At 33.8% G+C, this 70,001-nt stretch overlaps 9 protein-coding genes, 1 non-coding gene and 1 pseudogene across 15 annotated transcripts in view; 8 read left to right on the forward strand and 3 right to left on the reverse strand.

Annotated features, from left to right (window-relative positions):
- The first annotated feature begins 616 nt into the window (after positions 1-616).
- Positions 617-9,564, forward strand: LOC18046231 (disease resistance protein At4g27190). 3 transcript variants are annotated; one of them, XR_002906665.1, is made up of 5 exons: positions 617-3,990; positions 4,073-4,570; positions 4,714-5,535; positions 7,681-7,806; positions 8,914-8,942. XR_002906665.1 is itself a non-coding variant. In XM_024189461.1 (4 exons), the coding sequence occupies exons 1-4, from the start codon at positions 1,198-1,200 to the stop codon at positions 8,968-8,970; spliced, it is 4,170 nt and encodes a 1,389-aa protein (XP_024045229.1). In that variant the 5' UTR covers positions 617-1,197; the 3' UTR covers positions 8,971-9,564. The 3 variants fall into 3 exon arrangements, 2 of the variants coding, with proteins under 2 accessions (XP_024045229.1, XP_024045228.1); XM_024189461.1 differs by lacking the exon at positions 7,681-7,806 and having other exon boundaries at positions 8,914-9,564; XM_024189460.1 differs by lacking the exon at positions 8,914-8,942 and having other exon boundaries at positions 7,681-8,514.
- Positions 9,565-9,991: 427 nt separating this feature from the next.
- Positions 9,992-12,634, forward strand: LOC18046232 (pentatricopeptide repeat-containing protein At1g09220, mitochondrial). Of its 2 annotated transcripts, none has more exons than XM_024187229.1 (3): positions 9,992-11,600; positions 11,692-11,782; positions 12,555-12,634. In XM_024187229.1, exon 1 carries the CDS (start codon positions 10,052-10,054, stop codon positions 11,579-11,581), a length of 1,530 nt encoding a protein of 509 aa, XP_024042997.1. In that variant the 5' UTR covers positions 9,992-10,051; the 3' UTR covers positions 11,582-11,600; positions 11,692-11,782; positions 12,555-12,634. The 2 variants fall into 2 exon arrangements, with proteins under 2 accessions (XP_024042997.1, XP_006443359.1); XM_006443296.2 differs by having other exon boundaries at positions 12,549-12,622.
- LOC112099756 lies at positions 12,438-13,239 on the forward strand (annotated as a pseudogene).
- A 521-nt stretch (positions 13,240-13,760) lies between these two features.
- LOC18046233 (tyrosine-specific transport protein) lies at positions 13,761-15,876 on the reverse strand. The gene is made up of 2 exons (XM_006443297.2): positions 14,243-15,876; positions 13,761-14,015 (listed from the first exon to the last, which is right to left on the reverse strand). Exons 1-2 carry the CDS (start codon positions 15,760-15,762, stop codon positions 13,937-13,939), a joined length of 1,599 nt encoding a protein of 532 aa, XP_006443360.2. The 5' UTR covers positions 15,763-15,876; the 3' UTR covers positions 13,761-13,936.
- A 2,231-nt stretch (positions 15,877-18,107) lies between these two features.
- On the forward strand, positions 18,108-20,811 carry LOC18046234 (thioredoxin-like 1-1, chloroplastic). Its single transcript, XM_006443298.2, has 4 exons — positions 18,108-18,838; positions 19,369-19,545; positions 19,696-19,860; positions 20,163-20,811. Exons 1-4 carry the CDS (start codon positions 18,596-18,598, stop codon positions 20,448-20,450), a joined length of 873 nt encoding a protein of 290 aa, XP_006443361.1. The 5' UTR covers positions 18,108-18,595; the 3' UTR covers positions 20,451-20,811.
- A 2,088-nt stretch (positions 20,812-22,899) lies between these two features.
- LOC112100267 (transcription factor Pur-alpha 1-like) lies at positions 22,900-26,110 on the reverse strand. Its single transcript, XM_024189212.1, has 5 exons — positions 25,803-26,110; positions 25,648-25,695; positions 23,681-23,824; positions 23,390-23,590; positions 22,900-23,308 (listed from the first exon to the last, which is right to left on the reverse strand). Exons 1-5 carry the CDS (start codon positions 26,094-26,096, stop codon positions 23,111-23,113), a joined length of 885 nt encoding a protein of 294 aa, XP_024044980.1. The 5' UTR covers positions 26,097-26,110; the 3' UTR covers positions 22,900-23,110.
- A 3,245-nt stretch (positions 26,111-29,355) lies between these two features.
- LOC112100565 lies at positions 29,356-29,462 on the reverse strand. Its single transcript, XR_002906933.1, has one exon. It is a non-coding gene; the product is annotated as a small nucleolar RNA R71 (small nucleolar RNA).
- A 7,405-nt stretch (positions 29,463-36,867) lies between these two features.
- Positions 36,868-37,494, forward strand: LOC112099984. The gene has a single exon (XM_024187535.1). It carries the CDS (start codon positions 36,868-36,870, stop codon positions 37,492-37,494), a length of 627 nt encoding a protein of 208 aa, XP_024043303.1.
- Positions 37,495-44,158: 6,664 nt separating this feature from the next.
- On the forward strand, positions 44,159-44,785 carry LOC112099985. The gene has a single exon (XM_024187536.1). It carries the CDS (start codon positions 44,159-44,161, stop codon positions 44,783-44,785), a length of 627 nt encoding a protein of 208 aa, XP_024043304.1.
- A 4,869-nt stretch (positions 44,786-49,654) lies between these two features.
- LOC18046236 lies at positions 49,655-66,907 on the forward strand. The gene is made up of 6 exons (XM_024187537.1): positions 49,655-49,819; positions 50,397-50,749; positions 54,143-54,209; positions 63,129-63,531; positions 65,488-65,528; positions 65,620-66,907. Exons 1-6 carry the CDS (start codon positions 49,655-49,657, stop codon positions 66,613-66,615), a joined length of 2,025 nt encoding a protein of 674 aa, XP_024043305.1. The 3' UTR covers positions 66,616-66,907.
- A 578-nt stretch (positions 66,908-67,485) lies between these two features.
- The window catches only part of LOC18046237 (expansin-A15), a 3,947-nt gene continuing 1,431 nt past the window's right edge, over positions 67,486-70,001 (forward strand). The window contains exons 1-2 of one of the 3 annotated variants that reach the window (XM_024189597.1): positions 67,486-67,600; positions 69,878-70,001. The exon at positions 69,878-70,001 is cut by the window's right edge and continues 6 nt beyond it. In XM_024189597.1, the coding sequence (XP_024045365.1) occupies positions 69,881-70,001 (121 nt within the window). In that variant the 5' untranslated portion in view covers positions 67,486-67,600; positions 69,878-69,880. Of the gene's footprint in view, positions 67,601-67,846; positions 67,863-69,442; positions 69,769-69,877 lie in introns of those variants that run through there. The other 2 variants (XM_024189596.1, XM_006443302.2) reach the window with 2 other exon arrangements.

Consider the following 70,001-nt stretch of genomic DNA (forward strand, 5'->3'; position numbering starts at 1 on the left):
TTAACAACAGTAAAATAAAATATTATTAATAATTTTATATTTTAGAGTGTTTAAAGAATTAATTTTTAATAAATAATAAATAACATATAACTTTTATATATATATATATATATATTATTAAATTTTAAAAAGAACTAATTAAAATTATTTGCATAATACTTCAAATATGACTGAACCGCCCTACATGCAGGAATGTTCGTGCTCGGCAAATGCGAGAGGTGCGGCTACCTATCAAATATTTGAAATTTGATGATTTAAGGTCCCACAACAATGTCGGTGCCCCGACGGGATTTAACAGCGTTGGTGCTATCTTTCATTTTCAATTTTTTTTTTCTTTTAAAGGAAAAGGATTGGGTTTTTGTTAAAAAAATAATTATTATTATGATAAGAGAGTAATTAATTAAAAAATTTGATGATATTTATTTTATGTATAAATAATATAATATATAATAATTATTACTGGGATTATATTTTTTTTATTAAAGAATAAATAATTAAAATTATTCTAAAAATAAAACAATTAAACATATTTCTAAGTTTACCAAAAATTAATTATTTCTTTACTATAAAACAAACACGAAAACACCATTTTAAAAAACAACAGAAAAAAGGCATCCGAAATTTGTGAGGGAATCTTGACGTTGACCTCAGTCGTCTCTTAGACTTTTGGATGAAACATGATGTATGATTGAATGATCTCAGTCTTCATCATCTCAAGTTCTCTGAAGCCACCATCTCAGGTTACCCTTGTCTTGTTTTCGGCTTTTTGATCTCAAGGGCACCTTAATAGTCCATCCCGTGAGTCGCAACTGTTGTTTGAAATTTGCGTTTCTGTCCATCCTTAATTTCTTCCTCCCAGATCACATCTTATTTTGCCATCTGATTCTATCCACCCTTTTCATTGTTGTCGTTGGTGTTTTGTATTTCATCTTCATGTCCCTTTCCCTCTCTCATTTCTCTGTACCGTATCCACTTATCATTGTAGTTTCCCGCTGATTTTCTCCACTCTCTTTGTTCATATTGGATAAAATACCTCCACTTATATTCAACTTTTGATCTCACAACCACTTTGCTTTTGTTGCTGTTAGCTGTTTTGACCTGGTGTTCTGTTCTGTACATTTGCTACTCTGTTTTATTTCCCTTTGGTTTCCTTTGCATCCGTTTCTCAAAACTTTAAAAGGAAAAAAAAAGTTGAAAATGGTTGATGCTGTTGTTACCGTTGCTTTGGAAGTTGCCAAGTGCTTGTTCCCTCCGATCGGGCGCCAGTTAAGTTATGTGCGTAAGTACAAAGCCAACCTTGAGAATCTCAACAAAGAAACTGAGAAGTTGACCGATGCAAGAGATAGTATCCAGAAAAAGGTTGATGATGCGAGAAGGAACGGGGATTTGATTGACAAAAGAGTTGAGAGTTGGCTGATTGGTGTCGACAAGATCATTGCTGAGGCGGACACGTTAACTGGAGAAGAAGAAAATGCATATAAGAGATGTTTCAAGGGGCTCTGTCCTAATCTTAAGAAACGCTATCAACTTAGCCAGAAAGCGGCCACAAAGGAGAAGAGCATCGCGGAGCTCAGGGAAGAAGCTGAGAAATTTGCTCAAATTTCCTGCCCTACTGTTCCAGAAGAGCCTTGGCTGAGGTCTGGCAAAGGTTATGAGGCCTTTGAATCAAGAATATCGACTTTACAGAATGTGCAAAAAGCATTACTTGATCCTGATATCAGCATCATTGGGGTGTATGGGATGGGGGGCGTTGGGAAGACGACCCTCGTGAAGGAAGCGGCTAGGCGAGCCAAAAAAGACAAGCTATTTGACAAGGTAGTTTTTGCAGAAGTATCTGAGACTCCAGATATCAGAAAGGTTCAAGAGGAACTTGCGGATCAGCTAGGTATGAAATTTGATGAGGAGAGTGATGTACCCGGAAGAGCTAGGAGGCTATATGCAAGGTTGCAGAACGAGAACAAGATCCTCGCAATTTTAGACAACATTTGGGAAGAACTTGATCTGGAAAAAGTAGGAGTTCCTTCTGGAAATGATTGTAGGGGGTGTAAAGTCTTGCTGACAGCAAGAGATCGTCATGTGTTGGAGAGTATTGGGTCCAAGACTTTAGGGATTGATGTTTTGAGTGACGAAGAAGCGTGGACTCTATTCAAGAAGATGGTGGGAGACTGTGCTGAAAATGGCGAATTAAAATCTATAGCAACTGATGTGGCTAAAGAATGTGGAGGTTTGCCCATTGCCATCGTTACACTGGCAAAATCATTAAGAAACAAGAGTAGTGTCTCTACATGGAAAGATGCCTTAAGGCAATTGAGAAGTCCTTCCCCTTGGAACTTTAAAGGAGTGCTAGCGAAGCCATATTCAGCTATAGAATTGAGTTACAACTATTTAAGAGAGGAGGAGCTCCAGCAACTATTTTTGCAGTGTAGTCTGATGGGATCCCCACAGGCTTCCATGCAAGACTTGTTGAAATATGCAATAGGTTTGGGTATATTGAAAGGCGTCAGTACAGTGGAAGAAGCACGAGATAAAGTAAATACGTTGGTCGATCAACTCAAAGATGCTAGTTTGTTGCTTGACGGCACTAACAGCTATTGGTTTTCCATGCATGACGTTGTTCGTGATGTTGCCATATCAATTGCATCTAGAGACTATCATGTATTTACAATGAGAAACGAAGGTGATCCGAGGCAGTGGCCAGATAAGAAGTGCTCAAGAATATCATTATATGACAATACTATTAGTGAAATTCCTCAAGGGTGGGAATGCCCTCAGCTTGAGTTTTTCTACATTTTTGCCCCCAATAATTCTCCTCTCAAAATCCCCGACAACATTTTCATCGGGATGCCGAAGCTCAAAGTTTTAGATTTTACTAGAATGAGGTTACTGTCACTACCGTCGTCGATTCATCTCCTAACAGACCTTCGAACATTGTGTCTGGATGGTTGCCAATTGGAAGACATTAGAGTTATTGGAGAGCTGAGAAAGCTAGAAATTCTTAGCTTGCAGGCTTCTGTAATTGAGCAATTGCCTATGGAGATAGGCCAATTGACTCAGCTAAAGTTGTTAGATTTGAGCTATTGTTCCAAATTAAAAGTGATTGCACCAAATGTTCTATCAAACTTATCTCAACTGGAAGAATTGTATATGGCTCGTTGCTATATCAAATGGGAGCATCTAGGACTCAGCATTGAGAGAAGTAATGCCAGCCTCGTTGAATTGAAGAATTTATCTCGTTTGACTACTTTAGAGATAAATATTCTTGATGCAGGGATTCTACCGAGTGGCTTCTTCTCAAGAAAGCTGGAGAGGTATAGAATTGTCGTGGGGAGTGAGTGGGACCGGTTTGATAAATATAAGACTCGGAGAACTTTGAAACTCAAGCTCAACTCTCGCACTTGCTTGGAGGAGTGGCGGGGCATGAAGAACGTGGAATACTTATGTTTAGAGGAATTGCCGGGTTTGACGAATGTTCTTCATGATTTGGATGGGGAGGGTTTTGCAGAGCTGAAACATCTCAATATCCGAAATAATCCCAATTTTTTACGTATAGTTGATCCGCTACAGGTACGTTGCGGTGCCTTCCGAATGTTAGAGTCTCTGGTTCTTAAGAATTTGATTAATTTGGAGACAATATGTCATGGTCACCTCCAAGCAGAATCTTTCTGCAATTTGAAAACCATAAAAGTGGAAAGTTGTCATAAATTGAAAAATTTGTTCTCATTCTCCACTGCCAAATTCCTTCCCCAACTTGGAACAATTGAAGTGACTGGGTGCAATAATGTAGAAGAGATTTTTGTTTCTAGCAATGAAGAGGCAATCGGTGAGATTGCATTGGAGCAAGTACGGTTCTTGATTCTTAGAACTCTTCCATTGTTCACAAGCTTCTCCGCCTTTGTCAAGACAACTTCTACTGTGGAAGCAAAGCACAATGAAATCATTTTGGAGAACGAGAACCATATTTACACTCATCCGTCACTTTTCAATGAAAAGGTAAGTGAACAAACCTTATTATCTTATTTTATTAGTACTACTGCTATCACAAGAACTCATATTGAAACAACTGTGTGTGCAGCTTGTGCTTCCTAACTTGGAGGTCTTGGAAGTCCGGGATATTAATGTTGCAAAGATATGGCACAACCAAATTTCAGCAGTGATGTCTTGTAACGTTCAAAATTTAACAAGCTTGGTCGTGGAGGACTGCTGCAAATTAAGATACGTGTTTTCATATTCTACAGCTAAAAGACTTGGGCAGCTTCAACACCTAGTGATATCCAGGTGCCCACTTCTGGAGGAAATTGTTGGCAAGGAAGGTGGAGTGGAAGCGAATCCTTCTTTTGTCTTTCCACGGTTAACAATCCTGAAACTCAGCTCACTACCAGAGTTTAGAGCTTTCTATCCTGGAATACACACTTTGGAATGTCCCATTTTAACTAGGTTGGAAGTGTCTCTTTGTGACAAACTAGAAAGTTTCTCTTCAGAATCGTATAGCCTCCACGAAAATAATGAGGGCCAACTTATTGAAGTGCCAGTGCCAGCGCCAGCGCAACAGCCCCTGTTCTTGGTTGAAAAGGTACGAGTCTTTTTTCTATAATATATGCTTTGTTTATTTCAACATTTATTTTATTTTAGTGATAATAATCATAATTATATTCTTCTTTGGAATTTTTTGAATGAACATCAACTCCAACTTGTTTATGTTTGATTGGTCATCAGGTCTTACCCAATTTGGAGGAATTGAGATTAAGCAAGAACAAGGATATCGCAAAGATATGGCAGGGTCCGTTTCCAGACCATCTTTTAAACAAACTCGAAGTTCTGGCGATTGAGAATGATGAATCGGAAGTTTTATCACCTGACTTACTCGAGAGATTTCACAATCTGGTCAGTCTCCAACTAGAACGTAGTTCTTACAAAGAGTTATTCTCAAATGAAGGGCAGGTTGAGAAACATGTCGGAAAGCTCGCTCAGATAAAACATTTAAAGCTGAGGCGACTAAATGATCTAAAGCACCTGTGGCTGTGGGAACAAAACTCCAAATTGAACACGGTTTTTCAAAATCTTGAAACTCTATCTGTACACTTTTGTCTTAATCTGACAAATCTAATGCCTTCCTCTGCCTCTTTTCGGTGTCTGAGAGAACTGAGGGTATGCGCTTGCGAGCATCTGATAAACTTGGTAGCATCATCGGCAGCAAAAAATCTAGTGCAACTCGTACATGTGTCGGTAAGTGAATGCAGTAAAATTACCGAGTTGGTGGTAGCAAGTGAGGGAGATGCAGCAAAAGACGAGATTATCTTCCCCAAACTGGAGTACTTGAATCTTCATCGTCTACAAAGTCTCACAACCTTCTGCTCTGCAAACTACACTTTTAAATTCCTGTCTTTATGGCGGTTATCAGTGTCTGCTTGCCCCAAGATGAAGATTTTCTGCGGAGGAGTCTTTAGCGCACCAAGATTAAAAGAAGTGTGGCTAAATGGTCAAAATTGTTGGGACCGTGACCTCAATACAACCATACAACTGTCGTATTACAAAACGGTGCGTATTCATCAACCAAACCATTTTTTTGTTTTTTTCACTGGAGGATTGTTTGTTTTGACACCATTTTTTTGTTTTTTTCACTTGATTTAAATTTTATAATTCAATTTAAATCTTTTTTTATCAAAATTGAAATTACATATATAATTGCATATTGTTATAATTAGATAATATAATAACAAATAGTACAAAAAAATTTTATATATCGTAAAAAAAATTTCAAAAAAAGTAACATTGTGCAATTAAATAGTTAAAAGACACTACTAATTTTAATTAATTATTAATCCGATTTTCTTGTTTTAACAGTATAAATATTATATTTCATTTGTTTGCACGTTAAATTACAATACAATTTTGAATTTACCAATACAATTTTTTTATTATTGCAATAAAGATAAAATAGTTTGAATTAATATCTAAACATTTAGTACAATCCTATATAATATTATAATGTGAGTAGGCTTCTCAAATCTTACCTAGCAAACTAGAAAGCCACTGCTATAGAACCTCTAAAAATGTAGATGCATATGATGAATGAGTTCATAAGATTTTTTAAACTAGTACCTCTATACACTTCGGCTATGTTTGACAGGCAAGATTACATTGGACTAAGTATTAGGATTAGACTAAATTAAATTGAATTATATCTAACTTATGTATAGTACACTATCGAATTTGATTATATTAGATTAAATTTAAATGGTATTTAAGTTAATATTTGAATTTAAATATCAACTTTATATAGATATTTAATAAGAAATATTATAATTAATAAAAAAATAATATTATATTTATATATATTATTCAATTAGTTATGTGATAGTCACAATTAGAATGAAGAAATATAAATTATTTAAATTATAGGTTGTTTCATATGAGATATATCATTTCATTAAATAAAATTATTCAAATAATAAATTAATTAATAGTTTTTAAGTAAATCATGAATAACGAAAAATAAATTACTTAATTAATAACAATAAATAAATAAATAAATTTTAAGTTATAAATAAAAATAATGTAATGAATTATAGAAGATATCATAAATATAATTTTTTTTTTCTCATTGCCTAATCCTATTTAAACCCACATGAAAATTGAGATTACTAATCCCATGAATTTAGGATAAAAATTTGAATTTAATCCATTAGTCCAATGCAAGTGAGCATGACAAACATAGGATTAATAGTTTATCCCAAAAATTAATCCAATCCTATACTTAGGTGGCGTTTGTTTTTTGGTCTGAAATATGAATAGAGTTGAATATCTGAATCTGAATCATACATTTGTTTTTCTATCTGAATAGCTAAAAATAAATATTAAGTTCTTTTTTCTAACTTAAAAAAATCTGAAAACTATTGTTTTTACATTTATGTCCTTACAAATTATAAATGTTAAACAAATAATAAACATCTCAAGAAATATAAATAAGATAATAAATTATTATAACATAAATCATATTTAATTTGATACAACTCTTTAATATTCTATATTATTTATGTTAATCAATTTTATTATAGTTTATGATGTTTTTAATGAAAAATATTCATAAAAATTTATGAAGATAAATAATGCTAATTTTTTAAGAAAATAAATAGATAACAATAATAATAGTCTACAACTATTATTATCACAAGTTATATAGAGAGGGTAATAATGCTAATTATTAAATTTTATTTAAGTAAGGATAAAAATTAATTAATTAAATAAGGATATTTTGGAGAATATCTTTAAATGATATCATTCAGACTTTTTAAATTAAGTAAAAAGCTAAAAAAATTAGCTTAATGATTTAATGGCTGAAATTTTTTATTAAGTTGAAAAACAACAAACTTGACAACTTAACTGATTAAAATTAAGTCAATTAAGTCATTAAGTAAAAAAAAAAACAACCTCTTAATCCCAACTCCCAAACATAACCTTCAGGAGTAACTAGGATAATCAAATTGGCTGCCCTAAGACCCTCATTTGGATTCAACTGACTACAAAGATTCAACATAATTTGGCAAATAAAATAATCAACTCACTTGTCGCAGAAGCTAGTTTAAGCAATTTATATCAGAAGTGAACTAATTGACATGTCTTTAGGGAACATCCTTTCACCTTAAATTAAAAATGTTGCTTTTTTTTTTTTTTAAATTTCAGAATGCTCAGAGTTCCACAGATGATTCAGGTCAATCTTCAATGTACCATCAGGAATAATACCTTTTCTCTGATGTTTATTAGTCACGAGTTTTTTCATTGATGATCATTTCCTTGTATTGGAATCAGGTGCAAACAAGCCCTTCTGTTTCTATCTTCACTGTTCTGCTTTGGCTCTCTTCAACTTTTGTGTTGCTCTTTTGAAAGTGCTATTATAAAACTTACATTCCATGTAATCGATTGAGATTCAATGGTTGAATGGTCCTCAATAGTTTCCTGGTTGCTGTATTCTGTGAGATTCTCAGGCACCCAAAAGACAAATTAAGTACCAAAATTAAGGATATATAGTTGAACTTTGCCTTTGCGTGCAACTTGAATATATTGTGTTCTATGAGTAGGAACCCACGTAAATGGTTCCTCGTTAACATGGATTGCCGTTGCTTGTGGTTCAAGCAACCTTGTTTACTAGTTGATTCCTTGTCTTCTTAATCAGAAATCATGGGATACACTGGTTGTAATTCTAGTCATGCAGTAAAATATAAGTATTGGCAAATCGCATTGAGCAGGAGATTCAGAGCCATAAAGCTTTGGATTGTTATTCGCAGATATGGCTTGGCTAACCTTATGGATCACATTTGTAGCAAGTGTCAAAGAGTTCATGTATAGTGTCAAAGACTTCTTACCATGACGAAGGCCGTTATGTTTTCCCTTGTCAACCATATTTTTTCTGAGCGTTCATCTTCTGAAACTGTTAGTAGAATGTCAAGTAAATCATTTGGTGCATCAAACCTTAACACCGTTAAAAATTTGTTGAAGTCTCAAGAGTATTTGAGCAATTCCAAGCTAAAGTTATTTTCTTGATTCTTTTACACATTTTTATCTTTTTCTCTGAACATCTGATTTACAAGCTTTTTTTTTTTCCTTTATTTCAGTTATTATATTAAATTGGTAACAGTTGAAATAGTAGCTGGAAAAATATGGTTGTCAAAAAACTTTGGTGATCTAACATTTAGTCCATTTACTTATTTGGTTTTAATTTATTTAATGTTAAAATTACATACATACAATGCACAAGACATTAGTAGGAATCCGGTCCAATCTTAGTACCACAACAGAACGTGTCCTTAAGTCTCATTAGAAAAGTTAGTCTGAGAAATTTAGAGCAGAAATGAACTAAGTAACACATCTTTAGAGTTTGTACATTCACCATTAATATGATGCTCTTCATGATTACAGAATGTTCAAACTTTCGAAGAAGATTCAGGTCAACCTTCAATTCAGAATCCGGAATAAGGTCATTTCTCTATGACAGTTTATGAGTTTATCATTGAAGAATCTTCACTTTCTGTGTTGCTCTTTTGGAAGTGTCATTACATTTCCTTCATGTAATAGTTTGAGATTCAATGGTCGAAAGACCATTAATTAGCATTAATAATTTTCTGGTTGCAGCAATACGCTGTATCCTGTGGCAATCAGCATGTGTGTGCAATTTGTATTTTCTTGTGATTGAATTTCTGGAGTTCTATTCTTTTAGAATTGATAAATTCAAAGGGTATGTTGGTCTAGTGGTCTTGATGCTGTTGTTAGATATACCAGTGGGGACATTATGCTTGCAGCAGTAAAGACCTATAAATTTTTGGGATAACGAATTCTCAGAGGCAGAGGCTCTTAGTTTTGGATTTTGGAATTTAAGTAAGCTCGAATCTGATGCTAAAACTTTTGTGAACGGAAATGATCCTAAGTCAGAAGGAAAATCTTCAGAAGGAATTGTTAGGAGTAATCATTATCTTGCTTTCAAATTTATCTCGAGGAGCTATAATGAAACAACTCATAGGCATGAACTTTACAATGAACATTGTAAAGCATCCTCCATATATGGAAATGGAAAGGAACCCATCTTTATATATATGTGTCATACTTCTACGTATCATAGATTTTTATCTTAATTCAAATCTGAATTTTGTCAAATTCAGACGTATGGACGTATATATATTCAAAGTAACCCATCTGTATTTTTCTATGTGTATTCAAAGTCGTTTGCGTATATATAATTCGAGAGTAGAATTGAAGATTTATATTAAAACGCATAGATACATTTTAACTAACAGTTACATAGATATACATTTTAATTAACACTTTAATGGATCAAGGCATGACCACCTTCTGAAAAGTGAATGAGTTAATTTCTACGCAAATTTTACCTCTAAGCCATTTGTGAACCATTATGTTTTCCACTGAGTTATCAAAAAATCATCGTTTTGCTAATCAAATGTTTTCTCTTATCCTTCAAAAACAAAAAAAACAAAAAGAAACACAAAACTAAAAGCAGCAGCCTGATTTGGCTCTTTCACTAAAATGTTGAATTCCCAAGACAATGTTGAAGTTAACAGCACCTGCCAGACTCTACTTAACAAACACAAAAGCAACAAAACTAAAACCAGAACATTTTTCTTTTGTTTCCCCACAAACTCGTCCTCAATTCACAACACAACAACAACACAATCAGCAACACTTGCAACAACAAAAACAAAAACACTTGATGCATATCCTACAAAACAGCCAAACACCAAACAACATTACCACTCAAATCCACTCTCACTTACTCACCACTAACTCACTGCTACACCACTCACAACTCTTCAACACTCTTCTTCACTTCTACTCGCTCGCTGAGTCACCTCAAAAAGCTTTCTTGCTCTACAAACAACTTCAACAAATTTACACACACTCTCACTCTCCATTGCCGCCTCTCTTTGACAGCTTCACTTACTCTTTCCTTATAAGAACCTGCGCTACTTTAAGCCATCCTAACTTGGGTACCCAGCTTCATGCTGTTATTTCCAAAGTGGGTTTTCAATCTCATGTTTATGTGAACACTGCTTTGGTTAATATGTATGTTTCGTTAGGGTTTTTGAAGGACAGTTCTAAACTGTTCGATGAAATGCCGGAGAGAAATTTGGTTTCGTGGAATGTTATGATCACTGGTTTAGTGAAATGGGGTGAGCTAGAATTTGCGCGTTCTCTCTTTGAAGAGATGCCTTGCAGGAATGTTGTGTCGTGGACAGGGATTATCGATGGTTACACCAGGATGAATCGGTCTAATGAGGCGTTAGCTTTATTTCGAAAAATGGTTGCGTGCGAATATACAGAACCCAGTGAGATAACTATTTTGGCTGTTTTACCAGCTATTTGGCAAAATGGGGATGTTAAGAGTTGTCAATTGATTCATGGGTATGGTGAGAAAAGAGGGTTTAACGCGTTTGATATACGTGTCTTAAATTGTTTGATTGATACTTATGCAAAATGTGGCTGCATATTTAGTGCCTCAAAACTCTTTGAGGATATATCGGTTGAGAGGAAAAATTTGGTGTCTTGGACATCAATAATATCTGCCTTTGCAATGCACGGAATGGGGAAAGAAGCAGTACAGAATTTTGAGAGGATGCAGAAAGTTGGTTTGAAACCGAATAGAGTAACATTCTTGAGTGTTTTGAATGCTTGTAGTCATGGAGGATTGGTCGAGGAGGGGCTCAATTTTTTTGATAAGATGGTTGAGGAGTGTGAAGTTTTGCCAGATATAAAGCATTATGGTTGTTTAATAGACATGCTGGGAAGGGCTGGGAGGTTAGAGCAAGCAGAGAAGACTGCTTTGGGGATACCGAGTGAGATTACTGACGTTGTTGTTTGGAGGACCCTTTTGGGTGCTTGTAGCTTTCACGGTAATGTGGAGATGGGTGAGAGGGTGACAAGGAAGATACTGGAGATGGAGAGAGGATATGGAGGGGACTATGTGCTTATGTATAACATCCTTGCTGGGGTTGGGAGGTTTGGGGATGCTGAGAGGTTGAGGAGAGTGATGGACGAGAGGAATGCCTTCAAAGTTCCTGGCTGTAGTTTGGTCTAGTTAATGGTGAAGATGAATGGTAACGATCTGGATAGATGAAGTATTCCTTTACTTGTATAAAATTTGTAAAAACAATATATCACTGAGCTGAGATTGCTTTCCTTTTCTAGGCCCACACGAGCAAGGCACCTGAGATGTTGCCATTGCCAAAGTTCTTTCAGCTTGTGAAAAGCAGCCTCTTTTTTAACTTCATTGAAGAACGTAAGCAATTCCCGTTTTGTACATTTAGTTTTTATTTCCTATTTAACATTCGGAAGATTGATTTTGTTGGATTTATTAGTATTCACATTCAAACAGCAAAAGAGAGTTGATCCTTTTGGTTTTTTTATTCAATTTTATGATTCTGATAGAGTTACAAAGTTTTCCGAGTTGTATCCATTTCATCATTTTGGTTTTTTGTTCTCTTTATTGTTCAGATGGATCGATTTTCTGTAAAATTAATTAACTGTTTTTATTTTTTCTTTGGCTTTTGCTCTTTTAGCTTTGTTGAAACAGCAAACAGAAATGATTCATGGGGTAGTTCTTCAGTTTGTCTCTGAGCTAGGGTTTCAGAATTCGAAAGCCAATACATATTTATTTGCTTTTTATTATTGTCCATCTTATTTTATTTTAGTGTTTTGGTATGTTTGATTTTCTATGTGAAAGTCGATAGCTTACTAGTTACTACCAAGAAGTTAGGTCCCTTTAGTGGAGGCGTTTCAAGTTTCAAAGTTCAAAGCATTTTACCTATTTCAATTCTGTTCCTTTTTCATACCTTATCATTCAACTAGATAAATGTACAGATAGAAGTTTCAAACTGTGAAGAAGAGCTAATTCATTCCTTTTTGGTTCATTTCTGGCGGGTAAAGGAATTTTCTAAGTTTCAAAGATGAGTAATGAAAAAAAATCTTTTACCAGCTATGTCGACCTTAAAATATAGGCCATGAAAGATCTCAAAGCTGTACTAACACTTATTTCGAAATGACAGGCTCAGAAAACACCATGGACCAAAACCTCAACCTATTCCTAGAAGCTGAGAATGTGAAGAAATGGAGAAATCTGCGAGAGCTTAGGCAGCTTCCGAGAAGCCAATGACTGAAAATTATTTCACAGCACTCAACAGGGCCAGGACTATTAGGTCTCAGCTGAAGAAATGGACCATGGCAGTGCAGCAAATAAGCACCTCACTTTCTCAGGCTGCAAAGAGGGAACCCCAATTTACAGGACTTCCTTTTTTGTTACTAATGGCTTGGGGAAAAATAAAATAAAATTAAAGAAGCTTAAGTTTCAAGGACCGAGGCAGAAAATGATGACCAAGTATATCTGTTGAGAAAAGGTAATTTAATGTGACTGGAGAGTTCTCGAATGAGGATATAATTGAGAAAACCATGTGTTATGGTAGAGATTCCGGATAGGCATGACACGGACATAGAGACTAAGAAAAGCTTGTTGGAGCTGTATCAAATTTTCTTGGACATGACTGTAATGGTGGAGGTCAAGACTTTGAAGCACAATCAGAGAAGCAGCAGGAAGTAGAGTGCTTGGGGACCATACTTCTGGTGTTGATCATTCTTTTGGTTGTTATCAGTTTTGTCAGTTTTGTATCCGAAATGATGCCTATGCCCAATCATCCTTGTTTTCTCCGCTTCGAAAGTCCTTGTATTAGGACTGGCTTGTGACTATTCTTTGTTCTTTTATGCTTTTCTCCAATGCATTTGGAATTCATTGTCTTGACTAAATAGGGTCAAGGATGAAAATCTTCTGGGAACCATATTGAATGAATAATAAATTTATTATTCAAGTGATAATGAATGAAAGAAACGTGATTGTAAATGCAGAAAAATAACAGATCTGCCATTGAACGAACATGATTTGTCATCCTCTTACCTTTATCATTTCATCACAACTTAATAATCCCACTCAGCTCAGAGGTCTTTACACTAATTTTCCTCCTAAGTCTTAAAAATTAGATAGAAATACCAATAAATTCACCCTATGAGAATTCATAATTATGATATTATATGCAGTCGCCGGTCACCGTTGTAGTTAAACAATTCAGATATGGCATTTTGACAGATATCCTGAAGAAAAATTAAAAAGCAATTCTGAAGAAAATGCTAAATTTAAGAACACATTTACCAAGTAAAATATATAGTGACTCGTATCAAACAAACATTAGCAAACAAGTTGTAGATGAAAAAAGAAAATGATATCACATGGGGTTACTCCTTGGAACTTTGAATAGTGACGAGGAGAGAGAGCTCTGAAGAAAGATCGATAAAGTTAGCTCTATTGGACAGATTGTTATTTTTTTTCTATGCATGAAAATTGTCAACATTAATAGCTTTAGGCTTTGCAGAGAACACCATCTAGCATCTAATGCCAAATCCCCAAAATTATGGCAATGCCAAAGAGAAGCAAAAGTGCACCATTTCCTCCAGGCAGGATGGATGACCTACAGAATCCAAACATGCATTTAATTGCAATCAGTTATTATCAAGAAAAGATAAACTTGGAGAAACCATGACCATTCAATTAAGTTTGCATACTATAAAACTTTGCCAGGAGTAGTCTAGTTAACATCATAGTTAACCACTCTGTTCTTTATACCCTCGAATTTGTCTTAGCAGACCAAACAACCATTTGTTAGTAACAAGTGTTGTCAAACACAATTAGCAATACCTGAGCTTCTTCCTGGATTGTTGTATGTAGGCCATTGCTGGAGGAAGGATGCCAAACAGGAAGCAATTTGCATATACCCCTGCGAAATCTAGAGCTCTTGAAAAAGTTGATGGAAAGAAGGATGCTATAAGAACTGGAAGACTAAGAACTAGTGGCATTACAAATATCTTCAATACATTAAAGCCATCCAAGATTGAGATAGGTTTAACTTCTGAGACACCAATACTGCTTGAGCTATTAAATGAAATCTTCCCTATATTTCCAAGATCAATCTTATCAGAATAAGTTACAAACCCAACTCTTCCAGTCCCATTCCCATTAGAAACTATTCGAGACTTGGAGCGTTTACTCTCTTCTGAATTCTCTTTACCAAGAATCAACTCCAAGGTATCAACAAGCTGCTTTGGCAAGCTAACAATGTAGCCTATAAAGCTAGTAGCCAAGGCAGAGAAAGCAAAGCCTTGAACTGCAGTCAAAGCAGAAGGATTAACAGAAAGCAAGAGGGATATGGGATCTCTGGAGGAGACAGTTGTGTTAGTCCCAGCAAGCCCCAAAACAATCAAATTCCAAGATAGAACCATAACCAATGGAACAGTCCCTCCAATCAAAACTGCTTTTCGAGCCTCGGATACATTGTTCCCAGCAATTTTACAAATAAAAGGGGTGATAACATGGAATCCCAATGTGAGCACAGTTACCGGTATAGCAGGCAAAATCGATGAAAGATTCCATGAGGCAAAAGCAAAAGAGTCTAATACATTTCTTCTTGCCACTGATAAACCAATTGCCACATGTGAAGTAATTGAGAAAAACATAATGAAGCACAACAACCGATTCGCAACATCAATGGCCTTAAAAGGAAACAAACCAATTACAATCCCAACAGCGAGAGGAAACAAAGCATGAGCCAATACATGATTCATCCAAGGAAACAACTGAGACACAATTGAACCAATGCCTGAAACACAAGCCACTAACAAAGAAAAACTCAAGCTAGCATAAACTAGAGCAACAAAAGCACCAAAATGGCCTCCCAATGCCTTAGTAGCAAGGCCAGTGAAACTCACCTCTTCAACCCCATCTTCTTCCATAGCTGCAAAAGTAAGCTCAGCCACAAGAATAATTGATGAGATAACATAAACCCAGGAAAGCAGAATAGCTATAGTTGATGGAAGTGAGCCCGACCTTATAGTTGCAGCAGGCAAACCCAACATACCAGGCCCTACAGCTGTACCAATGATCAAACTGACTGCACCCCAGAAGCTCTTTTCCCCTGATGCTTCTCGGGTATCTTGAGGTTTCTGATATATGACAGTTTCATTAGAGACGATGGGAAGTGGAACGCCACTGTTATAAGTAGCAGTGCATTTTGTAATGCAAATGAAAGAACGATGATTCGTGGAGATTCTGGTGAATAATGGCGGTCTTGAGTAAGAAATGGCATGTCTGTGAGAGTGAAGATGAGTATTGAAGTGAAGAGAGTTGCTGAATCTTGAATGTGAAACTGTAGAGTTGAGCATGCTGGAGATTAAAAGATTTCAGACTTGTATGTAATGTGTCGCGATGATTTTGATGAGTGGGATCCTTGCACTGAGATTCTGCTGAGAGTCTTAAAAGATTCTGGTTTGACAAGTCTTTTGCCTTTTTGGCCATTATGCAATATCTTGGATGGATGGGCTTATAATAGAGAAATCATAAAACAAAATGGATTAGAGTGGAGGTATTGGCATCCCTACATTATTCTTACAAAATCCACTTTAAATAAAATTATAATTAAGAATAATTAAAAATTAAACACATATAGATTTTTTTTCAGCAAATTACTTAATTCATAATAATTATTTTTAAAAAAAAATCTATATGTTACTTCTTATTTAACTAAATAAATTGTACAAATTTAGAATAATTTATTATTCTCTTTTGATTTCTTATTGATTAAATATTTTTATACTTAAAATTACTTTGAAATTATAATTTAAAATTTGTGTTATTTCAGCCAATGATTAACATTAAAAAACTTATCACCCATATAACTTTTTAATTTGTGTGTAGATTAATAATAAAATTGAAAATAATTAAAAAATAGCACAATAATACTTTGAGTTTTAAAACAAATCAAATGAAAATTGAGAACTTAGAAAAGTGTATCTAAAAAAAGGGGTATTTTCGGAAATAAAATAAATATAACTAGAAAGGGGGTTTTATGAGGAGATGAGAGGGGTGCCAATAGTCTAACTCAATGAATTATAATGTAATATCTGTAACATTGAGGGGTGCGAATAGTGGAGGCCATAACAAGAAATTTTTTTTTTTTTTTTTTTTTTGGTTATAAGCATCACAAGAGACTGTAGATGGCATCGGTTAAATTAAGTCATCTGTACTGGCTGCAAATTTGGCCAATTGACCTACAATCATGCCAATTATTTTTCTCTTTTGTTTATTTAACTTTCTTCAAAAGTAAGATTTGAATTTTAATTAATAAAATCAACCAAAAAAAAAAAATTCAATCTAAAGAGACCATTCAAGAAAGACAACTCCTAAATCATAGCTTAATGAAATTCTTTTAAACAATTGAGATTAAAAAAATCAAATCAGCCGGATTTATTGACTACACAACTTTTATGTGAGGTAACGTGAAAATTACACTCGTAATTTTTCGTTTAAAGGTAGGGCAAAATGGTCCTTAAACAGTTCTCGAGTTTCATTTTCTTTTGCATGAAGGAAAGGATATGGGAAAGATTCTCCAAAATCGGATCCTAACCCACCATTGATTTGCATTTAAAAGACGTCTCTTGTTTAGAACAAGCCACCTGTTGCCGATGAATAATGGAAATTAGGGTACAATTTGATTGGTGACTTCAAAGTCCAAATTAATCAATTTAAAATTCAAAATACAGTAAAATTAGAACGTTTATATTTAAACATAATTCATATAGTAATTAACCTTATTTTTCGCACGGTTCAATGAAATTTGAACTCCATATCTTTTATTTCAAAGTCTTTTAGTGACTAATTAGTTTAATTCTTAAAATTTTTAAGAATGGTATAGATATGAGGAAAAAATTTGAATTGTCATTTGACAATAATTACAAAAAATTTATGCGTCAAATGATGCATCAGATTATATGAAAATTATTTATTAAGTTTTATTATTTCTCATCAAATTTATAAATCCATATTAGTATTCCATCACTAGGATATTTCAATTTTTATAAATGTACCAACCACCCTAAAAATATATAGTAATACCATATTTAAGGAAATTTGTTTCCAAAAATTATTTTAGTGTCCATAGGTCATTCCTTGATTGGGTCGTGCAAAGCTAACAACGCATCGAGAGCGACTAATTATATAATCAATTAATATTTTACACTGATAATTAGTGATAGGTGAATACTAAGTTCACAAACTATGTATATATAAAATAATAATAAAAAAACAATTTGGACTTGAAAATAGTTGAATAACATAAAGTTTTTTAATTTAAAAATTTTATTGGAAGATGAATGGCGTTATGTTCAAGGAGTCATGAAAAAGGCCAAAGACTAATTGGCCCACCGAATGCAATGAGGTGGCAGAGCACCTGCCTTTTATCCAAATCATATCCAAAGTTTCCAACACCCAATCTTTCATGCCGCCGCGCCACATGTCTCAGGTTATTCACGTCACGTGTTCCAACCACTTCCCTCCCCCCAAAATTGAAATATTTGATAAAATACAAACCTTATCCACTTTTATTTATTTCACCTCACTCAAATCCACCCACCGTTAGATCCTCTAATCCCAAACAAAACCGACGGGCTCGATTAAATGTAATAACTCCCAGTGAAATTGATTTAAGCAAAGCCTTATGTCCTTATCCACAAATTTTCGCTTTATGAAAATCTAACATCATAAAAATTTATCAACCGTTGGATCGACTTTATATCAACGGTCAGGATCAATTCCGTCCTTCGTTTGAAACGTAAGGAGAGTGCTTTTGTGTTAAAAAAGCAACCACCTTTGCTCAAACTGAAAGCAAAAAGTTTAAAAAAAAAAAAAAATTTCTTCCACTGAATCTGTTTCCATTCTGCTTCTGGGTTTTTCTTTGAAACTGGTTTCATTGGCTTCGGAAGGAGAACAAAAATTTTGATTTTTTTTTTTTTCGCGGTCGACGAAGTCAAAAATTACATCTTTGTACAAAACGTGTTTCGTTGGCGTTTGAAACCGTTTTCTTCGTTTTCAGAAAGCAGTTTGTTGTGGTCAAAGCAATAAGAACTCAAGTTTCGGTTTTATCTTTCCTGGGTATTATTATTAATAAAATCTGTTTTCTTTATTTTCGGAGGCTAGCAAGAAAATTTGTTGTGAGAAAACATGGCGGAGTTGTTGAGCAAAGCGAATCTGTTTTCATATTTTAATCAAGATCAACACAATAAGAGCAGCATATCTGTGTTTCCAAAAAGCTGTGCTGGGTCGTGCTCAATGAAATTGAGATCCCAGGCTCTGAGGCTCTCTTCACCACTAACCAGTGATTTTCATGGACATGGAGTTGTTTTTCAAGAAAATAAAGCCATCCCCAAGAGAGGAAGCTCATCCAAGTTCTCCATTAGTGCACAGGTTGGTATAAAAAATATCATTTTTTTTTTTCAGTTTATGAATCTAGAGAGTTTTTGTTTTTGCCGTTATGCCTTTTTAAGGTATTATTTTGTAACTTATTTGCTCTGTTTCTTGGATGATAAGGTATATCTATTGTGGTTCATGATTGATTTATTATTTTAATTGTATGAGCTTCAGTGACTAGTTTGAAACGTGTTTGGAAACCTAGTTATGATTGAAATTTAACTTTGGTGGTAGCTTTGCCTTTGAGGATCTTACAGAGATCTATGTTTGAGCTGGATTTTTGTTGATTATAAATAGAAAAACGTTATTAGTAATAGACCATTTTGCTAAATCAGTGAGAAATAATATGATTGTGAAGATTGTATTTTGTGTATTTTTTGGCCTTTAATTATTCTTCATGATTGAAGTTCTTCTGACTTATGTTTATTCTCCTTAGTATTTAGTTTTTGATGGTTATGTTTTGTTTTGATTTTAAATAGTCGAGGTGAATTAATACCTATATTTTTCTTCTTTGATGGGGACAATAGACTGGCCTTAGAATTGGGAAGGCACAAAGGTGGTGGGAAAAGGGGCTGCAACCAAACATGAGAGAGGTGGCTTCTGCACAAGATTTGGTGGAATCCCTTTGGCATGCTGGGGATAAACTTGTTGTTGTTGATTTCTTCTCCCCTGGCTGTGGTGGATGCAAAGCTCTCCATCCCAAGGTATAATGGACACAGGATTTATGCTAATTTATTTTTGTCTAGACGCGTGTTTGATTTATGCTAATTTATTTTTGTTTAGACGCGTGTTTGATAAGGGTATTTCATGTTTCTAGTTTTAAGCAAATTTGGATGGGTTGTTGCTCTGTGCAGATATGTCAATTGGCAGAGATGAACCCAGATGTGCAGTTTCTTCAGGTTAATTATGAGGAGCACAAATCCATGTGTTATAGCCTTAATGTTCACGTCCTGCCTTTTTTCCGGTTTTACAGAGGGGCTCATGGCCGATTATGCAGCTTTAGTTGTACTAATGCAACGGTTAGTACAGATTCTGTCGATTCTTAAATGATGATTTAGTATGAATATTGATCTTGGTTTCCTATGCACTTGGGGAACATGGGATGTGAAACCAATTAAGGGCCCTTTCGTTGTTAATTGAAAAAATATGTTATCACTTGGAGTTGTTGAATTCTGCTCTCTTCTTTGGTATCTAAGATGTCTAGTTGTTGGAGCTGGTCAGTGCTGACTCGAGTAGAATTACACTATTTCACTTTTATTAGTTTGATGCTACTATTTTCAGGGCTACTTTTAATTAGTTGCTCTGATGTTTACGTTTACAGATCAAGAAATTTAAAGATGCACTGGCTAAGCATACACCAGATCGATGCGGCCTTGGGCCAACAAAGGGACTGGAGGAGAAAGAGCTCCTCGCATTGGCTGCTAACAAAGATCTTTCCTTCAACTACACACCAAAACCACAACCAATGCCCGCTCCTGCAGTAGAAGAGGTAGGATTGGCAGAAGTACCTCCACCTCACTCAATCCTAAATCTACCATTACCTCTTCCCTCAACCTTAAAGTCCACTCAAGAGATTGAAGACAAAACCTTGGTGTCAGCTGGGAGATGAAGTGGTTAGTTTTTGCCAATCCTACCCTCTGCCATACTGCCGTTGTACAGTTCCATATCCTGTGCTTTATTAAAGTATTCGTGTTGGTATAAGTTATAAGCCATACTGTATCTATGTGTGTCACAGAAAAGAATCGCAGGTTATTGGATTTATTTTTTTGGATCCTTGCCTGCTATCATTCAGGAGTTTTTAAAGAGCAGCAGCCTCAGTGTTTGTAAAGTTGGGCTCTTTTATGTTCTCCGGTAATTCTTCTATTTGCGGATAGAAGATCCCCGTTTTATCCCTGGATGCTAATGGCATCGGAGTTTGTGTACTTGACTCAATGTATTATTGTTGTATTTCTGTCAAATGGATTTGAATATGCTTTTTTGTTGATTTTAATTTCCATGCATTTTGGAACGCACACCGCTACACCACGCTTAGTGAACTTTGTGATTCAAACAGATAGCAAGAAAATTTGCGATATTTAATACTGTGATGCCCGCCTTGATATTTTCCTGGCAAATTAATTTGCGCAGTGCAAAGAAAATGAAACCTAGAAAGTGCATAGAAGTTTCAAGAATGTTGCGGGATGACGTGGGCTTTATCTGCAACCGGACTGGATCATTTGTTCTTCAGCTAGAAAATTTATTGAGAAATGATGTTTTGTGTCATTTTGTAATTGGCTGGACCGCGGGGGTATATGAATGGTGTTGGCATATTGCTAACTTGGCTGAAAAATTCGGTTCACCCTCCCGTGAGTTGATAAAAATAAACTCCTTTATTTTTTAAATCATCAAGTTATCCCTCGAAAATAATAATCTTTCTGTTTTTGTTATTTTTAGAGGTAAAAATGATAAAATAATATTTATGTGTTCTCCCAATAGTTCAATAACAAACAAACGTTAAATTTTCATTGGCTTAAATTTTTAAGTTTTCTTAAACGCACATAAATATTTTAAATATTTAGAGCTTGATCTCAAATACTATTAAAAACTTGTCATTTTTCACCTGTGGATACTATTTGGCAGCCACTTATTGATCAGTTGAAACCTGGAGGCAGAGTAGTGATTCCAGTTGGTATTTGGTAACATATTCTAAGATTTAAAGATTATCTTCTTTTTTTTTTGAAGGACTGCATCATTTTTATTTTAATATTTTATTAATTTGAATAATATTTTTAGTGTTAAAATCATTAGTTAAATTTTTTTTTGAAAAGAATACTTTTATACTTTAATAAGTCAACAGCAATCCATGACAGAAGTTAAACTATATTTAGGAGATAATTGAATGTTTAAAAAACTAAGGATGATTTGAAGATTAAAAAAAATAAGGAGGAAATCACTTGGGCTAGCCCAAGTGGCTAGAGCCACTCCCTCACATATGTGAGGGAAGGAGTTCGAGCCTCCACAGTTGTATTGTAGGGGTTTAATTTATATTTCCTTCCTTGGAGTCATAGAGCTCGAGTGAAGGCAGTTTTTCTCTCAGGATGGGAGTTTGACGTCCCTCGAATATTTGAGAGGGTTACAAAAATCTGAGCAGTGCTATATCAGCATTAATGTCAATAGATCTCAGTATATATATATGATTGTATATATCAGTTATACTCTCATATAATATGAGTTGTAATTTAAGTTATAATTTAAATAATAGTCTCATGTAAAAAAAAATAAATAAATAAAGAGAACGATTTGAAGATTATTAATTCAAGGGGTTAAGCCGAAATTAATCCGCTGAAATATAATGGATAATGTTGCGTGTGGGTGAAGATGAAGCAACGTGGCCCCTTTTGCTTTTTCTTTTAGCAAAATAAACGTTGTGGCTTTGGGTTACCTTTTATGATTAACATGGATTTTACGATTTGAAAATTTCAACACTTTGATCTTTTCTTAACACGCGTCCTTGGATTTGTCCATGTTCTTCCTAGCATCGACATTGTGTCAAGATTCGAAAATCTTTGAGGTCCTTTCTTCTCTCTCCATGTGTCCAGGTCGTGTCCATCAAAGAGAAGCCCAATAATCTAATACATCAGCTTAAAAGCAACATCATTTTATTATAATCTTTAGGATTTGACAGGGTTAATCAAAAGTTCAATGAGGGTTTCTGTTTTTTTTTTCGCCCCTCTGTTTTCCCCCTTTTTCTGGTAATATAATATTTTTTAAAAAATGCCAAACCCAAAATTGACTAGAGCATGAGGCCTGGATAATTGAGACAGCAAAAATTTGCCCATCAAAATGAATGGGCTCAAAAGTTCGAAACACGCCTACATACCAATTACCAAGCAAAGAGGACCCATTAACACAGGTTCAAATTTGGATGCCCATTGTCAGCAGTGTTGCATTAGCCAACAAGGACATGTGCCCATAGCTGATAGCTTATGAGCCACCCACATCAGTTAAGGCTTAAGCATTCGAGCCTCCTCCCTATTTAATAAAATTAAGAAAAGGGCAAAAAAAAAAAATGCCATATCCCCTGAAGCTGCCTATTCCCTTACGCTACAAATCTAAAATAAACCCTCAGCTGGTGTTGAAAGAAATAAAAATAAAAATGGAATTCAAGGCAGGGATGGGATACCTCTGATAATTCTTTTGAATGCTGGAAAAAGGCCAGTACCAAACTATCTTAAAATGCAGGGTAAAACAATAAATAACAGTAATTTCAAAGCCTCTAAAGTCCGGCTCTCAATTTTCTTGGCCTGGAGCAGAATCTTCCTCTGCATCCAACTCTTTTGCTTTACTCATGTAATGGCCGCCACTCTGCTTCAAATTTGTGCCGGTTACTGACTTATTACTGCACTTGAGAAAATGACCCACCATTTCATGGAACTGCTGCATGCTGGACAATGGGATGATGATCGAGGAACGATTTGCACCCATCACCTGAAAGTGTAACTCAAAGAGTAACTAAAGATGTTTACGAGGATGGGAGAAAACTGCAATTACTAGTACATGAATGATTACCTCGGATATCTTTAAGAAATGACCCCTCTTATTGCTCCCTAGATCAAAGTAGAATCTCTTTGAACCAGCTCTCATCATTCTGGCCTCCCCAGTGCTGCCCTCTCTAATCTGCGAAGACTCTATATTCAAATTTTGAGCACTTTCACGGGTAACGGAGTTGACCTTAGCATCTGTGGAGCTCTCTGCAGGAGCGCTTTGTCCCTGTGTCATCAGAGTAGAAGAATCCATGATTTTTTTTTCCCCTTTATTCTTTCACAAATCACAACAAAAGTGAAGATAAAAAGTAATGACCTGGCGAGGAGGACAAAGAAGTCTTGAAGTTTTGTAAACCTCTGCCAGCGCCGTCTTGAAAATCTCCCAGCCATCGATGCCATTGTTCCCGGATGGGATGATTATGCTGCTAGTGTTGTTTTGGGAAGCTGATGCTTCCCACACCTGCAAGCATAATACTGCAACCATCAAGCATAAAAGAAGGAGATCAATCAACTACAATCAATTGTAGAGATAAATGGAGACCAAGTTCCATATTAAACTATTCTTCTTTCCCCTTTGCTTCAGAAACCGAGTGAATTGAACTTTGTTAAGGCCTATTTCTTGATTCAGGATTTCCAAGCTAATCTTAAATTGGGATTCAGAAAATTCTAACCAAAAATGCTATGTCAAGTCTGCTCACTAGCTCAGTTGAAACCAATTCCCTCAACTTTAGATCAATATAAGCCGGTTTATGCATAAAGCAACACCTCATGATACAGAATCAGAAGGTTCAGAGGTATCTGAGAATCTGTAGAATGTGAAACTGTTTCGATTGTGAGAGATAAAATTTTTGAAACTAAGATGTACCATTGCTAGTGTCTGCTAGTAAAGAAATGCTGAATCGATATAAAGCATACTAATTTTATTATCCTTTTATTCTTTACAGTAATTTCAAGTCTAAATTTTCTAATTCTGTTACATATTCTAAGAACAGCTAATGAGCTTTACACTCTGGTGCCACCATCAGTTCATGACCACAAGTAGTCAGTTTTCCGAATATATCAAGATGTGCAATTACTTGCAGAAAATCTGGAATAAAATGTTAAAAAACTCAAATGGTCTCAACAAAAGCAAATAATCCTTCTAGAAGGGTGAGTAAAAACAAATGGCCATCTAGACTCACTATATGTGCTTTATGAGAAAAACACCACACCATTAGCTTTAGGGGTGTTTAGAATATAATTCGATCCGTTCAATCCATCTTATCCATAAAAATTCAACCCGTAAAAATTTGATCTGTGGATTGATGGATTGGATTTGATTAAAAAATTAAAAATCTGCAGCTGGTGAATTGGATATGGATTTACTTCTGTAAATTCATAAAAAAATATGTGAATCTGCAAAAAAAAAAAAAAAAATTATGTAACTAAAAAATAAAACTTATAAATGTTGCATTAGTACTTACTAATAAATAAATAAGTCAAAATATAGTTATATTAACACCATATTATATCTTATTCAATAATAATATTAAATAAAAAAATATCTTCCTAAACAATTAACCTTCATGTACTGAAACAACTGAGATTTTTTTCTTTTTGGTGTGTTATATTTTGAAAATTTGAATGTATTTTATAGTTTTATGTAAATAAATAATTTATTTAAATCCTATTTAATTTTGAATTTTATCGGTAGCAAAATTATTGTTATATTAAATTTTTTTATTTAGTTAGTTTGTGAATTAGACAAAATTAAAAACTTTTAGTCTATAAACAATCCACAAAATAATGGATTGGATATGGATTGAGTATTTGAGTTAAATCCACATATGTATGAACTGAATTTGGATTAAATTTTACTAATTCGTGGATTGAATTGGATATAATCCACAAAATTGTAGATCGAATATGGATTGATGTCCAATCCATAAAATCCAATCCACGAACACTCCTAATTTGCTTTCCTTAATCGAAATTCTCTAAGTGCTTTTGAATTTGTTCCCTAACAGTTAAGCACTTATGACTCTTCAAGAGGCACCCCAAATGGGCTCTAAATATCCACAACAATGAAAAGAAATTTCAGAACAACATTGGCGTGGTGGTGATCATGATATTCTGAACATGATATTTTCTTCTAAGTTTCCCTTCTCTGCACCACAATTTCCAAGAATTTTGACCACCAAATGGGGATTAATATTTTTCAGAACAGAACCTCTCGACAAGTAAAATGAAAACATATGTTATCTTCTTCTAATCTTGTTGAAACAGACAATGATTTTGCTTTACCTTCATGTAGTGACCCCATCTCTTCTGTCCAATTCCAAAGCAAAACACCTGAAAGTTAACCAAATAGAAAAATTAAAGAGTTCGGTCAAAGCATATTTTTAATCCTTATTAAGCACATCATTATTTTTCTTTTTTGTTAAAAAAAGAGGCCATACCTTGTCATCAATCTTGAGTTCTTTTTCTTTACTAAAACCATCATAATCGCGTTGTTCTTGTTTTACAAAACCAGAAGACAAGCAATCTACTGCATCCAAGAAGCAAGAAATCCCATTTGAAGGAACCAAAAGAGAGGAGCCATTATGGGAAATTAGGAGATACTGAGCAAAGCAATTCTCCTTAAACTCAAAACAGAACAGTCTCTGCTGTATCTTTATCTTCCTGCAAAGAAGCAACACTTCTTCCATTTCTGAATTTACCTGTTGCTTTTGCCCTTCTTCTTGATCTTCCATCTCTCAAAGTAACTCCAAACAAGAAACAAATCAAAGCAATATAAAATGATAATGTTTTCAGTTGTTCAATCAATTAAAGTAAGGGACTACAAAAAAGGGCAGTAATTACTTTATTGCCTTATTGGTGCTTCGATTTATGAGAAATGCACTGTAAGTGCAAGATGTGCATAGTTTGCTACATTTGGCTTTACGTTTATGCATGTAACAGTATGACTTGTCAAGCTATAACTATCGTCAAGGACAAGTGGCAATACTTTATCGGGGTTTGTTCAAAATTTTATGCATTAACTTATTAAACTTTACATTAAAAAATGTTTTTACCAAAAAATAATATGACTTTTTGTAAATTAGGAAGGTCGTGGGCGTTCTAAGAGTACTTTTTATTTGTTTGTTAGTTGTCGCTTGTGCATGTATATTATTATGACCGGTTAAAGTAGATAAAATGAGAGAATAAAAAATTACCATTTTTCCTCCAAGATATAATTGTGACCTTGTTATATGAAAAAGGTCTAGTAATTGGTACTGGTTGATGCAAATTTTATTGGTTCGGTTGGGACGGTTCAAAGTACGCATACAAAAGACGTGGGGGCACTTTTATTTACATGAGGCCCGTTTGATTTAGAATTTAGATGTAATTTTTGTTTTGGAAATTAAAGTATGGACTAAAAAGTATTCAAAAAAGTGTTTTTATTACAAAAAATAACACAATTGTTTGTTGAAAAAGGGTAAACAAAGAAGTAATAAAATTGGGGGTGGTCTGGTTCACAGGTGGGTTAGTAAAAATTTATTTAACCCAAGTTAACCCATTTGAAATTTCAATCTCACTAAACCAAACAATTTTACACTATCTCAATATCAAATAAGTGCGAAATCAATTCATGTTAACGTTAACTTTTAAGTTAAGGTATTAAGTATTTATCAAATGAGCAATGTTAGGTATCCTAAAATCTAAGTTCCAATTTAAAAATATCAACTCATATAGCTTTCATCTATTAGATGTTAAGTAATTTTATAAATTATGAAATCCATCATTTAATAGATGGATAACACATGGCATTGATATTTAAGTTACCAGTCAAATGTTGGGATCTCTAACATTATTGTTATCAAATACTTTAATGTTTCTCACTTCTAATATATTTTTTTTTTTATCTTTTCAACTTTGCAGTGTACATTAAATAAAATAATTGAATAGACAGTCTTTTTCCTTGTGAGATTATTATTATTATTAATATTTTTTTTATTATTGTAATGTCAGTGTAAACAAAAAAAAAAAAAATTGCTCCTCACTTTCCAGCATTGATTTTATCTCCATCTTTTAACGCCTTTAGCAAATCACTTCCAACTTATTTTAACCTAACAAAATTTAAAAACTTTTTTATCAGTATACAAATAATATAAAAGTACAGTCAACAATTTTTTCATTTTGTAGTGCTGTTTTCAGAGGAATTTTGTTAGAGTGCAATTTATGCACTGGTTTTGTATTGTTTACTTCCCTTAATATCGATGTTTTGCACTTAATAATAATGATTTACTTGTGTTTTACTTTTGTAGGTGCAATTCTATTGATTTGTGATAAAATTGAGCTATAAGATGATGTTTAAAGATGATTGTTCTCTTCGAGAAATTATGAGCGTCAGAAGAACTTTGTTGATAAGGCGTGGGCGCGTGCTGTCAACTGCGGACCTGCAATTTTTAGTTTAACGTGTTTTGTAGTTTTGGTTATTTTTGTAATTACGAATTTAATATTTCAGATATTAGTATTTTATTTTAAATAGAACTCTAGAGGAGAAGAGAGAGAGAGTATTTAAGGGAGGAATCTATTGTGAAAAAAAGGGGATTGGAGAAAAAGAAAGAAACCCTAGATCTAATTTTTCTCTTCTCTCTATGAAGAACTAAACTTATTTTTCTGGTTAAAGGTTAATGAAGCTTTGATTCATCACTACTGTGAGATCTTTCTTATGCTTTAATTGTTTTATTACTCTTTGGGTATTTGTTTATTATCTGAATTAGTTTCATGATTATGTTTGTTAATTAAGTAATTGGCCACTATTTAATTATCAACTTAATCTATTGTCAATTAAATGATTCATCGTATGAAGATTTTAATATTTGTGACAAATAACATAGCAGTGAGTTGTGTTATGAGAATAAACAATCTAATTTAAATGAATTATCATATGTGTTGATTAAGATTTGGGTCTCTTTGGTTTTTCAGGCTGTCAATTGATTAAATCCTATGATCGTATCTAGGGTTGTCTATTGATTAGGGAAATATCTAACGGTCGTACTTTGGTTATCGACTAGTTAAGAAGAGATTGGCTATTAGAGGGTCTCAATAGCTATAACCGGTCTATTCATAAGTAATAATAATCTATATTTGAATCAATAATCAGTAGTCGAATCAAGCTGAGTTAATTCCTTCAACCAGAGCTTTCTCCAATTTGAATTACAACTTTAATTTACATTCTTATTATTTTAATTTGATTTTTATTATTGTCAACAAAACCCCCATTTTATCTTTTACATTTTAAAAAGATTTAAATAATTACCGATCTCTGTGGACACGACCCTACTCAATCACTATACACAATTTATTTAGAGTAGGAATTTATTTTTGTTGGCTTCGACAACCATCAAATTTTGGCGCCGTTGCCGGGGATTGATGTCATTTATTTAATCCTTTTTACGTTTTACTTGGTGTATGGTTCGTTCTTCTCGTACAGGTACACTTTCGTTTGATCCTGAAATTGAGAAGACAGCTCGCCAGCTGAGATAGCAGACGAAGCGAGCTAAGCAACGATCCTCATCGCCTTTGCTTTTTGAAACAGATACAGTGCCTGATTTAGTTGAATCATCTAGCGATTCAGAAGAACAAGTGATGGATAGACCTGCACCTGTAGAAAGAACTCTTAGAGAGTTAGCTGAACCAGACTTGAATCAACAACCACTCTGCATTCAATATGTAGACTTGGAGGTAAATTTTGAATTAAAGTCTGGTCTTATTCATTTATTGCCCAAGTTTCATGGTTTTGCAGGTGAAGATCCTCATAAACATCTTAAGGAGTTTCATGTTGTGTGTTCAAGTATGAGACCACAAGGCGTGACTGAAGAGCAGATTAAGCTGCGTGCTTTTCCTTTCTCTTTAGATGGACTAGCTAAAGACTGGTTGTACTACTTGCCTCCTGGATCAATTACAACGTGGAATGGTTTGAAGAAGCAGTTCCTCAAGAAGTACTTTCATGCTTCAAGAGCTGCTAACATCAGAAAAGACATTTGTGGGATCAGACAACTTCCTGGGGAGACTTTGTATGAGTATTGAGAGCGATTCAAACAATTGTGTGCCAGCTGTCCTCAGCATCAGATTTCTGATCAACTTCTTATTCAATATTTTTACGAAGGACTGTCATTGATGGATAGGAGCATGATAGATGCTGCTAGTGGAGGCGTGTTGGTGAACAAGACCCCTACTCAAGCAAGGGAGCTGATATCAAATATGGCTGCCAACGCACAACAATTTGGCAGCAGGCAAGATCTCACTTCAAGGAAGGTGAATGAGGTCAATATTTCTTCTGTTGAACAACGTTTAGATAAACTTACTTCTCTTATGGAAAAGTTTGTTGTAGGTCATGTGCAACAGGTGAAGACTTGTGGCATTTGTTACAATATGGGTCATTCAACTGATATGTGTCTTACACTTCAAGAAGAACTCGTTGAACAAGTCAATGTAGTTGGAGGATTTCCAGGCATGCCTCAGAGGAGGTATGATCCTTATGCACAAACATACAATCCGGGATGGAAGGATCATCCCAACTTCAGCTATGGAGTTAGGCCGTCAGGATTCCCACAACAGTATCCACCAAGACAACCAGCACCTCCACAGTCAAACTCCAAGTCAGGTATATCTCTTGAAGAAATTGTTAAATCACTTGCGACTAACACTCAACAATTTCAGCAGGCGACTACAGCAAGCATTTAGAATTTAGAGAACCAAATGAGTCAATTGGCGACTACAGTGAGCCGTCTGGAGTCTCAAGTATTAGGGAGATTGCCTTCACAATCTGAGGTGAATCCAAAGCAAAACGTTAGTGCTGTCATCCTTAGAAGTGGGAAGGAGTTGCAAGAGCCTAGTAAGAAAGTGACAAAGCATGTAGAAGATGAGCTTGAGAAGAATGAATTGATGCCTAAATCTCAAGATGCGCAACCCACCAGAGCGAAACCCCTACCTATTGCGATACCTCCTCCTTTTCCAAGCCGGTTTGTAAAATCCAAGAAGGAGGAACAAGATAAAGACATCCTTGAGACATTTCGCAAGGTTGAGGTAAATATTCCTTTATTAGATGCTATAAAACAAATACCTCGATATGCTAAAATTCTTAAGGAACTGTGCACCTCTAAGAGAAAATTAAGAGGAGATGAAAAAGTTCACATGGGGGAGAATGTTTCAGCAGTTCTCCAAAAGAAACTACCTCTTAAGTGCAAGGATCCAGGTATGTTTACTATCCCTTGTAAAATTGGTAGTGTTAGAATTGAAAAGGCTTTGTTAGATCTAGGAGCTTCTATTAATGTCATGCCTCGTTCCATTTATTCATCTTTGAATGTTGGGCCATTAAAAGAAACTGGCGTGATAATTCAACTAGCTGATAGGTCTAATGCATATCCTGATGGGGTATTAGAAGATGTCTTAATATAAGTTAATGAGTTGGTTTTTCCTGCTGATTTTTATGTACTTGATATGGAAGAGGATAACTCCTCTAATTTTGTCCCAATTTTGCTAGGAAGACCTTTTCTTAAAACTGCTAGGACTAAAATGGATGTACATAAAGGGACTCTCACTATGGAGTTTGATGGAGAGGTTATAGAATTCAATATGAATGATGCCATGAAATATCCTAGTGAGGAACATTGGGTATTTTCTATGGATGTTATTAACCTTATAGTGCAGGAAGTTTTTTATAAGGAAAAAAACGAAGACATTTCATGATAGAATGATTTTGAGAAAGGAGTTCTCTATTGGTCAAAAAGTTATTCTTTTTCATTCTAACCTTAAACTTTTTCCGGGTAAATTACGTTCTTGCTGGGTTGGATCTTTTATTGTTACTAATGTTTTTCCTCATGGTGCAGTTGAGATTCAGAGTCCGACCTCTGACAAAGTTTTTAAGGTTAACGGTCATCGCTTAAAACTTTTTTATGAAGGTTTTTCGGTGAATATTGTGGAGGATGTGGCTCTCGAGAGTCCCAATTATGGAGATTGATGCATAAATGTGTCTAGCCAAAGACATAAAACAAATGCGCTTTTTGGGAGGCAACCCAAATGATTTATTTATTTTGGTTTTTGTTATATCTTCTTTTAATTTTGATTTGGATTTTTTTTTAAAAATAATGTGTTTGCTTATTTTGGCCAGAAGAAAATTTTCGATAAGGCGTGCCCACGTCTTAACTAATAAGTACTTCTGTGATTTTTAAAGTAAAATGGTTTTAAGGCGTGCCCACGTGCTTATTAGAAAAGTACTTCTGAAATTTTTAGTGTCTCAAAGTGATTCATCACTAAAAAAAAAAATTATTTATTTATTTATTTATTTTTCCTTCTTTTCTTTCTTATATATATATATATATTATTTAAAAAAAATGAAAAAAAAAACAAAAATCAAAAATCACAGTTCACTGTTCACAAATCCCTAATTCAAAAAAAAAATCACTCTTGATTATCGTTTTCACCCGCAGCAACCAGCAGCCGCAGCCACGCAGCAGTAGCAACCGTGCGCAATCAGCAGCAACCGTGCGCGCAACACAGCCTACGCTGCGCGCAGATCCAGCAGCCCGCGCACGCCGCACAATCTGTCCCACCCGCAACGCAGCGCGAACCAGCCAGTGCGCACAACGCAGACAACATCCCGCATGCAACCAGCAGTGCGCAACCAGCCCCAACCCGCGCAGCAAGCTCCAGCCGAGCAGCAACGCAGCGCAAATCCAGCCTACGCCCTGTATTCCAGCTGGGTAAATCGAAATCCGTGAGTGCAATTATTGTAACAATGCCGAAGAGGAAAGCATCTACTTCCAAGTCATCTAAAAAGACACCCGTCGCAAAGAAATCTAAGATTTCCGCTCCCACTACGGTTCCATGGAACACAATTTCAGATTCACGCGAAGCTGTGAGACAAAGATCGAAACATGGAAAAGGCATGAGTGTTTTGCTACTTGCGGAATCCAATCTCGGAGGGTGCCTCGCATTCGCGACTCAACAAGAGAAAGAAAGGTACAAAGATATTTCCACGTGCAAAATACTTCCAGCTAAGTATATTCATTACCCGACTCTTGAAAAATTGAATGTTAAGGATAATTTTGATTCTTTGATAGATAATATTGGGTTGCGTAAGTTTATTGATGTTGATTGTTTGGGTTATGTTGAGTTGATTAGGGAGTTTTATGCTACTTTTCAATTTAATATGCCGAATGATTTTACTTTGCATACCCCGGATGTCATAAAGTTTAGGTTAATGGGACGGAATTTTTCACACTCTATCACAGATTTTAACCTAGCTTTAGGATTCATTGATGATGATTATTCTTCTAGTGATGCATATTTAAGAACAACTTGTGACTTTAGCGAAAATTTTGAGCCTTATGGTCTTTGGCGTAATTTATCTGTTGATCACAATGCCTATGACCCGAGTAAATCAAAGAGTTCTTTCTTACGTGATCCTGTTTTGAAATGTGTGAATCGATTCTTAGCATATAATTTTTTAGGCAAGAAAGATCACTCAGGAGTTTTCTCTAAAACTGAATTTTATTTTATCTGGTGCATGTTAAATGATGTGAGGCCTAATTTAGGTTTTTGGTTAGCGGATCAATTTCAAAGTGTGCTTAAACGGTATATGACTTTATTTCTTGGTCCATACATTAGCTATAAACCTATGTGTGCTTGATCCTGACAATAATGATTTGCATCCTGCTTGCAAAAAGAAATTTTTGGATATGTCTGTGTTTGAAAGAACAGGTGTGGTCGAATTCAAGGAGGGGAGATTTCAGTTTACTGAACCAGGACCCACTCAACCTCCGAAGAAGCTTTATGTTAGAAGTGGTGCTACCTCTGATGACGAGTTTGACGACGACACTGCTGCCCCGCCAACTATTCCTTCTACATCTGCACTACCTTTGAGCATTCAGTTAGAGAAAATGGAGCACAAGCTGAACAAGATGGAGCAGAATTTGGCCGTATACTTAGAGAGTGTGGGATTTACCCCACCATTTCCGCCAAGCCCATAGACGTTATGTGGATCAAAGCTCACAATTCAGGGAAGTTTTTTTTGCCTTTAATCTTTTATCCTTACTCTTTAATTTTTATGTGAGCTTTGATTATCTTACATTGGGGACAATGTAAGTTCTTGGTGTGGGGGAGGGATTTTTGCATTATTGATGTCTGGAATTATTATTTTCACTCTACTCATCTATTTTCACTCTACTCGTCCTTAAATGATTTTGGAGTTAGTATGCTTCATATATTATTAATTTCCTTTTCCTTTCTCTCTTACTACTCTTTTCCCATCTATCTCAAATTATTTACATCTATTTTTTTTCTATCATACTCTTTCATCACTCACATTTTATCTTTCATTTTTTTTACTACATACATCTTTCTCGCTTATTATCTTTTTTATCTTTCCTTTTATATCTCACTCATACCTTCTTCTCATTCTACACCACTATTGATGATTGATTCATTTGAAGAGTGTACATGATTTGATGGTAAATTTACCAACTTTGTGAGGATTTGAGCCTATGAGCAACCACTTTGCTCTAATTATTTTTGTTATGTGAATATCAATCCTAGTTTGTTTATTCTAGAACTTGCTTTGTTATGCATGTTGAACCCACATTACGGGATTTTATGCATTAAAATGATAAGGGCAAACCATTTACCATTTTTCTATTCTCGCATTTTTCTTTTTCTCTACCCGAAGACCTTTATTTGCTACCTTTGTTTGAGCCTTAACCATTACCCATCTAATTCTCTCCGTCTATTTAACCATTTTTCTTATTTTTTAGCCTCAATTTAAGGAGATTTTTGGACTCATTGTGTGAATATATTTTGTTGCTTTTTATACCTTGTATTAAAGTTTCTCAATTAGATCAACAAGCATTATGCTTGAATTAAATTGTGCAAGGTTCGTTTCTTTTGTTTGATTCGAAAAAAAAACAAAAAAAAAAGAAAAAGAAAAATCGAAAAAAAAAAGTTTACATTCTTGGTGACTTGAGTAGAAATAAGCATTTTGATATCATAAGTTCATTCAATGAGTTCATTCTTCTCATTTTGATCTCTTTTTCTTTCATAGACCTTTCTTTTTCATTTAACCTATTTAACCCCATTACAACCCTTTTAAGACCCTTAGATTTTTACATTTTATTCATATTTTATGGATTGAGATGTGATATATGAGCAAGCTTATGGTAATAGCATTCTTTGATTTGATTTGAGTGAATAAATGACACCCTAAACACTTTGAGTGCATGGAGTGAAGTCAATGAGAGGGCTATTAAATCTTGTTGCACTTGAATTTTGAATGGATCTTCTTGGTGGTTGAATGTTCTTATTCTATCTTATGAGATTCTATGCTTTAAAATCATTGTCTCTCGAATATTGATCGACTTAATTTCTTGAGGTATACTTGCTTAAAATTGTTTTTGGATGGGTTGAGATGAGAATTGAGTGGAGATTTGAGATTAGTCTTGAGTTATATGCTTGAGGACAAGCATCATCTTGGTGTGGGGGAATTTGTTAGAGTGCAATTTATGCACTGGTTTTGCATTGTTTACTTCCCTTAATATCGATGTTTTGCACTTAATAATAATGATTTACTTGTGTTTTACTTTTGTAGGTGCAATTTTATTGATTTGTGATAAAATTGAGCTATAAGATGATGTTTAAAGATGATTGTTCTCTTCGAGAAATTATGAGCGTCAGAAGAACTTTGTTGATAAGGCGTGGGCGCGTGCTGTCAACTGCGGACCTGCAGTTTTTAGTTTAACGTGTTTTGTAGTTTTGGTTATTTTTGTAATTACGAATTTAATATTTCAGATATTAGTATTTTATTTTAAATAGAACTCTAGAGGAGAAGAGAGAGAGAGTATTTAAGGGAGGAATCTATTGTGAAAAAAAGGGGATTGGAGAAAAAGAAAGAAACCCTAGATCTAATTTTTCTCTTCTCTCTATGAAGAACTAAACTTATTTTTCTGGTTGAAGGTTAATGAAGCTTTGATTCATCACTACTGTGAGATCTTTCTTATGCTTTAATTGTTTTATTACTCTTTGGGTATTTGTTTATTATCTGAATTAATTTCATGATTATGTTTGTTAATTAGGTAATTGGCCACTATTTAATTATCAACTTAATCTATTGTCAATTAAATGATTCATCGTATGAAGATTTTAATGTTTGTGACAAATAACATAGCAGTGAGTTGTGTTATGAGAATAAACAATCTAATTTAAATGAATCATCATATGTGTTGATTAGGATTTGGGTCTCTCTGATTTTTCAGGCTGTCAATTGATTAAATCCTATGATCGTATCTAGGGTTGTCTATTGATTAGGGAAATATCCAACGGTCGTACCTTGGTTATCGACTAGTTAAGGAGAGATTGGCTATTAGAGGGTCTCAATAGCTATAACCGGTCTATTCATAAGTAATAATAATCTATATTTGAATCAATGATCAGTAGTCGAATCAAGCTGAGTTAATTCCTTCAACCAGAGTTTTCTTCAATTTGAATTACAACTTTAATTTACATTCTTATTATTTTAATTTGATTCTTATTAATTTATTTAGAGTATGAATTTATTTTTGTTGGCTTCGACAACCATCAAATTTACAAGGCCTTTAACGGGTACTTTGCAATATCTTTAGGTTATCATTCGTCATTCGTCATTTTACGCTGAAATATTTGGTATAGTCGTGGCTATTAAGGAAGCAGTTAAAAGAGGGTGTGGTAATATGTTTGGTTAGAAAGATTCTTTAGTGCTGCTCTATCTTGTCTTCACACTCATAGTTTTGGCCTTACATGGTGCATTTGTAATAAATGTATTAATAGTTGTAGTTTGGTTAAAAATATAATTTTTAGGCGCTCTCATATCTCCTGAGAAGGAAAAGTTATTTGAGAATGCTTGGGCTACTACAAGAATTGTTTTATAATTTAGCTTCTTTTATATATGATGCTTTCGTAACTCTTGTCTTTTTAGTTTAATATATTTTCAGATTTTCATAAAAAAAGAACAAAAAAACATATTTTTCATTTTGATCAAGCGTCGCTACAGCAGTGCTAAAGCGTAAAAATATATTATTCAATTAATTAACAACTATCTATATTGTCATGTTTTAATTTTTAAAATTAAAAAAATTGTCGGTTAGTGGATACTGGATACCATACGTTTCTCTCTTTTCCAAACCCTCACGGGAGATTTTATGAGTGAGTTTGTGAGCAAAAATATCATTCTTAAGGAATAAGGATGGTGTTGAAAGGTTCTATTTTGAGAATTTCCTGCTCCTGGATTTTTCAGAACCTTAAATCTAGACGGATTCGGTAAATCCTACCCAGATGGGGTTAGTCCCATTTCACCAAAACGGAATTTTCGAATCCGTTTAGATTTAGGATAATGCTTAAGCGTTCATTATATATAAAACGATTAAACGAATCACGGACATTTTCAACCATTCACACAACCACCACAGAGATCACAACTATTCAGAGTTCTCCCGAAAGTGCAAAAACAAGATGCCATCAGAAACCGAAACCACGACCACCTACGCGATCGACTTGCGATTTGATGAAGCCTTGAACACCAGGATCTCGAACATACTTAGGAGTAAGGACATCTTAGGACCTGTGGAACCCAGGTTGACTATCGGGGTCGCACATGCCGAGGCACAAACATGTTCATCAGCACTCTCCATACTGGAGAATGTCCTCCGTCGATACATCACAATCCAGGAGCGGTTTCCAGTTGGACTGAATGGAGTGGAATTAAATCACCCGGTAACAGAACCACGAAACTTTCTGAAACTAGGTCCGGTCTCCTCGTTGATGCACATTTTGCGATGCCATGGCAACTTCCATGATGCTCTCAGAATGGAAGATCCCGATCATCAGCTTCAAATTTCCCAGGATTGCATGCCCCCAGATCGTTGGGAGCAATTTGCCAAAATCACCCTTTTTAATTCCAGAGATCAACTTTTTAAAGCCATTCGAGATCTGTGCCCGGTTTTCGATAGCGAGCCTCCTCTCAATGGCTTCGCCCATCAAGTCGCTTTGGTGGAATTGTCACCTAATCCCAGGGACTTATCAGTCCTTCCTCTCCGGGAACGGGCTGCTTCTGATCGTTTGGTGGACGCACAAGAATAACCCACCGAGTCTCAAGATCGAGATTACATTTAGATAATAGAAATATTGTCTTTGTTTTCTCTGTTTTTTGTTTCTGGAATTGATCTAATTTTTACTTTTATTTTCATTTTTTTACAGTTCTTGAACTTACCGAAAATTACGTGGTTAAATGTGCTTATCCTTCAGCCTCGTAAATATTTAAAAATAAAAGGTGTTAATTGCACATATCAAGTTATTTACCATATTGGTTATTTGCGAGGTAGTATTTGAAAGCTTAAAACACAAGTGAGACAAATCGTATAGACTCAAACCGATTGGTCCCGCTGTTCTCTCATGACCTTCAATGCAGTTCCGTGCTCTTGATCCTCATTAATGTTTATAAGCCTCTGTATGCCGTTTGCATTTACCGAGACTTGAATTCGAGAGCTATTATTCATGATTAATAATACTAGTGAGCCCTTGTTGATGCTGAAATTTGATCAGAACGGATGATGACGACCAGATTGTCTTGTCAACGGTCAAACCTTCCTTTTACTTGAAAATGCACCCCTCTAGATTTTACCAGTATTGGGCTGCCTCGATGCTTCCAATAGCCTGAAACAATAAGAAGATGGTCAGGGGCGCCGGATTTCCCGGCGATAACCCTCCGACGATCAAGTCAGTGATCTTAGTTGATTTTTTTATATCGAGAAGTTCATTCTAGCTAAAAAAAATCCAACCCCTTTTTCCAACTCTTTTACCTGTTTTTATGGACGAATCCAGGGGTCAATCATTATGGTCGTTATCTAATTAAATTCATTGATTGCATCATTTAAGTTTAAGTGAGCATATTAATTTGCCCGTTTATGTAATTATTAGTTAATCGTTGTAACACCTAGTTAAGATTTAAGGCGTCTGGCCGTCACAGATCAATAAAGGGACTCCTGACATCCGCCTATAAACTCACGCGACCAGCTCTTGATCTGCTCGAGCTGTGCTAGTTTGCTCGAGATGAGCTGGTCGCGCTTGATACTTGCGACCAGATGACAGAACTTCCACTCGTCTTGACCAAATCTTGATCTCCCAAACAGCCTTGTTTATAGTTTCTATATTATCCTATATTTACAATGAAAGGGGTATTCTTATTTATTTGTTTCAGCAGCCGTCAATTTCACTTAACCTATTTATTTTCTGAATTATTCTAAATTTTATAAATTGATACAAAGTTTCAACCAAACGGGTCAAATAAAAATTTTCGATTTTTTAACCACCTTTTTCAACATGGGTCGAATATTCCGTATGCAATTGAAATAATTGAAAATTTGGTCGACAAGTTAAATTGAAGAGGTTATCCGAGCTAACCCTTTAAAACTCTACAGAACTTTACTCTTAAATATATGGTTATTCCCTTAATTAAAATTATATGATAAGGGTAAAAAGTTACCTTAAATTTTTAATTAAACCTACTATAATCACCATTACATGATTTAAAGAAAGGATATGATTTAAAGAAACGTTCTAAATAAATTTTAGATTAATTGACTTCATATTTGTCCTTTTATATAATTTACTCAAATAATAAAATTATGATTCAAAAAATGGGGTTTTAAGGATATCATACGGGGTGGGAAAAGTGTTACACTAAATATCACAACTCTCTATTATTAGTTGTGACATGTAATAATTAACTTCATCTGTATATCTTAGCATCATTCTCTCCTCAATTAAATAAATCTAATTTTCAAAATTATCCCTAATTTTCAGTAAGGATCATTAATATTTTTATTTTTATTTTCTGCCCTCTCATCAACTCTCTCGCTCAAGCATCACCATCATTTCCACCACTTATTTTCATCATCATCAATCCATCACCACTTGTAGAATATAATGAGTTTTTGTTGTTGGGCTTTATTTAATTTTATAAATAAGTGATGAATTTTATTATTATTGATTGGATGAATTTGAAGTGTGATGAATAGATTAAAAAAAGAAAACCACCTTATTACTTGTATCTATTATTTCTCACCTCTTGAAACTCATCATCATCATAAAAGCTGAAAAATAAAAGTATGAAAATTCATTTTTGACTTAATTTTTTTCTTGTTTTTCTTGCTTTTAATTTTCTTTTCTTTTTTGTGCTTCCTCCATTCTTGAATTTGACTTGCAAAATTATTGATCATGATATCATAAATATTGAGTTTGGTTCATTAAAGGAGCAAAGTGGGTTACTCCAAAAGTTAAAAAGGGAAAAAACAATAACAGTGCAAACGAGAGTAAAAATAATAATAATAAGGATTACTCTTTTAAAAATACATTGAATTAATTAAGAAGTGGCGGTTGCTATTTAGGGCCCATTAACAAGATTATCCATTTAACCAATTAACCCAACCGCAGATGCTCGATAGCCTAATAAAACTATTGTCAGAATAATAATAATTTTTTATTAAAAAAAGGGACTTCTGGAATTAGGGATTTTTGGAATTCGCGCATTGCAACAAAGAAACCCCAACTAGTTACCTTTCTCAATTCTAGCTGTAGCCTTTCTGCCAGAATCTCGTCGCTTGGCTTACCGGAGCCTCGCCGAAACATTTAAGAGAATCGCACGCTTGCACACTGCTGAGTCAGGTCTCCACCGGCTGTTTTTCACTATTATTTAGTGTTTTATAACATTTTATTAATGTTAATTGACTGTTAATACTTTATTTAATAGTAATTAGCTATTGACTAAGACTGTTGGCTGTTGAAAGTGTTTGTGTTATTAAAATTAAAATGAGATGTTTTGGGAATAAAATAGGGTAACCATGATCTCCTCGAATAAAAAGTGAGGAAATGGTTGATAGGATAAAAGAAGGTAATTCTGGTGATCTTGAGTAGACCACCTCGACTAGGTGTTAATCTTGAGACCATGATCAGACCATCTCGACTAGGTGGTAACTTCAATAAGCATGAGCAGACCACCTCGATCAGGTGGTAATCTTGAGACCATGAGTAGACCACCTCGACTAGGAGGTAATTTTGGTAACCATGAGCTGACCACCTCGACTAGGTGGTAATTCTTAGGACCTTAAGCAAGTTATCTTGACCAAGTGGAAATTCTTGTGACCTCAAGCAAACGAGTTTGAGGAGGCATTGGACCGAGTCACCAAGAAGAAGGACTCATTAAAATAACCGCCACAAATCACCTTTAAAAAATAGGGCATGAATTTAATTCATTAATTGCCACAATCTAAGGTCGTGGGTGTGGGGTGTTTATAAAAACCCAAAGAAAATCATACCAGAGAGAGGTTGAACTTTAAAACCCAAAGAAAATCATACCAGAGAGATGTTGAACTTTCTTTTTTAATTTTTATTTTATTCTTTTGATTACATTTTACTTAAGATTATTTATTTATAAAAACTAGAAATGACATATTTTGTTTTTCTTGTAAACCCGATAACTGACTTGATGCTGGAAAATTTTTTGGCACCTCTAATTATTCTCTGTAATTTCATATACTTGTTGATCATCAGTTTCAAGATTATCTGCTTGTAAATATTCTGCTCATAGTCAAAGAATATTCTTGGAGATCAACAAGCATCTTCCCACCAAACAAATTTAATGCTGATGCAGTGATTTGAGTCACTAACCAACTTGTTCAGATTTGGGCATCAACATGAGTAATTTTTGTTTTAAAATATTATTTTAACAAAATTAGTATTGATAATGATGTGGCTATTGAGAGCTGACTTTTGTTTCTTATTTTTATTGTGTATACTAGCAGTGTTTTAGCTGAAAGGAGGGGAAGTCATACTTTTGAAGGCTGTGTTGAAGTAACCTAAACCTGATTGAGGTTGGGAATGATAGAGGATTAAACACTTGAAATGGAAGAATCAAAGACGACAGGGAAAAGGAAAACACCTGAAGAAGATTCACATGTCAGGGGAACCCCTAAGGAAGAATCGACCAAGAACCAACGAAATCCGACACGCTCAAGTGTACATGAGGTTGCAGTACCCAGCGGCTATGCATTGACTAAAGATGAAAAGACTCATGGGACACTTGCTAATCCGGTTTATAATGGTGAGATGGCAAAAACCTACAGTTTTGAGCTCGACCCATTTCAGCGAGTGTCGGTTGCATGCTTGGAGAGAAATGAATCGGTTCTTGTCTGAACTCATACATTGGCAGGTAAAACTGCCGTTGCCGAGAATGCGATAGCAATGGCTTTTAGAGATAAGCAGAGGGTTATATACACTTCACCTTTGAATGCTTTGAGTAACCAGAAGTACAGGGAGTTACATAAAGAGTTTAAAGATGTTGGATTGATGACTGGTGATGTTACTCTCTCACCCAATGCTAGTTGTTTGGTGATGACAACAGAAATTCTACGAGGAAGCTTTATTGAGGGTCGGAGGTCTTGAAGGAAGTTGCTTGGGGTATTTTTGATGAAATTCATTACATGAAAGATAGAGAAAGAGGGGTTGTTTGGGAGGAGAGTATAATACTTTTACCGCCCGCTATTAAGATGGTTTTTCTTTCTGCGACAATGTCCAATGCAATCCAGTTTGCTGAGTGGATTTTTCATTTCCACAAACAGCCTTGTCATGTGGTGTAGACAGATTTTCGACCAACACTTTTACAGCGCTATGCTTTCCCAGTGGGTGGGAGTGGGTTGTATCTTGTTGTTGATAAGAAAGAGCTGTTTAGAGAGGATAATTTTGTGAAGCTGCAAGATAATTTCTCATAGCAGAAAATGGGTGGCAGGAGAGAAAATGGAAAAGCAAGTGGGAGAATGGCCAAAAGTGGGAGTGGTTCTAGGGGTTCAGACATATTCAAAATTGTGAAGGTGCAGCCACTATTTCCAACTATTATTCTTCATTCAGTGTTGTTAGATGCCCTGAATTGATGTTCTTTTAAAGTATGTGACCATGGCTTGTTACCAGCTTTCTTTCGTTCTTGGAGCAATTCTATTGGTAGCAATGTAAGTGATAGTTAACTATTTCTTACAGCCATTTTATATCCACTCTTATGCCTTATGATATAATCTGTCTCAAAGAAATATGTCTTACTGGCATGACTTGGGGGTTTGACTATGGGAATCAGAATACTCTCACTAAAAACTTCTGATTTTCAATTCAACAGTTCTTTATTTTAATTCTTTGGAATATCACTCTTCTCTTGAAGTGGAAAGTTATGCCATAAAAAAAAATATTATGGGCAAAGTAGAAGGGAGAATTTTTTTTTTAAAAATAAAATCTGTGATTTAATCTTTATCTTGTAGCTTGGTGGATTCTTGTGTGTTTCCCTAGGAATCGAGACACAATATAGAGTATAATTTGTTCTACTTTTTACTTAAATTTTTTTTAAAATTCAAATTATTAGTCATTAATCTTATACAATTTAATAATAAATATTAAAATTCAAATTATTAGTCAATGATTTAATGATGTTAACTTAAAATAGCTTAATTGCTTAAAATCATGTTCATCAATTCAAGTACCATTTACTAGCTTACTTACGTAATCGCTTTTTTCCCTTATTTTTTTCTCATTTTGGATTCAATCATTTCAGAATCAACAGTATTAAAGGATTAATTTGCAATATTTCATAAATGAACTAGAGGTGTTGAGTTGTCTTGAAAAGAAAATAAAACGGTGTCTCATAGATAGATTATTATTTGCTCATCAAATATTAACAGAGATATCTGAAAATTGTGTCTAATGTTTCGTCATCCTCTTTGAACTTCAATGAGATCAAAATTCAACTAGTCGTTTATTGTAATAAACTTCCTGTCGTTACTCTTGATGTGTATTTGCTAAAATGTAATATTGTGTTTGGTTTAAAGAATTTTGCTTATTATATATATATATATATATATATATATATAGAGTCATGATTTGATTCAAGATCTTGGACTTTTTTTAAAGTCTAGGAAAGCTATTGAGTAATAGCATTATGTCATTCTACTATTAAACCAAACAACTTAATAGTTTTTTCGGACTTTAATAAATTTAGGATTCTGAACTGAAACATTTATATATATAGCTACGTTGATTTCTTGATAGTCTGTATTTGGTTTCTATGGAGGAATGTGCAAACTAATGCCCAAATTTAGAATGACAAAAGAAGCTAAGTATCGTTTTATAACTTAGCTTATTTTATATATGATGCTTTCGTAACTCTAGTCTTTTTAGTTTAATATATTTTCAGATTTTCATTAAAAAAAGAAAAAAAAATTCATTTTGATCAAGCGTTGCTGCTTGCTACAGCAGTGCTAAAGCGTAAAAATATATTATTCAATTAATTAACAAATATCTATATTGTCATGTTTTAATTTTTAAAATTAAAAAAATTGTGTCGGTGAGTGGATACTGGATACCATACGTTTCTCTCTTTTCCAAACCCGCACGGGAGTTTATGAGTGAGTTTGTGAGCAAAAATATCATTCTTAAGGAGCAAGGATGGGGTTGAAAGGTTTTATTTTGATAATTTCCTGTTCTGGGTTTTTCAGAACCCTAAATCTAGACGGATTCGGTAAATCCTACCCATATGGGGTTAGTCCCATTTACCCAAAACGGAATTTTGGAATCCGTTTAGATTTAGGATAAAGCTTAAGCGTTTATTATATATAAAACGATCAAACGAATCACGGACATTTTCAACCCTTCACACAGCCACCACAGAGATCACAACTATTCAGAGTTCTCCCGAAAGTACAAAAACAAGATGCCATCAGAAACCGAAACCACGGCCACCTACGCAATCGAACTGCGATTTGATGAAGCCTTGAACACCAGGATCTTGAACATACTTAGGAGTAGGGACATCTTAGGACCTGTGGAACCCAGGTTGACTATCGGGGTCGCACATGCCGAGGCACAAACATGTTCATCAGCACTCTCCATACTGGAGAATGTCCTCCGTCGATACATCACAATCCAGGAGCGGTTTCCAGTTGGACTGAATGGAGTGGAATTAAATCACCCTGTAACAGAACCACGAAACTTTCTGAAACTAGGTCCGGTCTCCTCGTTGATGCACATTTTGCGATGCCATGGCAACTTCCATGATGCTCTCAGAATGGAAGATCCCGGTCATCAGCTTCAAATTTCCCAGGATTGCATGCCCCCAGATTGTTGGGAGCAATTTGCCAAAATCACCCTTTTTAATTCCAGAGATCAACTTTTTAAAGCCATTCGAGATCTGTACCCGGTTTTCGATAGCGAGCCTCCTCTCAATGGCTTCGCCCATCAAGTCGCTTTGGTGGAATTGTCACCTAATCCCAGGGACTTATCAGTCCTTCCTCTCCGGGAACGGGCTGCTTCTGATCGCGTGGTGGACGCACAAGAATAACCCACCGAGTTTCAAGATCAAGATTACATTTAGATAATAAAAATATTGTTTGTTTTTGTTTTCTCTGTTTTTTGTTTCTGGAATTGATCTAATTTTTACTTTTATTTTCATTTTTTTAACAGTTCTTGAACTTACCGAAAATTACATGGTCAAACGTGCTTATCCTTCAGCCTCGTAAATATTCAAAAATAAAAGGTGTTAATTGCACATATCAAGTTATTTGCGATGTGGTATTTGAAAGCTTAAAACACAAGTGAGACAAATCGTATAGACTCAACCGATTGGTCCTGCTGTTCTCTCATAACCTTCAATTTTTTTCTCAATTCACTGGATTTTCGCGCTCTTGATCCTTATTGTTGTTTATAAGCCTTTGTATGCCGTTTCTATGTACCGAGACTCGAATTTGAGAGCTATTATTCATGATTAATAATATTAGTTACCCCTTTTTATATTACTCTTTATACTTTCCCTTTACCCCTATTCGTACCCCTTATTAAATTGACATACCTCAATTTATCTTATTAAAATATGAAAACTTCAATCACCCCCAAAATCTGTTTTGTCTCTGTTAATTTTAACGATCAAAAGGATGTACATTTTTTTTTATGGTTAACTAAATATTAAAAGTCAAACCTCTATTTTTTCTTTCATTCATACCCAAATATTTTAATAAATTAAAGAATACACCTAAATACTTTAATAAATGTCACTTTACACCCAAATAGCTTATTATTTTCAAATTGATTATTTTTCACTTAATTTTTACTATATAGAAAATCATTTGAACTTTTGAATGGTTGCTGCTGAGAGTCGCAGTACAGAAGAAGTAAGAAGCGGAAGCAAGAATAGAAGAAGAAAGAAGCAACAAGAAAAGAAGACGAAAAGGACAAAAGAAGACAAACAATTAAAAAAAATGATGAAGAAGAAGAGCACGAGACGAAGAATAAAAGAAAAAAGAAAAAGAAATTGAATAATTGAATTACATTTTTTTAAAACTAAAAATTTAAAATGTTATCAGTTTTTTTATTTTTAATATTTTAATCAAAACAGAAATTTTTTTTCTTTAATGCTCGATTTCTTCTAAGAGTCCAAACAATAAAATTATCTATTTCATTCTCGCAATTCCAATTTCTATTCAAATCTCTAAATAGCATTTTATCAACCTCTTTAATTTGTTCTAACAATGGATTCAATGTTCACAACAGTTCACTGTCGCCAAGCCAGCCATCACTGCTATCAATCCAACCCACCATTTGATTCATCCGACTCCAGCAAGCACATCTGAGCAAACAGCATCCCCAATCGCAACAAAAACCTTGTGTTTGGAGGAAAGATTTTGGATGGTTTTTGGTTGGGGTTAACGGAGAAAAACACGATTTATAAAAGAGGAGAAAAAAAAAAGAAATAAAGAAGAAGACGAACAAGGGAACGAAAAAGATGAAGAAGAAAGAAGAATAGATTAAAAAAAACTCCCTTTTTTTTTTAAGGGAAATTATCATTTTACTACCAAAGTTTTATTAACATATCATGTCAGTACCAAAATTTGCCGAAAAGTATATTTTACTACAAAAGTTTTGCGCCGTTATCAATTCACTACTATTCCGTTAAGAAAAAGTTAATGTTTAACGGAAATTGAGTTAAAAGTCGATTTTACCTCCCAAGAGTTTGGTAGTAAAATGATAATTCCCCTAAAAATTCGGTAGTAAAATGATAATTCCCCTAAAAACTTGATAGTAAAATGATAATTTATCTATCAAATTAACAGACAATTTTACTCTTACAACGGGAAATGTCTTTGATGCTCTTATGACATCAGCAAATTTTTAACGTTGTTAACGGAATAGTAGTGAATTGATAACAGTGCAAAACTTTGGTAGTAAAATGCACTTTTCGGCAAACCTTGGTACTGACATGATATGTCAGTAAAACTTTCATAGTAAAATGATAATATCCTTTTTTATAATTTTTGAGATTTTAATTTTTTTTTATTATGTTATACATTTTAATTTTGATTATAATAATATTGACTGATGCAGAGAATTATTTGATTTGATGCAAAGAAGAAGAAGAACAAAAAATAGAAAAAGAGTCGAAGATGGAAAAAAAAAAGAGTAGAAGACAAAGAAATAAGAAGTAAAAATTGATTTTTTTTTCATTGTTGTGATATTGTAAATAAAATTCTTGATTATTATATTTGTTTTATAAATTAAAATATTAGTAAAAATTAATTTAAGTTTTTAAAGGTCGTTATTATTATTTTTTTTTCATAGAAGGTTTTCATTAATAAATTTATTTTTATCATCTAACTTGAAATATGTCAAACTTTAAGTGGCAAAATAAAATTATTCTCGTTAACCCCACAGAACTGTTAGTTAAGTTAGGTGCATTCTCGTACTTTTTTAAGTCAACATCAGTTAATTGTTAAAAATAATGGTTTTAGGAGATAGATTGAAATTTTCATACTTTTAAAGGATAAGTTGAAGTGTGTTAATTTAATAAGGGAGTGGGATGAAATTTACGCTTTAAGATCTTCTTAGTTGATGAAATCAGAGTGCTATATGCTTCGTAAAAAAGGCACTCAATTTTTACTTTTAGACAGAAAATAAAGACATTGGTAACCAAAATCATGCTTATGTAATTAAGCAACCATTACTTGGAGTTATGTTCAATTAAAAATAGTATCCATCAAGGATAAATCTTAGCCACGCCTAAAGTGATCGTATGGAATTAATTAGTTAACCTAAACTCAACCATACGCCCCGAAATTGCTGTAATGGAGTAATTGTAAGTATCACGAAGGTTAACTAACTCAATTTTTAGGTCCTTCCTTTATTAGAATATACTATCTATATAAGAATTTCAACTAATAAGAGATTATACTTCTTCCAATTTGTTGATGAAGAAATCTATTCAGTAATGTTGTGACCAAGTGTCTATACCAACACTTCAATTTGTATTAATGGAAACAACATGAGCTTGCACTTCTTTTACTCGAGCAAATACTTGTGATCACGTGTACCTCCTACGAAACTCACTTGTACCCACAAAGAACAGTTAGGGGGGCGATGTATGTTTTTTCGGCATGAATTCTTCGATGCTCAAGTAAGGAATCAAGTCTTTTTCGGAAAAAAAAAAAAAAAAAAACTTGTGCCATGACTCACGTGGCTTAATTCTAATAATTTCTTTTTTCTTTAAACAACAAAACTTTTTGGTGGAAACTAAAGAAAATTGGGGAAATATTAGACAGAAAAATGATAGAGAAAAGGAAAATTGGTGGTGGAGAGAGAAACATATTCACCTAGTTTGAAGTTTCAGGGGTTTTACAGAGCTCCGAAACCCACGACCTTGGATTAAGGAAATAGTTGTTAATGGATCGGGATCGTGCCCTAATTTTTCAGAGGAGATTTGCAAGTTAACTCTTGATCGAGTCTCCGAGTTGACTTGGTTCGAGCCTCTTATCGCATGATTCTTACACTGTCACATTTACCAAGCAACCTGCCCACTTCTTGATACCTCAAGCAAACTGTTTGGGAGATCTATTAGATCCACATCCCGAGGAAGCTCTCAGCTGTTTCTAATGCTGAGGAGAGCATGGATTGCCTGAAATGGTCTCCAATCATGCTCCCTCTTTTATCCCTCTAACACAATTAAAGCAATATTAAATATCAATGCTTTTTTTTTTTTGAGAAGTATTAAATATCAATGCTTTTTTTTTTTTTTTTGAGAAGTATTAAATATCAATGCTTAAGTTGCGTAAACTCAATCAAACTCACCAACGAGAATTACTTTTTATATATATGGAGCTCTCAAATTCTCCCTTCGGTGCATAGACGTATATAACCTTGGCCTAAAACACCACATATATAATAGATGCTAAGTCAAGCACCAAAAAGGTGAAAAGTTTTTTTTTTTTATTTCAGTTCAATTTTTGCCCACCGCTAATGGTCATTAATTAATTCTTTGAATTGATCTTCAAATTAAAATCATGCATCCTTTTGAGCCGTGATATGAGAAGCCTATCGCTGGCCTTCTTAAAGATGAAATCCAGATTAGTATTTTACATTACCTCGGTTTTTTTTTTTTTTTATTTCGGTTCAATTTTTTTGAAGCTAAGAAACCAAATACATAAATACCAAATCGAACCATTAGTTCGATTTGGTTTTCCGATCAAAAGTTACAAAATCCACACCAAATTAATAATATCATTTAGATCTCTATCCTTTATAAAATTTTTGTATGGCTCAATGTTTAGGAAATGTTTGCATATAGAATTTATGTTGTGGCCTAATATTTTTAGCATATAGTAATTTTTATTTCTATGATGGTCTGAAGTAACAATATCCAAAGAAAACAAAAAAATATCTATGTAAATGATTATAATCCCCAAGTTATATGTAATATTTTATTCTTTTTTGACATTCCATCACTAGAGAGAGTGCAGAGAGAAGTTTAAAGGATTCTATCTAAGATAAACGACTTTAGAAAACAATTAAATATTATGAATTCATGTCTGTTTCTACATATGAAATTATTGATTCTTAGTGATACAACATTAATAATACTCTTGGAATTTGAGATGATGGTTTTCACCAAAGATTAATTATTTTCTAACAAAAGTATGCACACAGCTAGTTGTTGACAAAATAACAGGAACCATTGCTAAAAGATAATTTGTATCCATCCATTGAAGAAGGATACTACAAAATTGGAAAACCTTCTCTAAAAGTTGATTAACGAGAACCTATCTGCCATTGGAAAACCAGCAAGCGATGAAGACAAGATAATCATATTGCCTCTCAATTGTGCCTATTTTAAAACTGTCGTGCTCTCCAAGCATGAACAAATTGTCATTGCACAAAAAGAAAATGGATGGGGGTTGCATCAAGAAACTTTAGAAGTGAGCTGGCAAAAGAATTCATACTACCATATAAGGACGATATAAAGTCACTAAAGTTGCCTCCTATTGAATATCCGAGCATTAAAAAAGAACATTGGAAACTTTTTGTTGATAAAGTTTTGTCTCAAGATTTTCAGGTGTGTTGTTTGTTAATATTACTTGATTTATTTGTTGTTAGTTACTAATAATTAGTAGTAACCCTTTTGTTCTTTATTATATTATTTGTGCAGGAAAAAAATACTAAAACAAAAGAAACAAGAGCAAAAATATCTACAACCATCGCTTGGGTAGCATAGGATATGGTGGCATGTTGTATAGAAAAGTATGTACAATATAATATAGTTGTGCGATAAAACCTAACCAATGCATATAATATAATAGAATCAATACTTTTTGTTTTCTATCAACCTATAACAAAAAAAAGATAATGGAGTTTCTGAGCGAGAGATTGACCACAGTGAAACTTGGTTAATGGCATGAGTAGATCGAGATGACAAATATGCTTCTAAAGTGATGCCAATGGCTGAGAAAATAGTAAGTCACTTGTATATTTAATTCTTATATATTCCATTTTTTATGGTATAATTAAGTTTACTTGTCTCATGAATTTTGAGGTTCTGATAATCCGTTATTGGTGATTCTTTAATTGCTTAATTCGTGATTCTTTAATTGCTTAATTCAACTTGTAGATTTATAATTTTTTTTTTTTTGTAGAATGAGCTGAAGAGTCAAGTTGAACAAGGAAAGTTCCAATCACATTGGTCAAATGACATTTTAGGCTACGCCCTTCAAAAGCAGCCAAATGGAAGTAGGGTGCAAGGAGTAGGACAATTCATCACCCCATCCATGTACTTTCATGTTCCTAATGCTATAGAGTTAGCAAGAGAAAGAAAGATGTATCAAGAGAGTTTTCAATTTATGTATGCTAAATTGGAACACATGAATGCAAGGTTGAATGCCTACATTAATACTGAAGTTGGTAGTTCTAACTATCCTAAACCTAAACCTTCCACCGGTGTTCAATTTGAGATTGATCAACAATCTCCTAAAGCTCTTGGAAAAGAAAGGTTAGTAGAGGGAATATTACATGTCATTATTTTATTTTCATTTATTTCTATTTGTATATGCATGTATTACTACTAATTGTACGCATGTATATTTTAATTATTTCATAGGTCAGTTTCCTATTGGGTGAATTAACTCAAAAATCTGTGAAGAGTAAAATGAATTCAAAGAACACTCCTATTAAAATTTTCCAACCAACTCCTCAACAAACTCCAAAGAAACTAGACTTTGAAGTTACTCAAAGCCTTCGCCAAGAAAATCTCACAGATTAACTCATAAAGTAGATGTGCAATTCCTCTATGATGAGAGAGTATCAAAAAATGAACCACTGGTCATCAAACAAACAACAACAAAAACTTAAGTAGGGTGCAAAGAATACAGGAGCAGCTGCACAATTAAAAAAGAATGACATGAGTGAACATATGAACATGTTTAATATGTTTATTGAGAATTCCTTGCCTCGGTCGATCGTGATTGGGTATGATATAGCAACGTTTAGTGAAATTTGGGAAATACACCTGGATAAAATGATTTGTGATGAAATCATCGAATTCAAGGAGGTCTCAAATTGCACTATTAACTTATCGATCAAGTAAGATAAGTGTAGATTATGTTTTATTAAACTTGAAGTTATTATTTTGTTTTTCTTTATTCAAATTTACTTTATATATGTTCATTTTCCCCTAGATATTTGTATTAGGAGATGAAGAATAGTGGAAGTGCCAAGTCAGTTCAGTTTAGGCTTTTTGAGAAGTTACAAATAGCTTCAAAGAGAGGTCTCAATACATTTCGAAACTTTTGGGCTTGGCAGAGTTGGGACAGGTCATTGTATTCCCATATAACTCTGGATATAACCTTTTTCATTTGCTAACCATATTCTTTATATAGTAAATTAATTGTATAAAAAAATTTACTTGTAATTCATGTCTTTAAACAATTTTTATTTTGTTTAGCGGTCATTGGGTGTTATTCGTGTTAACATATATGTTTCCATAATATTGATTTTGATGATAACAAACAAGATTAAGAATGATTAATCTTTTAAGATCAAATTATTTTTTATACATTTTAAATAAATCATTATTTTCACATTTTAAAGGTTTTATATTTAATGGAAAAATGATTTTATGAAATTGATTGTTTTTATTCTTTTTAAATAAATTATTATTTTCACATTATAAATGTTTCATATTTAATGGAAAAATGATTTTATGAAATTGGTTGTTTTTCAAAGTTTATGGTTTAATTGAAAGAATTTTGAAAACTTTGAAATAAACAAGTATTGCTTGAAATTTTGGAGAATGACTTATTTGAAAATTGTCATAGCGTTTTGGGATATACCATAATTTCAGAAAGTTTTGGGATTAACAAAGCATTACTTAGAAATTCTGAAATTGGACCTATTTGTAAAGTTTTATAACGTTTTGGGCCGTAACACAGTTTTATAAAGTTTTGGGGTCAAACTATAAATTTGGAAAATATTTCACTGTAGCAGTTACTGTAGAAAACGGCGATCCGACATCTTGATAACGGCTCGCCGACATCTAACAGAATTGAAAATTAGTCTCTGGACCTAAACGGCGATCCGACAATATTGATAAACGGCTCGCCGATATCTAACAGAACTGAAGATTAGCCTCTGGACCTAAACGGCGATCCGACATCTAGATAACGGCGATCCGACAATTTGAAATATCAGCCCAACGGTCATATTGACCAGTCAAACGGCGATCCGACATCTAGTTAGCGGTGATCCGACAGTGTGCAGAAAGTCAATAACGGCTAGTTTTCAGCTCCAACTATAAATAAACTCAATCCAATTCAAATAAGAATCATTCTAACGATCATCATTGAGCAAAATATTGAGAATACAACTTTCATTGAGCTTTAAATCTTTGTATTCATCTCATTCATTCACACATTGAGCTTTCACTTGTGATCAAACACATTGTGTGAGAGAGATTCATTTGTAATCTTTTTTGTAAAATCAAGTTAAAAGATTGTAAGTGTTGGGATACACTTGGGTTAAGAGATTGGGGATAATCTCTTGATGTAAAGGTCCATTGACACCTTGGAAGTCAATTGTAAGCGTTTGAAGCCTTGGGAGGCTAGCTTAGTGAAATCCTCAAGCCTGGTGAGCTTGGAGGCGTGGACGTAGGCGGGGATTGCCGAACCACGTAAAAATCATTGTGTTTTTTTTCTCTTCCCTTACTCTTTTAATATTGTGCATGATTGAATTTATTGTTTTCAATTTGATTAAGGCAATAGATTAAATTGTTGTGTGGTTTGCTTAGCTTAAATTTTAAAATCCCAATTCACCCCCCCTCTTGGGTTGCCTAGTTAGTATTTTAATTCGCAATTGATATGGTGAGATGCACAGTTTATTATCTTGATCCATTGGCAAATAATCTTAATGAAGAGATGATGCAGATTGTGAATCAGTTAAGAGATGATGCAGATTGTGAATCAGTTAAGTTTCTTATTAGTATCTTTGATCATGTTCTTTTATTTTTCTTTTTTATGTTAATTATTTGCTAACATTTGTTATGTCTTCCTTGTAGTAGGATTAGAATATATCAATCTTTAAAGTGTAATAGAAAGGCCAATGTTCAGTGCTTATTTAAAAATAACACTGAAAGTTGTGGAATTTTTAAAAATAATCATTGCTAAATAATCATTGCTTATTTAAAAAAAAAAATTTATGTAATTTTTATTTTGTAGTGTCCAAGGCAATCTAGCAGCTTTGAATGTGGGTACTACGTGATGAAATACATTCAAGATATCATTACAAATGTGAACATTTTTAAAAATAATGTAAATATCGAAAACAAGTTTTAGAATACGGCATCATATTGTTTTAATGTATTATGAAATGAATAACTTCAAAAGAACCTTGAACCTTAGACCTAATGTGTGTTTCTTGATTGTTACATTTTAACAAGTTTTAGAATATTACATCATATTGTTTTAATGCATTGTGAAATGAATCACTTCAAAAGAACCTTGAACCTTATACCTAATTTGTGTTTCTTGATTGTTACATTTTTATCATATATTGTATGTATTATATATATATTTTATATATATTGTAATTAAAGGTACTTATAATAATGGGTATACGGCATATTGTTGGAGATATTATGTGAATAGGCATAGTTTACAATTTGCTTTTTGGTGAATAACTTGTTGTTTTGAAATTAAAGTTCAAAGGAATTGATGAGTACACCATGAAAGAGCTCTCGCGACTTCGTGATCAATGGGCTACATATGTTGCCAAGTTAATTACAACCTACAATTATGAGGTAGTATATGAATAGTTTATGATTATTAATTTTGCTTCCAGATATCCAAGACTTATTTTTTATGGTGTACTAATTGATTTTATGTACTTGTAGGTGGGAAACAATTAAAGCCATGTATGAATATTCAATGAAATCCTTGTGCTTATTCTTGTTGGTTAATGTTTGTTGAAACTTAATTTAGTACTTTGTTGTTTAGAACTTGTCAAAAACTTAATTTCGTATTTATATTTTTTTCTCCCCAAATAATGGTGTAGTTAAATTATGTTAATTTAAGTGATGCATTTGGGATATTTATTATGTGAATTGTGTTGCGAGATTTGACATATTTAATATATTTTGAGTTTTTATTTAATAGTAAAGCAAATAGGAAAAATATAATTGAAATGAAAATATACTATTAATCAAAAGCAACATAACATCACTAAATACTGACACTAAATATTTAAAATGATATAAATCACTAACATATAAATAGTATCATTAAATACTAACACTATTATGTCATTATTTTGGTGATACCATAGTGACACAAATTATTGACATAAAAATAGTATCATCAAACTAACACTATAGTATCATTATTTTGGTAATAATACAATGACTCGAATTACTAACACAAAAATAGTGTCATCAAATATTAACACCATAATGTCACTACTCACTATTTTGGTGATACTATAGTGACACAAATTACTGACAGAAAAATCACTGATACTAAAAATTAGTGTCAGTGTGTTTTGACTTGAGCATTACTGATACTGACATTAAATTGGTATCTGTAAAACCTATTTTTCTAGTAGTGAACATTTATTTCAAAATATTCTAATAAAATTTTTGCCTTAAGCGAATTTGTCTTCAAATTGAGGACAACAGATCATCCTTGTATAAATTTGAAGGACATGTCATTTGGTTTTGTAATTAATTTGTAAATGATCACAGGTACTGACCATCAAGACAAATTAACCATAATAGAAAATATGTTTTTTCCCTCTCTAATTCATGTTACTTTAAAACCCTCTCAAACATAATATGGTAGAAGAAGAAAGTCGAGAAATAATATATATATATATATATATATATATATATATATATATAAAGGAGTCTTTGCATTCAATTAACGAGAAATATTATATGATCTAAATCAAGATGGATAAGATGCTTATTGTACCAGCAAAACTAATGCTGTAATACTTCATACCAGTGATCAAGGTGCAGTCAAGAAAGCAACCATTAGAATTTGTCAAGCATGTATGGCTGTATGCATATGTAGATCGACCACAATTGAAGCAAATCCAGCAACCATTAGAATTTCTCAAGCATGTTTGACTGTATGCATACGTAGTCCACAATTGAAGCAAATCTTTACCAATCAAAACCTAGGTAAGATAGATGCGACAACTAGTCAACTTTCACAATTTTTGGACATGCAAAGTATTTCCTTAAATCATGAAAATTTCGTCATTTTCCATGTTGCCCCTTAAATTTATTGGAATATATTTCTTTAAACGAAGTGTTGTTGAAACACATATATAGCTTTGAATAACATGAATCAGAAACTTAATAATGGCATCTCAACATGAAGGTACAAGGATGAAGTTCGAGACGCATATTAAGAATATGTGATACTTAATTATATACTATTATGAATACCTCCCAAGGGAATGTTGAAAAGTAAAAGAATGGCTTGCAAATTTTAAAAGACAAAGTTGGTGGGCTTGCCAATTTCAAAAGGCAAGGTTGGTGGCACGATTTTGTTGAAGTTGCATGGAGGAAAAATGTGATGGTTTTCTAGAAGCCAATTGATTTTTTCAAAATTGTCGATTTTGTTGCCCACCAAATTGATTTTCATTCTAAATTCAATTTGTCAATTTGGCAAGTTGTAGCCAAATTGAAAGTGGTAGGTGAGCTACGGTTCCTATAAATAGAAGGGTCATTGTTCATTTGTAATGCATCCCAAAATTGTTAAGCTTATAAGTTTCTAAGCGTTTGAGAGAAGTGAGAGAAGTGTGTCTGGAGAATTTATCTTTCCTACAGAGTGTGAGAGTACTTGGTATATTTGGGTTTCTAGGAAGTGAGATTCGTTACTCAAATATTTGTACTCTATTAATTGTTAAATAAACAAGTATTCTTTCTTGCCTCCGTTGATGTAGGTTTAATTACCGAACCACGTAATTCTTGTGTCATTTATTTTTCTATAATTATTTGGTGCGCTTGATTTCGCATTCCGCGCACAATAGGAAAAACTAGCTACATGTCGAAAAAAGAAAGAAAGAAATAAGGGAAAATTAAGTGAGAAGCTAGCAATAATCAATGTCGTCACCGAAAATATATATTAAGAAAAGAATTTTAGAAAATTGAGTTTATATAAATAAGTTCAAAACTACGTGTATAGTGAAAGCCAGTTGGATTGGCACATGATGATGTTATCAGTTATCAAGTTCTAGGGCATTGTAGAATGGAGAATAATTAACAAAGCGGTGGTTCACGTGCATCAATGTTGCTAAAAGCGATTTTCCATATGGACTTTTCCATTTGAGGCAAAATTGAAAAAATAAAAAACAGGCACGCAAGCACTTCTGTTCAATTTCAACAAAAGGGTTAAGGCTGAACATAATTAACAATGTTAGTGAGATAATGATGTTTCATTACCATAAGTAATTTATATCTCAATAGCTTATGCTGATGAATGAGATAGAAAATTAAACTGCTTTTAAGGGAGCACTTTTTTCCAATTTTAATACATATCCATCAAAGTTCTTGTACATATACATGCAAGAAATAGAGAAATCTAGAAGAACCTAATATAGAGATCGATTAATTAGTCAGATAATGATGTTTCATTCAAAACCATCTTATCCGGAAAGAGAGAGTGCAGAAGTACTTTTGAGGAAGTCCCTTGGCCTGGCTTAGGTCCCGTTTGAAATTGAGGTGCTGTAGTTTTTAAGCTACAGCTGCTGCGGAAAAAAAACTGTAACTATAAAATAAAAGTTAATAATATGTAGTAAATATATATTTTTAATAATAATTTTGACAAAATTATTAAAGATATAATAAATTTTTCATTATACAAGTAAAAAATCATATCGACATAACTCACAAGCTACAACAATTGGTATTTACCAAACACTTTAGTACTTTAGCTTACAACTGCCCAATCTCAATTCAAAACGCATACTTAGCTTGTAAAGTACAATTGTCAAGCGTAGTAGTTATCTCCAAAAGCCAAGCATGAGGAGTAGAAAGCACCATGTAGCCAAAAACGGCTTGCCAACTTCTCCATTATATATATAATTTAATTCCCATAAATCTTCTCTGGAAAATTAATAATACAAATTAATTGGAAGCTATATATCTATATCTTTGAAGCGTCGGCAAGTCATCCTTGGCTGCACAATACTTTCTAAGCCAACATGTTTGGCTGCTTGAGAGTTAGATATATATCTTGTTGATTCATACAATATAGCAGAAACGATCTATATTTCAACTTCTTATATGAATAAGAGGATCGAAAATTAATGAAGCAAACAGATTGCAATAAGGCGAGGAAGAAATGCTGAAAAGGATGTAAGGCTAATGAGCTATTTATATAGACGATATGAGATACTGAAGAGGCAAGAAGAGATAGTGAATTGATTTTTTTTTTCGCATAAAAAATGAAAATAAAAAATTATATATGTGTGTATATATATATATATATTTGCATTATCTTCTATATCAAGTGTCGAGGTGAGGGGGACAGCTTTGTAAGGATATTATAACTTAGGTGCAGTAGAATAAAGTGATAAGGTTCCTTCTTCCATTTCTCTCATCTGGGGTAATATAATCGAAATTTTTTTAATTAAAATACCATGCTAATAAATGTTTTAATTTTCACTATTAATTAATGCATGCATGTAGTATGTATATGGGGTTTCTTTTATAAATTTTGGTTTCATTAGCGGACTTGAACTAATTAGACAAGTCCTAGTTCTGCAAATCCATATTTCATTTGTAAAATGCAAACATTCGGATTGGATAATCATTAATTACATATATATTATATGTTCTCTTTATGGAATAATCCATGCATATTGAATTATTTACAATCATTCAAACTCAAATTGAAGATATAATAAGAGATGTTCATTTCAAATGCATATTGTATGAAAGAATAAGACAGAGCAAAATAAGGAGCAGTGCTGTTGCAGTGGAAAGTGTCAGCGGAAATGCTCTGTCTAGGGAACTGAGGGACTAGTAGATCAAGGCAAATATACAGTTTTTGGAGAAAAATCAAAGGTCACTCCCTTTTGATTCTCTGCTTAATTTCCTCTTTAGCTAAGCTTCATGTTCGTTATCCTTGGCTGTCAAAAAAGTTCAATACTGCTTCTGCCTCGATCCCTTTATGTTTCCATTAAGTTCAATGAGTGAATATTACAACACATTTTCTCCTTGTTGAGCTTTTAATTGATCATCATTAATGCCAATAGGCCTTTGGCACAGCGGTGAATTTCTACTTTCACAATTAAGAAAGATTGTGAGGATAGAGATTCGAGTGCTTATAGATTTAAAACTCTCTCAATTAAATATTATACATGATTGTATAAATTTTATTTACAAGTCTTTCTCCCTTACGAAATGTGAGTAGAGCAGAAACATCATTCCTTTGTGAGAGTTACTTGTCTGAGTATGTACTTCATAAATTTAATGTAATAATGTAAGTCTCAGTTATGTATATTTAATTGTAAATATTAATATAATGTTTGTTGTAATAACAATTACAGAAACATCTTTCCTATGGGAAGTTTACTTGTCTGAGTATGTATTTCATAGATTTAATGTAACAATGTAAGTCTCACTTATGTATATCTAATTATAAATATTAGTGTAATATCTATTGTAATAGTAATTATAAATATATATGTAATACATTAATATGATGTATAATCAGTATTAAAAAAATTAATCATCATTAATAAAGGGCAAAAAGAACGAAAAAATCTTGGATACCCTCAAAACGGAAAGGGTGCAATATGTACCCAATTGATATAGAAAATATTTTAATGCTTGTGTGATGAAAACTTGGACACCTGCACATATCTGCACCTCATCCTGAAGTGGGGTCTCACCCAACGGTCTGAAAATAGCGAATGACACCCGTATGGAGTAGCAGAAGATCGTGCAGATAGCCTGCGGCCAAATGGAAGATGATGAAATATCCAGCCAACTACAGTTTTTTTATTTAAATTAAAAAATGAAAAGTGAAGGTTCATTTATTAAACCAAAAAAAAAAAAGAGCCTTCTTTTTCAATTTTTATATTAGTTAAATTCTTGTCATCTGTCTATATATAAACTTATCTATATAAGTTGATTAGTTGAGAGGTACGTGTATGTATATACATAGTGATGCAAATATCTACTGCAATTAAGAAAGTGTATATACTTAATTGCTTGTTTAATTTAAAGGCACGCATTTGAATCTAACAGATGGAGTAGGATAGAAATAACGTTGATTTAGAGTTAAGAACCAAAAATTTTAGTTGCTAAAAAGAGATTCAACACCGTAAGAATTGCTTTAGCCCATCATATCTTTTATATTTAGGAGCCTCTAAGTTATAATAATTGTAACATACATCTCTCATGTGAACCATATAAAATTATAAGACCCATAATTTATTAATTCACATAAAAAATATATATTATAATTATTATAACTTAACATTGGCCTTTATATTTTATCCAATGACAATGGATTTGGGTTTAAAAAAAAATCCAAAATCCAAGAGAAATAACTGCTTGAGCCTTGACTTAGGGGGTCATGAATATCTGAACAAAAAGATCATTATGCTTTCTGCCTAAAGTTTTTTCAAGGAGTCGTGTGATGAAGTCGATCGATGTCTCTATCCTTCCTCACCATTCCCCACCTGGAGACTGACATAAATCCCTTGTTTTACTAAACAATATAATTTTTCCTCCTTATGTTTTAAAATTTCATTAAAATTTCGGACGAGGATTTTCAATAAATTACTTCTGACGAGATTTAATTACGATGGGATAACATTTAAAATCGACAACTGATAATTGGATAACGAGAGTGGATGCATGCGAACGTCATTCCATTAATGGGATTCCATGAGAAGGCTGAAAATCCCGACAGCTCTGACGGGAAATTTGGCTTCAATTGACTTTGCCGTCTTTTGCGACTACTCGTATAACTTTTATGCACATGTTTTACAAAAAAATTATACGCAAAATGTTAATCTTCTGGAAACTTGATGGTCTGCTTCACTTTCCCTGTAAGGATCATTGAATTTTTTATGTTGACCTAAATGCTCTCATAATAAATAGTTAAGGAATAACAATTAATCTTCATCACAGCCCATAATTATTGAACAAATTAATGAATTGCTCGAGGATCAATCAAAATACTCTTTATGATTATTATAACTCATTATACGCTCCCTTGTATAAACTTTCATCAATTGTGTAGATGGCACCTCAACAAATGATTATTCATTCAATCTAATTGTATAGGTCTACAGTGAAAAAGAAAAGTATCTAAGTTATTATTCACTTACTATTGAATTGAATTCTCTAATCGATAAATTTTTAAGTTAATATATTAAGTTAAAATTATAAGTTAAGGTAACCTCATTTATTTTTATATATGAAGGTGTTGTTCTGCTACCTATCCATAATTTATTAGATATTATTAAAATTTTGTTTGGAAGTACTTTACAGGGTAAGATGTTGAATACACATAAGATGAGATCACGTGTTCAAATGAAGAACGTGATTATTTAAGTATAATCTATTACTTAAGAACGTGATTACTAAAGCATAATCTATTATTTAGTCCATAGATTGGACAACTTAGGGAGACTACATAAAGGGCAAAAAGTTGTCTTTACAACTTTAATTACTTACTATAAATACTTCAATTTATTATGGTCATAAATAAACTCATGATAGAGACAATTATGAAGATATCTTATCTTTTTGATATTCTATCTCTTCATGAAAAAATTATGGTTATGCCGATTCAGTCGAGGTTGGCCAAAACCTCACCCGATCCAATACAAAACAGGCTTCATAGATTACCATTTCAAAATGTGTAGGCCTTTTGATACCCCTAAAAATTCCTCGTAACGCCCTTTTTTTCATTGAAATTACCTGAATAACCTTACACAAATTAATTTAATTCTTGGTTTGAATGGAATTTAATTAAATACTTGGATAAATTATTCTTTTAACAAAATTTTTACACCCACCCCATTTCATAATTTATATCTATGTTTTAAATTTTAATTGAAAAATAAAAACTTATAATATTTTAGAGTTACAAAAATATAAATTATTTAATAAGAAAAAATTAAGATAAAGCTGATATTTTAAAATTTGAATTTAATTTAAGAGAATTTTTTTGGGGTAAAATTTTATGAGAAGATGGTTAATTTAATATATTGACTTATGTTTTATTAATTAAACCGAGGCTGTTTTTGGAAATAAATTTAAAAAAGGTGTTATAAGCATTTTAATGGGGTGTTAAAAGTTCCATTCCTTCAAAATGTAGCGGGTACATATCGGCCCGGCCCATTAAGCAGCAAGTAGATTTTACACGTGTTTACTTTTAAAAGTTGCATTGTACAGTACTGTTTTGCAATACCGTAATTTTATTTTGTTCTCGTAATTCTTTAGATGAAGACTGTACCATTTCTACTAAATTTTGTTTTTGTAGATTTCTTATAATATTATCAATAATAAATTTTTGAGCTGATCTCAACAAATTTTTTAATCTAAATTATCAGCAGGCTAGTAGATTATGACAATTTTTTTTTTTAATTTAGAAAAAAAGGAAAAAAAGAAAAAGAAAAAGAAAAAGAGAATGCAGCAAATGCCCATCACTTTCAGTTGCTGTCTTGTCTTGTCCAATTATCTCACTTTAACTTTTGTCTCGTTTTCCTCCACTAAAGAGAATATGTACGTACAAACAAACCGATCGCCAACACCAGCGTTGCGTTTGCTTTTGCATATGTTATACTTTGTATGTATATTATTATTATTTTTATTATTATTATTATTATTATTATTTCACTTTCCATGTGTCCGCCATCAACGCTCCAAACCTAGGGTTTCGTTTTTTCCTTCACTTCTTTCTGCTGGTTCTTTCTTTCTATCATTTTTCCTTGCGTTAAGTTGCATATTTCAGCTAACCCTGATCGCCCTTTCTTCATTTTAAGGTACTATTTTTGCTTTTGCTTTTTTATTTTTCCAACTTTTTAGCTTGTGGTGATAAGTTGTTCTAATGGATGATTTTTACCCTTCTACTTCTTGTTTGATTGACTGTAGTTTTACTGGGTTCTGTTATTATTAGTATTATTATTATTTTTTCTTATGTTTAAGTTAGATGAATATTTTATGTTTCGAAGAAACTGATTATCTGGGTAATTTTATTGTTTTACACGGGAGTAATAATTTACTACCTAGCACCTAGTAGGCTAGTACCTACTAGCATAGGCATGTCAGAGAGTGAATAATTTCCAAATGGTATTTAAATCATGAATTTCTTTCAAATTTTTTGGTTTTAATTTATGTTCCTATTAGCAGCTCATGATAACTTTCATGGTCCCTATCAGAATTTCTTCCTATGCATTTGTTATCTACTAGAATTATTTGCATAATATTAAACTTCAGTTACATCTTGCTGCAAAATCATTCATTTATCACTTTTGGTCATTTTTTTAGGTGTGTTAATTGCTGAATTGGTACAGTGGATAAAGGCAGTGTAGTATTCAGACTTTCAGGTTGATCTTGTAATTAGCTTTCGGGCTGCATTAGTGAGTTGGAGTTTGAACAAGTGCTCTTGTACATATATCTTTATGCGAGATGCAAAGTTAATTTGCCTATGCTATCAAATCAACACCTCAGCAAAGTTGGTGGCTTGAATGTTTCATGGGTTAATTGTTGATATGTTTTCCACAACTTTCAGTGCTATTAATGCCATTTAGACCCTACTTAGTGCCTGACTTCGGCCGTGGAGAGCTTCAACTTCCACTGAAATTCTTTGGATAGTCTGCACAACACCTATACTGTTGCTATATAGAAAATAGCTAACACGGGTCAACTTTGTTGTGTGGCCGCTGGGCCACATGGAGCAAAATCACCTGCGAGTGGTAGGGATAATTCCACAGATCGCGGTGAACCACGTTGGCAGACAAACTCTAGTTTTTCACCACCGCCATTCAGGATATGGGATTGTAGGTTGCAATCAGATGGCTTGCAACATGGGTCTCGTGGAGCACCTTTACATGGTTCATCATTATCATCCCAGAGTAGAGGAAGCAGAAGCAGGGTGAGCAGTGAACGTTTCACCAATCATCATCATTCCGTGTCTGATGGAGTGCTTTCTTATTCTGGTAGTCCAACTGATAATGTTCATGAACCCCGTTGGACGTCACCGGCACAAAAATTCAATATAGGCGAGCTTCCTGCCTCTAATATGAGAGGTAATGCTAAGTCAATTCTTTTTTTGTTCTTGGATGCTTCATTTGCAGGTTGAATCATGTACTATTGATAATAGTTTTTATGTCAGTGTATATATTTATTGGTTAAGCAGATATATATTTTTCTGAAAGGTTGACCTTTTACTGATGCAATGGACTGTCTAAGTGATTTGTTCTAGTTAGTTCCTAAAATGAAGTTAACTACTGACAACATCAAATGTCTTTCTTACATTTGTTGTACCTTACATTAGTTGCTTGAGAAGAAGTACCAGTAATCAGACATCTATTTGTCATGAAATAAACACGTGTTTTTTAGTTGAAGGTATAGGTACTTATTTTGATAATTTCACATTACAGTTCTTGGGAAGATGTAATTTTGTTAATTTTCTTCCTTGCACCTTTCTCTTCTGCTGTCTAGGCTTTCAATAGTCATTGTCCTCATCTTTTTGACATTTCTTACACAACTTAATTTTATCAACTTGACCTTCTCTATCTCATGGTGCTTGGGGTGTTAATATGAATTTTACAAAGATTAGCTGGTAGTGGTAGTTTATAATTACCTTTGGTTTTCTGTTGTGTATGCAATTTGACCACCCATCAGTTGAGTTGCTTTATAAAGCTAAGCATATTCTAATCAGGGCCTTTTTGCCTAATTTCCTTGAGGTTTTGGGTTCGCGAGGGAACGTTGTTTTATGATAAAAAAGGTGTCTCATGGCATTGTTACTACATGCTACTTATCAAGTTGTAATGAAGGTACACAGTGAAAGGTTGTTGTCTTCCTAGGCTTGGATAGTTACTTTTCTTTCTAAGATCTCTGCCATCATGGAACTCACTTAAGGAGGCTGCATTTGTTATATATTTTGTCTTAACGGTCAGTATTTTTTGCTGGTTTTACAGTGGGAGTCTGTAGCTTTTTTTTTTTTCGCTAAGTTGAGAAGGATGTGTTAGAGCATTTAGGAACTGTATAATTGATTTGAATTCTTGCAACAGAATTTGAAGTATTCCAAAAACTCACATTCTCCGCTGGTGTTTCATGTGCAAACAACTTTCAGAAAATTCATCATGTATTTCCTGCATTTTGGTGTTTCATGTGTGCGATCATGGATTGGCCATTGAGCATCCACTGATCTTTTTCCCCCATCAATTGCTTTTACTTTGATTAGGCTGTCAAATTGTTTAGATGTTGGTGTTGTCTATAAAATCTTATAATAAGAGCAAGATATTGGTGTGAAAAGCCACTGCATTATTCTTGCCGAGTTAAAGAAGGAATGTAGCCATAAGTTTGAAGAAATTGTTCCTGTGTAAATTGTACTACCATTGCCTGGTTATGCAAAATAAGAGATTGTCCTTATTTGGATTTTTTAGGTTTTTATGATTATAATTATTTTTATAACTTACACAGAGAACTGTCCCTGGCTTGGGGTTTCTCACCTCCCCTCCTCAGTAAGGCTTTAGTGTTGGTACAACAATTTAAAGTTAAGTATCTGTTACGCTTGCTGTAGACAGAATCTGTTTCTGCGAAGCCTAGAAGAAAAAGGACACTGGAAAGAAGTTTAAATTAAGTGTAGTATACGAATGCTGATGTGAAAGAATGCAGGCTTGTATAAGAATTGATGACCATGACATCAGCAACTACAGACCATATATTAGAAATTTAGAATGGATGATCAAGTGTAATGATATGACATTAGCAAGTAGAAGTTAAGTTGTTATTAGCCTTTGATGACATAAGTAGTGACTGGACAGCATGATGTTTCAAGGACTGCTTTTTAAGATGTAGAATAAGAGATCTGTTTCTCTCTGCCTTGTTACCTTGTATGCATATGAACATGCTTTTATAACGGAAACTAGCAGCTTTTATTTTCTTCATGCTTTTAACATTTTAAAACCTTTGATCATGTTTGTCTTTATGGAGTGGCATGCTTGTTATATTGACCCTTTTTGTTCTCTCACTATCAGGATCAAGGTCTCAGACTTCATGGTTTCCTCATTCCGCTGAGGTGAATTCTGTTTCAACGTTATGGTTTTGAATGGCTTTGGATTAAGAAATATTTAATCTAACCATTTCCCCGCTTTTCCTATTATTTGCAGAGGCGATATGGGGCTGGAGTGACTGCAGCATCTCCCAGTTTTGGTTCCCCATCTTCATTTTCAGAGTCCAGTCCCTGGGAATTGACTAGCAAACGGCCCTTTTCTTTACCAACTCGTAACTTTCCGAGCCGACGCTCTTATGTGTCTAAAGCTGTTTACCCGCTAGTGTTTCACAATCCTGTGTCAGACTGTGAAACCTTTGGTGATGCTGAGACTAGTAGTGTTGGTAGGTTGACACCTGGTGAAGATCATATCTCACCGTCTCACTGGCTTGATAACAATTCGAGTACTGTGCAGAAGTTCCACAGAACGCTTACTGAACTCCAAAGGTTGGAGACATCACCAGACCCTGGTGCTAGCTCTAGAAGAGAAGGGTTTAGGTGGAGCAGTGCGAGCAGTTATGATTTTGGATTTGATGGAGAAAGATTTGACATAGCTGACCACATTGATTTAGAGAGCCTGAGGTCACCTGTCGGCCCTGTAGCTGGTCAAAAGTGTGGAGTTTGTGGTAAATTGTTGTCTCAAAAGTCCCCCTGGAGTTCTCATCGAATTATGAGAGGTGGAGACATGCCGACTGCTGGGGTGTTACCTTGTAGGCATGTGTTCCATGCAGAATGCTTGGAGCAATTGACACCAAAGACCCAGATTCATGAGCCTCCTTGCCCCCTGTGCCTGAAGATCGTAGGACCACTTGAAGAATCTTCCTCGGTTTCGGAACCCTTGCAGATGGTCCTAAGATCTGTGCAGCGCAGCAAAGGGATCATGATATCTGAGGCTGATGGAGATCATAGTAACACTGAAGCCTCAGATCATATCAGGAACAAATTGGGGAGAGGACCACGATGGAGTGATAGTGGTTCTTCCTTAAAGAACCGTCTTAAAAGGCATTTCTCATTTAAAGCAAGCAAAGACATGTTCAGTACCAAGGTGTTCCACCGGATGGGATCTTCTTCTTCAAGCAGGCAACCAGTTCAACGCCAATTGTCTATTGGATGATTATATACATACATTTGTTCACTTGCAAATAGAATTGAATATTTGGATGTGTGAAGCGCTTCCATTTTGTAGATTTTCTTAACTTGGTACTTTAGGATCTCTTCTTGGATCTTCTCTTTTTTGTCCTTTCAGAGACAGGTAATGAAGACCATTTTATGTCTAATTGCTTGTTTGTTTAAAACATAACTTGATCGATAATTTTGGTCACTTGTAAAGTCAGGCAGTCAGCCATATGTATGAGTTCTTAACGCAGCATGGGTCGAAGTTCTGCAATTTGCAGATTGTTTCTTTATCCTCATTGGTGCTGTGCCTAAGATTTCATGCTGTATATTCACTTCATTTATTTGAACCACCAATATGCTTGATAGTTTTAAAATAAATGTATCTGCAATATCGAAGCTCAGCTGTTTCTTCATTCTGGGCCGTACGTTAAGATGTATAAGAATTTTATGCTTCATGTTCGACGTCTCAGATTGAAAATTCCATGTTTCAGGTCGTAAAAGTCCTATATCCTTATCAAAACAAATCCCATCCCAAAATCAATATTGGTTTATTAGTAGCGAAATGATATTATAGATTTGGTATAAACTCAATCCAAATCTAGTGCCAGCCTAGACTCAAGAAAATTAGCAAAGGTTTTTAGTGCACATCTATATCATCGCTGGCCAATGTCTTCAGGCTGTCCCATTTTGCATCATACATTCACATGGTTACCCATTTTAAAGTGTTGGAAGAGCTATGTAATGTATGCAATATGCGTTGCATGCTGGCTTCAACTCTTAGTGGATAATAATATTACTGCAAAATTCAACTGAAAAATCCCAGTGGAATGGGCTTTCCATGATTTTGACAAGTGGCACCCTGCATGTAGAATTCTTGCTAACTTCATGTGGCTAATAATAGTTTTCTTGCAGATTGACAATCTTCTGCAAATTATGAGAAGCGTGTGTTTCAGATAAAATGTGGGACAAATGTATGCATAAAGGTACCTCAATTGGATCCGTAGCCTTCGCTTTTCATCTTATTCTATTGCTTGAACAAGTGGCCATGTGATTCCATGTGCAGTTTGGTACATAACCCTTCCCTAATTAAAGTACATAGCTTGACTTTACTCTCGTTATCACTGTTCTTCAAGACCTTGATATTCTTTTTCTGGGATTTTTTATTCCTTGCCTACGACCAACTGAAATTTTCATGATTTGGTAGTTAGTTCTTCAAAAATTACGTAACTCCTTTTCAAAAAAAAGGTAAACGAAAATCAAATCTCCTTGTAAGCTAAGAGTGATTGGAATCCATAACCTTCTGTAGCATCGCAGGCAGTCTTACCAGTTTAACTAACTGCAGCCTTATCACAATTTTTAGGACTTGATGAGTGATAAGAAAGAACTATTAAATTCTGTATTGTTTGTTCTCTTCGCCTAATACAATAACATATGAAAATAGCTTGATTAAAACTTTTTTCAACTTCTTGTGTTGAAAATAACCTCTTCATCAGGTAATATAACTTAAACATATCCGAATAGAATCTTCATACTTAATTCCAATTCTTTAGACAAAAAAGCAGGCTGCCCAATAGATGGGCGGTAACATGAATTAGGTTAAAGGGCATAGATAAATTTGTTTACATGGATCTACTAAATGAATACTTGTATAGTTGTTTATTTGCTGGTTTATTTGGTTTTTCTGGCTGTTTTTGCCAACATCACCTTTGTAATCTTGTTTTGCAGGTCATGTTGCTTTCACAATTTCGGTTTGTCCTATCCTACTAAATTTTCTTTTGCATTTTATGATAAAGGAAGCTGAACCCAAGGAAAAAAAAAAAAAAACTTTCCTGTTGAATAAGACAATAAGTGTCCATCAAAACAGCAACTTTCAGCTTGAAAATGATTTGTATAAGCTTACTTTATTGGAATTATCATATGTCTGGATACAGTCATAACCGTTGGAAATTTTCTCAATGGGTATCAATACTAAAATCCAAAACCTACGTATGTGCACAAGGGAGTTGCCATTTGCCATAGGTGATGAAATGTGCCAATGGTGACCATTCACTCTGTTATTTGGAAACTTTTTTTTATTATTTCAAGCATGTCATATAGCCAATTAAGCTGTGGACAGTAGACATTTGTCGACACAGAATCCAGTTTTATCATTGAAGTGTTGCCCTTTTGGACTTAATATTCGATTATTCATATATGATAATATCTATAGTTTTATACACAAGTTCAACTTTAGTGTTACTTCTTTCATTGTTTATTTTAGTTCTATTAAGCTGTAAAGATTGAGTACATGTTCTGTATATGATTCTGGAACATGAAAATATAAAAGATTGTTAACACGTAGCAGCAAAAAGCTGTGGTTAAAGAAAAAGAATGCAAAAAAGGGATGTATATCATCATTCTTCTTTCTATATGGACGGTTTGCCACATGCTTGGCACTTTGATTAGACCTTTTCTAGCCTGCATTAGGGAGCCTAGCTTGAAGCCATACATTTTCTTCTGGTTTGTAATTCTGGTATTGATAAAGCTAGATGGTTTCTGATATAAGAAATTGCTTTAAAAGAATCAATACTTGTAAGCTCTTCCCTCATTACATGTGCATAGTTTGGCACAGATCGCCTAGAAATTTTAACTTGCTTACTCAAGTGAGTACTTATTCCTTGATGCCAACATTGGATGAAAGTTTTATATATGGCTTTGTTCATCAGTGCTGATAAAAAAATGTTCAAGGTCCAATATCCTTTAACCGACTTTATTTTTAAATGAATGAGATGTAGTTTTACTTTCGACTTTCCATTGCAAGGACATGGACTCATATAACATTTTCTCTCTATCCATTTAGGATTAAAGATTCAAAGAAATTTTGTCGGCTCAATCTTTTCGCACGCTTTCTTTCCTTCTAACTTTTACTGTCAACCAATCATCTATTTGTCTTAAAATAGATCTTGCAAGTACTTTGAATCTGTTTTTCTATCCTTCTTAACTTTTGCAACATCAGCATACATCATCACTTCATCAGACATACCCATCCACCAGTAGCTACCTTCCTTCAGGAACATCTATAAATACAATAGCATTTGATGTCTCTTCCTTACCTTCTGTTTCTCATTGGTTCTTCTTTCCAAGTTGCATTATTATTCAAACTTAAGCCTTTGTAAGCACAAGCTAATCATTGCTCATCTATGCTGCAATATACTTTATTTTTCTTTCATTCCATTTGAAAACCAATAAAGTTTTAATAGACTTTTACTTCACTTCTGCAGGAAATGGACTTTCTTGGGATCTTTCTAGTGGCCTCTTTGTCAATGTTGAGAACAATTCATGGCTATGCCGGTGGATGGTCAAGTGCTCATGCTACGTTCTATGGCGGAGGCGATGCTTCTGGCA

This window comes from Citrus clementina, unplaced genomic scaffold (genome assembly GCF_000493195.1).
Source record: "Citrus clementina cultivar Clemenules unplaced genomic scaffold, Citrus_clementina_v1.0 scaffold_3, whole genome shotgun sequence".
NCBI classification, from domain to species: domain Eukaryota; kingdom Viridiplantae; phylum Streptophyta; class Magnoliopsida; order Sapindales; family Rutaceae; genus Citrus; species Citrus x clementina.

Excerpts from the sequence above, each read along its gene's own strand:
- LOC18046231 (XM_024189461.1), top strand. The coding sequence starts at position 1,198 with ATGGTTGATGCTGTTGTTACCGTTGCTTTGGAAGTTGCCAAGTGCTTG. Across the intron at positions 3,991-4,072 it reads CGTCACTTTTCAATGAAAAG|CTTGTGCTTCCTAACTTGGA; the intron begins GTAAGTGAACAA and ends CTGTGTGTGCAG. Across the intron at positions 5,536-8,913 it reads AACTGTCGTATTACAAAACG|AATGTTCAAACTTTCGAAGA; the intron begins GTGCGTATTCAT and ends TCATGATTACAG.
- LOC18046232 (XM_024187229.1), top strand. The coding sequence starts at position 10,052 with ATGTTGAAGTTAACAGCACCTGCCAGACTCTACTTAACAAACACAAAA.
- LOC18046233 (XM_006443297.2), bottom strand. The coding sequence starts at position 15,762 with ATGCTCAACTCTACAGTTTCACATTCAAGATTCAGCAACTCTCTTCAC. Across the intron at positions 14,016-14,242 it reads CAATCCAGGAAGAAGCTCAG|GTCATCCATCCTGCCTGGAG; the intron begins GTATTGCTAATT and ends TGGATTCTGTAG.
- LOC18046234 (XM_006443298.2), top strand. The coding sequence starts at position 18,596 with ATGGCGGAGTTGTTGAGCAAAGCGAATCTGTTTTCATATTTTAATCAA. Across the intron at positions 18,839-19,368 it reads AGTTCTCCATTAGTGCACAG|ACTGGCCTTAGAATTGGGAA; the intron begins GTTGGTATAAAA and ends TGGGGACAATAG. Across the intron at positions 19,861-20,162 it reads TTAGTTGTACTAATGCAACG|ATCAAGAAATTTAAAGATGC; the intron begins GTTAGTACAGAT and ends TTACGTTTACAG.
- LOC112100267 (XM_024189212.1), bottom strand. The coding sequence starts at position 26,096 with ATGGAAGATCAAGAAGAAGGGCAAAAGCAACAGGTAAATTCAGAAATG. Across the intron at positions 23,825-25,647 it reads GATGGGGTCACTACATGAAG|GTGTGGGAAGCATCAGCTTC; the intron begins GTAAAGCAAAAT and ends TTATGCTTGCAG. Across the intron at positions 23,591-23,680 it reads TTCTTTGTCCTCCTCGCCAG|GGACAAAGCGCTCCTGCAGA; the intron begins GTCATTACTTTT and ends CTGATGACACAG.
- LOC112099984 (XM_024187535.1), top strand. The coding sequence starts at position 36,868 with ATGCCATCAGAAACCGAAACCACGACCACCTACGCGATCGACTTGCGA.
- LOC112099985 (XM_024187536.1), top strand. The coding sequence starts at position 44,159 with ATGCCATCAGAAACCGAAACCACGGCCACCTACGCAATCGAACTGCGA.
- LOC18046236 (XM_024187537.1), top strand. The coding sequence starts at position 49,655 with ATGGGGGTTGCATCAAGAAACTTTAGAAGTGAGCTGGCAAAAGAATTC. Across the intron at positions 49,820-50,396 it reads TTTTGTCTCAAGATTTTCAG|AATGAGCTGAAGAGTCAAGT; the intron begins GTGTGTTGTTTG and ends TTTTTTTTGTAG. Across the intron at positions 65,529-65,619 it reads GGTTTCCTCATTCCGCTGAG|AGGCGATATGGGGCTGGAGT; the intron begins GTGAATTCTGTT and ends TATTATTTGCAG.